Raw genomic sequence first — 60,948 nt, 5'->3', positions numbered from 1 at the left:
CGGCTGTAATCCCAAACTTTGGGAGGCCAAGGCGGGTGGATCACCTGAAGTCAGGAGTTTAAGACCAGCCTGACCAACATGGTGAAACCCCGTCTCTACTAAAAATACAAAAATTAGCCAGGCGGGGTGGTGGGTGCCTGTAATCCCCGCTACTTGGGAGGCTGAGGCAAGAGAATCGCTTGAACTCGGGTGGCGGAGGTTGTAGTGAGCCGAGATCGGGCCACTGCACTCCAACCTGGGCAACAGAGCAAGATTCTGCCTCAAAAAAAATAAAATAAAAAAACAAAACAAAACAAAACAAAACCCAGTAGGCACATTCTAAAAGTTAACAAATCAGGTTGATTTGAATCAGGTCAGATCCTCCAGAAAACTACAAAAAGGGACTATATTATTGCCTCTCTCCTCTTACAGTTTACAGAACCATAATTTCAATGCTGTGGACATTGGGTTGAAATAAACTACCAGAGAATGTCGTTGCATCTTTTGAAACATTATTGTTGAAGTCACTAACCGTTGCCTGATAACTCTTATAGAAAGGCTAGTATGATAAGTTCCTCTTTGAGTTTAGTACTAGAAAAAATTCATCTCTTCTGAAAAACTAGGTTTCTTCCCTTTATTGCATCGTGAAAGATACGTAACTAGTGCTATTTTCCCCTTTCTTACTTGGCTGTCAGGAAGTTCAGAATTGCATTATGCTCAATTACAGTAACTATCTGCATCCTTTGATTCTAATATTAATTCATTTTTTTCTTCTCATTAGCCCCATTTAGCCCATCTTTTACCCTTGTTCCAATGGCTTTCTTAAATCTATCATTTTTTTAATAAAATAAAATTTTAAGCAAGTGAAGTCCTTATTTACCATCAAAAGTAGAATACTTTGGGAGTAAAAGGAGAGTAATTAATAATTAAGCTGGGTCAACAGCTTAAGCTGAGACTGTCCTGGGCAAAATCAAAATGTGATGTCACTCTAGATACAAATAATAAATAACACAGATAACATTTATGCCATTCCCAGGTTGGGGATAATTAAAGATAAACATGCGCCCTACATAAGGAATGAAAGCTAAGTTATGTGCTTCTTATTCATCTTGTGTCACATCTGTTGATTATAGTTTAATATTTATTATTTCTTGGGAAATTTTGTAATTAGCCTCTATTTGTAGAGGAAAAAATATTGGGCTTTCTAAAATGTATTTAATTTCTACCAAAGTAAGGGGGGTGGGTCTTTTAGATCTGGAACAGTGATCACAATAGAAATTTCATTTGTTTGCGATTTATGGAGACTTGGAATAAATGTACTATTGACCAGTGTCAGATTTCTAATGACTAGATCTTGTTTTTCCTAAGCAACTTCGCATAAACTTTTGTCATATTTTGAACAGCAAGCTGATACTGTGTTCCAGACCGTTTACAGAGCTATTAATAAATGCTATGTGGTAACTCCAGGAAGAGGATCAAACTACTTTTTCTCCCCATTGGCTGAAATCAATTTCCTGCTTATTTTGAAAAACATGGGATTACCAATGTCCTTGACATACGCTGGGTATTTTGCAAAGAAACCCATTAAAAATAAATGAGATTCAGAATTTTAACCTAAAGCGTTCATAGTCAAAAAGGAAATCCTTGTCAGTGCCTTGGTTGCAAAGTCTTTCATATGTGAAAGAGTGAGATTTCAGTGTAGCATAGGTGAGTTTAAAAGAAGATGGAAATTACTTTCTGTGTTTGTTCAGAATCATGCTGTAATTCAAGCTCTTGCAGGCTCACCTGTTTTAAGTCATAGCTAATATTGTCTGATTAGAAGAATTGTAGGTTTAATAACTACCAGTTATTGATTTCTTACTACATGCCAGGCACCATGAAAGCAATTTACATATGGTGTTTTAATTTGTTCTCAAAACAACTCTGTGAGGTGATGGTATCATTAGCCCTGTTTTAAGGTTATGAAAATTAAAGCTCAGAGAAAATAAGGAAGCCACCCAAAGCCATACAGAAAATAACTAGCAAGGAGGCTTTAAACCCCAGTCATCTGATCCCAAAGCCCTGCTCTCTATACTATTATAAACTTCTACAGTAAGAAGCTCTCTATGTGAAAATTATAAGGTTCAACACTTGGCCCAACAAGATGGCCAGAGAACAGTAACAATAACCGTAGCAGTGATGCTTACATAGCACACATTCTATGCTATGCATTATTTTGAAAGTTTATATATATGATCTCACTTACTCATCACAACATCCCTGCATGTAAGGTACTATACTCACTTAAAAATGAAGAACCATGAGAGCAAGCAATGTGCCCCAGTGTTCTGAATAGACATATTCCTTCCCACATGTTCACATGTAACAATGTTATGATGGTCTTCTGCACCGTCTGACACTTCAGAGTTTTCAAATCACCTATGGATGCTTTATTTCATTTTATATAATCTCCATTTTACACATAAAGCTACTGAAAAACTGAGAGCTGAAGCTATTTCCCTAAGATCACAGTAACTGATAGAGATAGGATTTGAGTTCAGGTGTTTTTATACCTACCCCAGAATTCTTTATCCTGGACAAGGCTGCAAACCTGAAATGTGGCTCTAAGGAACAATGCAATTCTAAGATTTTCAATGCAATTCTAAGATTTTCAGGTTGTTAACCTATAGACTTCTGTACTAAAAGAAGGAACCTAAGCTTGATTTTGAGGCAAAAGCCACATATTTCCTGTTTTAGGGTCCTGGTGTAGGGCAAAATCATTTAAATTTCCTTCTAGATGGCAACAACCTTGTTTAAGGTCAGATTCAGCAAAGGTTTCTCTTCCTGCTCTTCACCCTGATCCAACAAGAACAAAGACTTCCACCTTTTCTGAATTCACACCAATATCAATACTAAGCCTATAACTTATCAATTAATTGGAAGCAAAGCATAGAATTTATGTCTATATAGATAATAGCCAACATGTATTGAGTGCTTCCTAAAGGCTAAGAAATTTACATGCCTTACCTTATGTAGTCCTCATAACTTGCTGTTATTTTTTATCTTGAAGAGAAGAAAACTGAATTTCTCAGGGGTTAAATAGCTTTCAGAGTCACTCAGCTAGTGGTGATGATTTTAAGCCAGCTATATAAACAGCTGCCCTGCCGATTTCATAAAGTCCAGTTTTGTAGGCAGAGATTTATCCAGACCAACCATTCCAAATCCTCCAAACCCTTCCTGCATCTGGACTGTAAGGTGGAATACTTCCTAAACACACTAAAATGTGGTAGTGTGGGCAGAAAGCAAAAGGAAGTGAGGGCTATGTGTTGCTCCTCATTCCCATCTCATCTTTAGTCATTCTCTAGTCTTACAGATCTCCTTGTTCTTTTATAGCAATTACTACTATATGAAAATATCTCATTGTTTCCTTGTAATGTATCTGTCATACCTACTGGAATATAAACTGTGAGAGCAGGGTGAGCCTGTCATTACCTTGTGCTCCTACTTGCTGCTACAATGCCCAACAATCTTTGTTGCACGGTGAGTCAATGAATGAATGAATGAATGGCACAGAAAGGATGAGGATATCCCTGCTTTAAAAAAAAGATGGGGAAGGTGAGCTATTCCATTTTTCTGGTGGACAACTTGATTTTTTAAAAAAAGTCTTGAAAACAATCATTTCCAAAAGGCAAAGAATGTCCCAATTTGCCAAGATTTACGGAGAGCCATGGTTATGAACTTCACGAGCAATTGCTGCTTAAACATTGTGTCTGATTTTTGTCTTGGTAAGCCTCTGCCAGGAATTCTGTCCATTCCTCTTCCTCACTCCTGGGCGCTTTCCTCGTCTTCCACCGCTAATGAATACACATCCTTCTGCTGACCAGCGGCTGCATATCCCAATTGCCAGAGGAAGGCCCAGGTAGCTCTTCTCTACTGGATAATCCGTTATCTGTGTGAAGAGCCAGTGCCTCCTCTGGGTGGATTTTTGTGAAGCTAAACTGACCTTTGGGGGACAAATGCATTCTACAGAAAGCAATGCCTTTCCCCCTCTAGTCATCTTTTTTTTCTCTTATTCCTTTGCTCTCAAATATATCCTGCATACCGTTATTTAAAAACATATTATCTAAGAAGACTCCAAATGTAAACGGTTGAAATTTTTCCTTTCCACCATACTTTCTGAGCCACGACTATGTTAACAAACTGGTCTAAAGAATATCCCCTTCCTGCCCTGCTGCACCCTCCCCCCATATTCCTAACTCAACCTTGGATATTTTTACAACATATATTCAGTTTGAAAGATAATACTGATACCTTGTTTTATATGAACATTTATACACCAGGACCCTGGCAAGGGACTGACTTCATTGGGATACTTTATGGCTTAATACATCTGAATGATTTATATCTCGTTTTGTCTAAGCATTTATGCTAATAAATTTAACAGATTCTCCAGTACTGCCTGGTCCTTCGTTTTCTTCAGGGGGTCAAAGTGAGAGGAAAATAAAGCAGGGTGTTACTAAAGAAAGAAGGAAGAAATTGGCTAAACTAATTTAGAACACAAATAAAATTACTGCACAAATAAAATCTCTGCTTACGATTAAGCTGGAATGGCGGTCAAAAAAGAAAAGGGGAAAAAAAGTTCCTAGATGCAGGTAGATTTCTATAATTAAGCCATTTCTCAAAGGGGAAGTAAATGTGACAGAATATTTAGCAAGCTAATTTACTGAGGAATATTTTGTTCCTATATAATTAAATTCAACACTGAGGTAAAACTGACAACTATTAAACTGAGGGCAGTTGGGAGAGGGAAAGGGGATGAGATAAAATCCAGTCTATAAAACATTCCATTATCTTTTATAGGTTAAAAAACACAAAAGAAATACTTGGAAAGAATTGTCTAAGACGGACAGATTTTAAGATTGTGTGACTTTTTTTTTTTTTTTTTTTACAGGTGCAGAATAATTTTTTTTCCCTCTCTCATGGTTTTTCTTTTCCCCATTTTTTTCCCCTGTTGTTTGCAAAGTTGAATCTGGGGTCAGGAGTTCTAATTGTAACCTCAGACTGGAATTCCAGATGGTGCGCTCAGGACTGGAAGCAACTCTCAGTTCATCAATTTCATGGGCCTACGTATCTGCTCTGGCCACGGCCTGGCCTCCATCCCCACTGTGGCATTAATGCAGAACAAATTGAGACATATCCTCTATATAATTAGTTCCAGAATTTAAAAAGATTTACGGTATAATAATAGAGGCAGTGCCGCAGAATCCTTTCACTGAGGACTCTCGGGGAGCTCGGGGACCATCTCGCGGTGGCATCAGAACAGACGAGTAACCCCAGCGGCTCCAGGCACTGCGAACTGGGGAAGAGGGGGAAATTTTGCACCGCACTCGGCAGTACCTAACGGTTCCGGGCCCCCAGATAGGGTCAGCGAGGAGAGTTAGGACAGAAAGTGGGGACTGATTAAAAAAATATCGAGTTAATTTTGAAATGATCAGAAGAAGCTGGGAGTAGTTATCACAAAGCCCCTCCCTTGCCCCCCCCTTTTTTTTTAATTGAAGGAATGACGTTGAAATTTTTACCGCCAGCGCGGGGCTGGGAACCATCCTAAACACTTGCCCTGCAGCCCCGAGTGGGCAGATTCCGAAGAGTTGGAGTCGGCGGGGAGGGGAGGAACAGCTGTTGGGCTGTCTTGCGCGTGGGGCTCGGGGCGCGGGCCTCGGGGAGAGGCGCTAGTCGAAAGCCTGTTCCTCTCCCGCGACAGGCGGCAGCGAGGTCGAGCCACTCTTTATTACGGCCTGCGGGCCCCGCGCGCAGTGTGGCTGTCCCCGCCCTTGACCGACCGCAGCGCTTTGGGGTGTGTATTCAGTTGTCCGCGCCCGCTGGGTGACTCCCGGAGGGCGGCCCAGGCGTGCGCACTGGTCCCTGGGGTTGCGGCTGTAGCAGCCCAGCTCCGCGCTCTGTCAGATGCAGTGGACAGCACCGGGGTGAAGGTACGGGTTGAGAAATCCTCACTGCCCTGCTCCCACCCAGCCTCGATTTTTTCATATTGCAATAATTATGCACCTTCAAGGCCGGGATGCCTGCGCTTTGCCAGTGTATCAACGCCACATGGTTTTCCAGGGGCTGTCCTCGCCTCTGCATCCCATTAGCTCTGAAGAGGTAGAGGGGTGGTGGGTAAAACCTCCAACTGGACGTTGAGAGACCCGGGTTTCAGCTCGGCGTTGCCACTAACTTGTTTCCTGTCCTTAAACAGTAGTAGTAACAAAAACTGTAAAGTTGATTGAGTCAAAGGCCCACACTACTCTCCTATCTAATCCTCAGAACAACTCTATGAGGTGGGCGCTAGTATCCCATTATCCCGTTTGACCAGTAAGGAAACTGAGGCTCAGAGAGACTGCGGAAATCGTCTAGGGTCACACAGCTGTTGGTTACCTGGCAGAGCTGAGGTTCCATTCTGGGGCCACCAACCCCTTGCTCTTTACCGCTGCGCTCCATAGACTGCCTCTCCTTCAGCTGTCTGGGCCTCAGTTTCCTTCTCTGTAAAACGAGAAGTTTAATCTGCAGCTTTCTTTGCCAATCGGTGGTTCAGACCAGGAACCTCTGCTACAGATCTCGGCGCTGACAGGGGTAAGAAGGTGGGTGAAAGAAGGTGGCGCCCAGTTTTCCACAGCCTGCTTTTCCCTGGGACCTCGCGAAGGGCGGGCCTCGCGAGCTAAAGGAGGTACAGGAGAGCGCCTATCGTCCGCGGAGGGTGAAGGTGCTACCTGCCATCGTGCTAGCCTGTGAGTCCTGGTGCTTAGCTCAGGGCGCCAAGGCCAGTGTAGCTGGCACGTCCCCCTTGGATAACCTCAGGTCTCCCGCAGAGAACGTTACCCACAACAAAGAAGAGGAGAGAGAGGCATGGAGCGCCCTGCGACTGCAGGAGTACGTCAGTTCCCCAGCGCTGGCTTAGTGTCGCCTGGGCTTCCGGGCATGTGGATCCGTTGGGGTCGTACGGAGACTTCCTGTCGGGTCCCTGGGGTCCTCCGACTGCGGCTCCTGAGCTTAGCACTTTCTTCTTGGCCCCGCAGGCTGCAGGGAACTCCTCCCACCTCTTCAGTCGGAGAAGTCCAAGTCGGGCGAGGGAGCACCCCGGGGTTCGCACCGGTGCTCTTCCCCTCCCCGCCCCCACAACGATTCTGAGAAAATAAATGGCAGAGGAGAGAGGAGTTCTACATTTGCTTGGCTCTCCTTTCCTCCTATCCACCCCTACTTCCCTCACCCCGGGGCAAAAACTTATTTTAAAAAAATGTTGGCAGAGATTTACGTGTCTTTGCCTTACCTGGGTTTCACAAACACAAAGACTCACATTCAAGCCAGCCTCCCTTCAGATAACCTCCTCTCCCCCCCGCTAAAAGTGCCAAGGATGGTAAAAGAAGAAACAATCTCAATCTTTTCGTTTGGAAATGAAAGTCCCCGGCTTTTCATAAAGGGCTCCTCGCCCCTCATAGTTGAGTCCTAGTTAAGAAAAACGACTTCCAAGTAGAAATAATAGGCGGGGAGAAGGAAGGGAGATACAGGGATCTGGGTGGTTCTTAGGGCAACCGGCAGTGAATTTTGTCTCGAGAGTCCTTTCTCCACTCAAAAAACCAAACGCGCGAGCCCCGCGAAAGGTTTAGGGATAGATCGTGTGGGAGAGGACTGAGCAGAGAGCGTGGGGGCAGTGTCTTGTAGAATCTTTGTTTTCTTAATAATAATTTTAAAAGCTTCTGAGTGGAGACGAAGCAACGTCAAGCAGCAAAGGTGGCCTGGGAGGCAAGCGGAGGGCTCAAGTCCCGCATCTTTACCCTCAGGGTCTCCTGCGCCTACGGGATGCGCATTCCCAAGAAGTGCGCCCTTCGAGTAAGTCCTGGGCCCGCACACATCTCGGGTCCGCAGCCAGAATTTAATGGTGACAACGTTTATGCAATGCAAGCTAAAAACCAAAGCGTAAAAAATTACTATGTCATTTATTGAAACGCCATTCTTTGTCAAACTGCAACTACTTTGCTTCACATAAGTTTGGCTGGAAAGCTTGCAGCCCCAGCCCGGGCCAGCCAGGTACAGGAGGCCGGACTGCAACCGGTTGCTTCCCTCCCTTCGCGCCTGGCAGTCCCACGCTGCGCCGTCGCTGCTGCCTCCTGGCGCCCCTGGGATTTTATACGCACCTCTGAAACACGCTCCCCTCCGGCCCCCGGTTCTTCTCCTTGCCTAGGGGTTGTTTCCCAATAGATACTGACTCCTTTAGAAGATCCAAAAACCAAACAAAAACAACACCCCCTACCCGCCCCAAACACCTGCTCTGGGGCTCGGGGGCTGCCAAACAGAGACTAGATGAAGGGAGTCAGATTTAGCGAAGCTCTTCGAGCTCCCAAAGATTCGAAAACTAACTCGCGCCCGTGGGCCGATGGAAGTTCTCCCTACTCCGCTCCTTGGTCCCCTTAACTGGCTTCCGCCTCCTGCTCAATCACTGAGCAACCAGAATGGTATCCTCGACCAGGGCCACAGGCAGTGCTCGGCGGAGTGGCTCCAGGAGTTACCCGCTCCCTGCCGGGCTTCGTATCCAAACCCTCCCCTTCACCCCTCCTCCCCAAACTGGGCGCCAGGATGCTCCGGCCGGAATATACGCAGGCTTTGGGCGTTTGCCCAAGGGTTTTCTTCCCTCCTAAACTAGCCGCTGTTTTCCCGGCTTAACCGTAGAAGAATTAGATATTCCTCACTGGAAAGGGAAACTAAGTGCTGCTGACTCCAATTTTAGGTAGGCGGCAACCGCCTTCCGCCTGGCGCAAACCTCACCAAGTAAACAACTACTAGCCGATCGAAACACGCCCGGCTTATAACTGGTGCAACTCCCGGCCACCCAACTGAGGGACGTTCGCCTTCAGTCCCGACCTCTGGAACCCACAAAGGGCCACCTCTTTCCCCAGTGACCCCAAGATCATGGCCACTCCCCTACCCGACAGTTCTAGAAGCAAGAGCCAGACTCAAGGGTGCAAAGCAAGGGTATACGCTTCTTTGAAGCTTGACTGAGTTCTTTCTGCGCTTTCCTGAAGTTCCCGCCCTCTTGGAACCTACCTGCCCCTCCCTCCAAACCACTCTCTTAGATTAACAACCCCATCTCTACTCCCACCGCATGCGACCCTGCCCTGACTCACTGCTTACCTGAACGGACTCTCCAGTGAGACCAGGCTCCCACACTGGCGAAGGCCAAGAAGGGGAGGTGGGGGGAGGGTTGTGCCACACCGGCCAGCTGAGAGCGCGTGTTGGGTTGAAGAGGAGGGTGTCTCCGAGAGGGACGCTCCCTCGGACCCGCCCCCACCCCAGCTGCGAGGGCGCCCCCAAGGAGCAGCGCGCGCTGCCTGGCCGGGCTTGGGCTGCTGAGTGAATGGAGCGGCCGAGCCTCCTGGCTCCTCCTCCTCCCCGCGCCGCCGGCCCCTCTTATTTGAGCTTTGGGAAGCTGAGGGCAGCCAGGCAGCTGGGGTAAGGAGTTCAAGGCAGGGCCCACACCCGGGGGCTCTCCGCAACCCGACCGCCTGTCCGCTCCCCCACTTCCCGCCCTCCCTCCCACCTACTCATTCACCCACCCACCCACCCACAGCCGGGACGGCAGCCCAGGCGCCCGGGCCCCGCCGTCTCCTCGCCGCGATCCTGGACCTCCTCTTGCTGCAGGACCCGGCTTCCACGTGTGTCCCGGAGCCGGCGTCTCAGCACACGCTCCGCTCCGGGCCTGGGTGCCTACAGCAGCCAGAGCAGCAGGGAGTCCGGGACCCGGGCGGCATCTGGGTCAAGTTAGGCGCCGCCGAGGCCAGCGCTGAACGTCTCCAGGGCCGGAGGAGCCGCGGGGCGTCCGGGTCTGAGCCGCAGCAAATGGGCTCCGACGTGCGGGACCTGAACGCGCTGCTGCCCGCCGTCCCCTCCCTGGGTGGCGGCGGCGGCTGTGCCCTGCCTGTGAGCGGCGCGGCGCAGTGGGCGCCGGTGCTGGACTTTGCGCCCCCGGGCGCTTCGGCTTACGGGTCGTTGGGCGGCCCCGCGCCACCACCGGCTCCGCCGCCACCCCCGCCGCCGCCGCCTCACTCCTTCATCAAACAGGAGCCGAGCTGGGGCGGCGCGGAGCCGCACGAGGAGCAGTGCCTGAGCGCCTTCACTGTCCACTTTTCCGGCCAATTCACTGGCACAGCCGGAGCCTGTCGCTACGGGCCCTTCGGTCCTCCTCCGCCCAGCCAGGCGTCATCCGGACAGGCCAGGATGTTTCCTAACGCGCCCTACCTGCCCAGCTGCCTCGAGAGCCAGCCCGCTATTCGCAATCAGGGTAAGTAGGCCGGGGAGCGCCCCCTACGCGCGGGGCAGTGGCGCCAGGGGCTCTCCGCTCTAGGACACCCCCCTCTCCTACCCCTTTTGACCGCAGCTCTTACCCAGCTGCTTCCCAAGGGCCGTGAGGATAGCGGAAGCGGCCGCTGGGGAGGAGGCCGGGGAGTGGGAGTGCACGCAGGCACTGGCCCCCGACATCCTCCAAAGCCAGGCAGAGCTAGGAGCCTGACTGTTCGCAAGAGCCGGGAGGGCGTCTGGGGCCCCTTAGAGTCCGAGAGATTCCGGGACTGCTAGTCCCCACCGGAGTGGAACCAGGAGACCGGCGCAGTGTCTGGCTCTGCCTCGGGGAGAGTCTTGTTAATTAAAGAAACGCCAAATTGTCACCAAGCGTAGCGCTTTTCAGACGTCTGGACTCTGGATTCGGAGTGGGACCAGCGCGGGGGTGAGCGCCTGTGCTGTGCTGCCTCCGCCGCGCTAAAATGTCCAGGAGCACCTCCAGCCCTTATAATACGGTGTTGGCACACACTTAGGTGCACATGAAGTATCGTAGAGAACTAGAATGAGCACATGCACCTCCAGTAACTAAATGGCTTTCTGGAACAGCGTCGTGTCCGTGGATAGCTCCCGCGTATGGTAATACAGAAGTGGATCTTCACTGGGCTTCGCTCAGGCGGCGGCCACGCAGGTTCTGGGGATGGAAGAGAACTTGACTTATCCGATTCCAAGCTATGCGGGACCAGGTTCTACCGCAGGCAGTGGAAGGAGGCACGAGCTTTGGCCTTTCTTTCAGCGCATCTGGGGCGCCTCTTCATCTTGTAAACGCGGGGCTCAGCTGGGACAGTATTTCTTCAAGACCTGGGGTTAGAACAAGGACAGGGTTATTCGCTGTGCTTAGTCAGGATACAAGGAGGGAACTCGGCACACGATAAGTATCAGGTTGGTTTCTCATCCCGCGCCGATGCCTGCCCACCTCTCTTTCGCCTGGGCCGCGCGGACCCGAACCTGCGGAGCCCCTGTAGTTTGCCCTCTTCATTTATTTTCAGTGGATTTCCACGCTATTGAGAACCTAAGCCAGTTCGGTTTGATTCGGTAATTTAGTAAACGCTTTACTAATACAATGGCGGATGCTTTTCCTGGAGCAAAATTACTCGAGGGCCTAGGGACTGGGATGTTTTTGGAATGCGTGGGAAGCAGAGTGTATCTTTTGCAGGAGGTACCTTCGCCCAAGGCTCGGGAGAAGGGCTCTGCCCTTGTTGCCCGCCTTCACCCGCGCCTTCTAAACGCGCGTCTTCAGGCCGCTCCTACCTTAGCCTAACCGGGAGCACCCGGCCCCCGCGAAGCCTTGGAGAAATCGAAACCGCCCTTTTCTTCCGGAGAATCTGGGATCACTGTCCTGTGGAGGAACCACAAGCAGACCGAAGGGTTGCCTCCACTCTATGCTTTTAGTTAGTGAAATTAGTGTTTTGTACTCCAGGGGCGTTGGGACAACTTACTGGTCGCTGAGGCTTGTGTTCTTTGATCAGATCGCGCCACCTTTGTTTAGCAGGCTGGTGTTACTTTTGGGGAGTTTCTAGGTCTCAGTGTCCCCGTCTATAAGAGGACAGCTGAGATGGGCAACCTGGAGATTGGGTCCGGCTTGAAGTTATACTCCATAGATGCAGAAGCGCGACCCACCACCCTCTTGGGGCTTTAAATATGGAACTCGGCAACCCATCTAAACATCTGTGACTGAGAAACCATGAATCCGAGAGCACTGTCTGCATGTGTGCTATTTGGAGGCGGTTGAGAAACCATCGAATCCATGCCCCTGGGGCACAAAATACTACTATGCCATTATCTTTTTAGTACTTCTAGGGGATTTTTGAAACCTGGGTTCTGTCGCTTCGTTTGGGTCCCTTGTCCAGCCCTTTTCAGGCCAGGTCTGGTGCCTGGGATCTTATCACACGTCGTGGGGGGTGGGACTGTGGGTTTTGCAGCCAGCGGGCATTACACTTCTGGAAAATATCTGGATTCTTCTGTAATATACAGGCGTGGCTGCCATGGAGAAAAAGTTAAAAGGGGACCAGGACTAGCAGGTGAATGTATCCTTCTTCTCCACCCTGGAGAAAAAGCCCGATGGAGAGAGGGCCCTAGATTCGAGTCATATAGCCTGGAAGCACTATCTCCAGGTTTAAGTTTTGTCTTGCAATGAAAACAGATGGGTCCAGCTTACCCAGCCCTTGAGGCTCATTGGGCAGTTTGGATGTGAGAAGCGTTCCGGCTGCTATGCTGGAGTGGGCAAGGGTCGCCCTCGAGATTCTGGGTTTATTCTTTTGATTTCCAGGGTTCCTGCTGCTTCCCCAGGAATGCAGGGCCTGGCCCAAGACTTGGGCTGCGAGAGGCAAGGGCATCAACTCTCAAAAATGTGGAAATGGCCATCAGAGCGCCAAGACCAAACCCCAGGGGAGAGGAATCAAGGCCGTCTCTGGATCCCTAGGGCAGTCTAGCCATGGTGCACAGGCAGGGGCAATTGCTGGTACCCACTCACAACCACCCAAAACTTCACAAGCATGTTCATATTTTAAATTCTTAAATATTATATCTTGCATCCTAATCTTGTAAACATTAATTTAGCAAACATCAATTGCCTACTTGGTCAGGCACTGGGTTCTGAATATTAATTAAGACAATGGCCTCGAGAACCTTTGTAAGAAGCTCAACAGCTAATCCTGGAGAAGCCCCTTGTTTTGGATGAGGAAATCCAGGTTCTATGAGATTAGGTGGCAGAGGTGGGATTTGAACCCAGACCATGCTAGGGTGTTTCTGCTCCTTTTCCAGGGATCTTGGCCCCACTGTTGAGATGGATTTCTTCTGGCCTGCGGGAGGGGCACCAAACTCTTAGTCCGTGTGTGGGGGTTGACGGGTTTGTGAGGGCAGATGTGGGGTGAGGACTTGAGTAGCCCCAGACTAGATGCAAGGCTTAAGGAGGAGGGGAAAAAAGTTTGCTTGGGCCGGACGCGGTGGCTCGAAGCGGTTGGATCACCTGAGGTCAGGAGTTTGAGACCAGCCTGGCCAACACGATGAAACCCTGTCTCTACTGAAAATACAAAAAAAAAAAAAAAAAAATTGGCCGGGCTTGGTGACGGGCGCCTATAATCCCAGCTACTCGGGAGGCTGAGGCACAAGAATCGTTTGAACCCGGGAGGATGAGGTTGAAGTGAACTGAGATCGCGCCACTGCACTGCAGCCTGGGCGACAGAGCGAAACTCCGTCTCGAAGAAAAAAAAAAAAAAAAAAAAAGAGGTTGCTTGCTAGTCCACTGATCCCGCAGCCCCGCAGGCTCGCAGAACCCTAACGCATGATTAGGCCTGGGATCATTAGGCCACCCTAGGGTCAGGAGCGGAGGCCTGCGACGCCCGAGGGCCAAAGGCTCCCTCTTCCGGTCACACAGGAGAGGGTATTTTGTTGGGGGACAGGTTTTCCCCAAACACAGTGCAGCTGCAGTCATCGTTTTCAGCCTTCTGAGCACCTTCCTGGCTGAGCCTGCTGTCCATTTCACCCCTCAGCTCTCCCGCCCCGGCCGGGCCAGGCGGTTCCCGGCTTCTCTGCAGCCGCCGGCGGGGGAGGAGGGCACAGAGCGCGTCTCGCCTCTTAGCGCACGGTCAAGGTTGCGCTCCCCTCCCGTGCCGGGACTAACCGTGGGAAAGGCGCTACCTTGGCCACTCGATTCTCTCCCTCCAAGGCCTGTACAAGGAGCCTTTGAACACGCTGCTCCTTCCAGCCGGCAGCTTTACCTCCCCTGGCCCCTGCCCCCGCACTCTCCGCGCCAGGCCCAGCGCTGGGCCCAGGGACAGCGCGCTCTAATCAAACCCGTGTCCGATAAGCTTCTAATTAAAAGAGACCTCCCTCCGCTCCGCAGGCGCTTTCACCACTGCCCCTCCCGGGGGGACCTGAAGGAGAGGGTTCGAGGCCGGTCTTTGCCCGCCGAGGTCTGCGTGTCCGGTCTGGGAGGAGGCCTAGGAGGCCTCGCGGGCCACGGGCATCCTTGGGCCCGAGTTCTGGGGTGCGGACGGACGTCTCGAGAGTGGGTGCCGCGACTCGGGACCCACGGCCCTCGCCGGGCACGGACAGTTGCGGAGCAGGGCTCTGAGGATTGTGCAGTGCCCTGGGTCCCTGCCTACTCCTGGGCTCAGGAATGGAGAAGGGTTCGTCTAGAGAAAACTTCTTCGTAGCTTCTATTTCGTCTCTCTCTTTCTCTCTCTCTCTCTCTCCCTCCCTCTCTCTCTCTCTCTCTCTCTCTCTCTCTCTCTCTCTCTCTCTCTCCCTCTCTCTCTCTCTCTCTCTCTCTCTCTCTCTCTCTCTCTCTCTCTCTCTGTGTCTGTCTCTCTTTCTCTCTCTCTTTTTAGTGTCCTTTTAGAAATTCGGCCTTCCCTCCGGGCAATAGTGGGTGCCCTGAGCCAAATTTCGTTTGTAAGCTCATCTGTAGGCCTCAAAGAAGGCCAGGCCTCAGGTTTCAAAAGGAAGTCTGTGGAAGCCCAAACGTGCTCGTCCATGCAGGAGAGCTAACGGGGCCGGGGGTTATCTTTGCCCACTTAGCAGGAGAGAAATGGAGGCCCTCGGGGTCATATGGTAAAAGCTAGTGGCTTCTCAAATCCCCAGTGTGTGGTGCTGAGCAGTGTGTAAGACTTAAGCCTGGACCTGTACTATCCGGGAGTTAGGATTTGCCCCCTCCTTCCCTCCCTTGCACTCTGCCACACCACCCTCCAGGCTCATGCCTCTGTTGCCCCAGAGAAGCTTTTTTTTTTTTTTTTTTTTTTTTCTGGGCGGGGGGTGGTGTGTGTGCATGAGCGTCCGTGTGTGTGTGTTTCGAAAATGGAGGTAACGATGCCCTGGGTCCTGCTCATCGGCTGAGTCCTGCTTAAGTCTTTGGAGGCACTTTGATCAAATCATGCAAGAGTGGGAGAATGGGTGCTGTTTGACCCAATTTACTCCTGAGAATTTTGTGTAGTTTGGAGACCCAGGGCAGTCCCTGGGCCAGGAGGATCTGAGGCTGGTAGGGTGGCCCTGCCAGGATCCCATAGGAGCAGCTCTCCTTAGCCATTGTGTCTGGACTTCAGGCTACAGACTCCGGAACTTGTAGAGGAATGAGACCCCATCCTTGGGTTCCGGGGCCAATGAGGTATCTTTAGCCGAAGGATCCTTTTCCCCAGAGGCAGCAACAGCTTTCCAGAAGCTTGTGGGGTATATGTTTAAAGCAATTTAATAACAAAAATTATAAAAGACTATGTTTTCCAACTGAGGCTCCACGCTCTTTTTCTCACGTTGGGGGGGGGGGGGAATGCCAGGATTTCCCTAGGGGGAAACTGAGGCAAAGGACTGCAGCACTACCATGGAGGGAAAGGGAGATACAGTGTCAGGCACACTCTAAAGGAAACTGGTTGTCCAGCCTGGGGAGCGAGGAAGTTGGCTCCTACAGCAGTGGTCAGGGTCGGACCCCTGGGCGCAAGGTGGGTCCCATAGGGGGGAGGAGGAGGAGAGCGCAGGGTCGCCATCTGAAGGCCCAACTGGAAGGGGCCCTTGTTTTCCCCCTCACCAGCTTTCCCTTGGGTGTCATGGTGTCGGGTCGGGTAGCCCCAGACAGATAACATTACTCGGTAATTACTCTTCCCATTTTTAAGACCAGGCCATTTAACTGGCTCCGAGTAATTAATGAAAGTTGGTGCGCGGGCCCCTGATTTACAGCTCGGAGTCAACGCGGGGTTAGCCCAGCAGATTCATTTCGCTTGCCCGCGCTGCTCCTGCGGAAGAGCTGCAGAGTTTATTTTTTGGGGGTGAACAACCTTCTCTGTCGATCAGGCGACGAGTTTTATACTTAATTTGCCAGGGGTTCGCTGCAGAAGCGGCAGAGACCGTAGAAGACTGCGGCATAAATAAATTGGGAAAAAGCGAGGTGGGGGTTTTAGTCAGAAAAGGATGGAGAAGCCTGTCCCAAGGTCACATCCAGGGACTTGGGCCGTCTTCCTGCCGAAAGTCCTGGAGGCTGGTGGGGCTGGATTCTCTCCGCTGGGGGTCCGAATGCAGGGTTCAGCGCACACCGCCCCCGCCCGTGGCTGGTTCAGACCCACTGCCCCGTCTTGCGAGAGCCCCGCTGACACTGTGCTTCTCTCCGCCGCTCCCGCAGGTTACAGCACTGTCACCTTCGACGGGACGCCCAGCTACGGTCACACGCCCTCGCACCATGCGGCGCAGTTCCCCAACCACTCCTTCAAGCATGAGGATCCCATGGGCCAGCAGGGCTCGCTGGGTAAGCGAGCGGAACCAAGTGGAGTCCTTCTCCCCTTCTTCCGTGCTATCCTCCTCTCCCCCAGGAATTCCTAACCCACAGCAAATTAGGCAAAGGAGGACATCTAAAAGGACCTTAGAAATCATTACCCCAATGGCACTGTATTTAAAGGACAAGACTTTAAGAGACAGTCCCTCCATCCCAAGTACGTTAGGGACATCGCCATCCAACTAAGTCTATGAATGTCCGGAGGGCATTTTGGGTGCACCGCGCAGTGACTGCTAGGGGAATGCAAAGTGAGAGGCTTAGCTTCTTGCATTCTGGACGGCCTCGCTCTGCACGCCGCTCATCCAGGCCCCAGTGCCCCAGGCTCAGGATCTGGTGTCTCCCCCAACCCCTGCCCGCAGCCTCGCACCCCGAGCCCTTGGGGCGCACTCGCTCAGCTGTCTTCGGTTCTCTCTGCAGGTGAGCAGCAGTACTCGGTGCCGCCCCCGGTCTATGGCTGCCACACCCCCACCGACAGCTGCACCGGCAGCCAGGCTTTGCTGCTGAGGACGCCCTACAGCAGGTAGGAAGGCGCTGGGCTCTGCGTCTGGGTCCTTGTGACCCCGGAGGGGACGCATGAGCCGGCGGACTTGGGAACGCCCCAGCCGGGCAGCCCTGACTGCGGGCATGCAGGGTCTTGGAGGCACGAGACGCCTCGACTCCACTCTACTACTCAGAGGAAATTAAAGCTGATCTCTCTGGTCTCTGAGTTGTTCTTATGTTGTATAAAAATGAGGACAATTACTCTCTCGAGCTGAAGAAGTAGCGGCGCTCGAGACGTTATTATTTTTAGAAGGTCTTTACTGGGAGGAATTTACCTTCATCGGGACTAAATATTAAACACGGAGTCCACTGCCACTCGGTTCTGAGACCCCAAACCCATCCAATGGCCACACCGGCCAGACTACCTCGAAGGCGCGTATCCTCGGCCACAGCCTTGGCCACACCTCAACCCTCCAGGGTTTCGACCCGTGGCAGCGCTTTGTGGACGTCGTTCCCAGCGCCCCTGCTACGCTCTGGGGTGGGCCCCCGGCCTGGGTGCGGGACGGAGGTCGGGTCGCAACAGGGCCCTGCGGGGAGGCTGCTCTGGCCCGCGTGGGACCTTCTTCCTGTGAGCGGGAGGCCCAAGGCCAGTTTCATTCCCTTCCAAGCTTGTCCCCGCTCCGTGCTTCCTCTTCTCGCCTCTCGCTCCACCTTCTCTCCCCCAAATTTTTTTCTTCAACTTTGGGTGAACTTGGCCGGCAGCCCGCGTCTGCGATAGGGTTGCCTAGTAACTGCGGCGCACACCAGCCCGCACGGGGCTGGAAGTTGGGGCGGGGGCCGGGGAGCAGCAGCGCGAGGCCTGTGCGGCCCGGGATTGGGCGCGCATGACCTCATAGCCCCCTCCTCCCTGGTGCTCGGGGATCCTGACACCGGCTGCCCCCAAACCCATCCCCATCCTCCCGCCCCTCCTCGCGGGGACCCGGGGCTGACGTCAAGGGAAGGAGGTAGTGAGGTCATGAAGGAAGGAAAAGCGCCTGCCCTGGGAGATTGGGTGGGGGAGTGGCCGCGCCTGGGGGACAGTTCAGTCCCGCAGGTGGAGGAGGGGCGGGTGTCCTCGATCCGGAGCGAGGCGCAGCCCCAGGACCTTGCTGCCTTTACGAGAGTGAGCCCGGGGCTGGCCTGGCTCTCGCATCTAAGGTTCTCCTTCCCGGGAGTTTCTAGAGAGGTGCAGGGATGCGCCCCTTCTATTTCTAACGCCTGAGACGCGCGGACTGGGGAAACCTTTTTTTTTCGTTTTTTCCCCCAGAACATCCGGTTTATCTATTCGAAACTTGGATTCCTCATCACACTTTTTTTTGGGCGGGTGGAGGCAGGCGGTGGGCAAGAACACCAACGGTCGCACCTCCCCATCCTTCTTTTTCTGCGTCCCTAGCTAGAAATCATTCCTGTTCTGCACCACAGGCGCGGCACGCTGGCCCAAGCCTGCCACCTCAGCGCCTCCCTTCGGTGGGTAAAGTCTTTGGAATGGGAGCAGGATTCGCACCTATTCTCTGAGGTGAATCTCCTTCCCTAGCAAAACTGGCAGCGGGGCCATTGCCATTCTTCTTGAGTAGCTGCTCCTGCCCATTGCCAGGGTGTCATTGCTGTTATTCTAGTAGCCATCAGGCGGGCTGTTGGAATGGTTCCCACGTAATGACCTTGGTCCACCCCTTCCTCCTTAGCTCCCTGTGGACTCAGTTGGTGTGTCACACTAGGCTGAGAGAAGACCTTGATGCAGGAGTGGGCACTGTCGATATGGGAGGTGTTCTTGGGGGTTGGGGACTGGAAGACATTGCAGTCTGGTGCATCAGTGACTCGAAGCTACACACACATCCCTTACTCCCCTCTCCCAAGCCGAGACTCACCCTGTGGGACCCTAGGAAGGGGTCCATCAGAGGACCTGGCAGCCTTGAAAGAGGAGTCCAGGAAAAAGCGATCATTACCACTGGTTTAATAGCAATTCTCCAGGGTGCCTATGGTGGATTTTGACTTAGGTCTGATTTTGTGGTTGCTAGGGAAGTAGGAAACATCACATAAATTTTCACGTTTTCTAATCCAGCTTCTGATTGGCCACTGTATTAAGCACTTCATCAAATTCACCTTTCAGAAGTATTTGTTTATTTCTATCTTCTTTCTTTATAATTCAGGAACTTTCTTTGGTCCTGTTATTTTTACACAAATCCAATAAAAATACCATTTTTCCCTCTCACAGAAAATTTCCCAAGTAGTAACATCTCAAAAAAGAATTTGTGACACCTGTAGGAAGAGTTTGTTCCCTTGGAATTTGTGCCGTCTGGATCTTGAAAGCTCCATTCACTCTAAATTAACATTTCCAATCAGTTTTCAAAGATCATGTGCTTCCCTTGCAGTCTAAAGATGAACGGGCAGGTGTAGGAATGTTTTAAACCTGGGTCTGTGCACCAACATTACTACAGTTATATGGTTTCCTTCTTTCCTACTCCTAAACAAGTTTGAAAGGGTATTTAAATACTTTTGTGAATGCAATGGTTGAAGAAGCGTAAAAAATAGGACTAAACTTTAATTGCTTAACACCCTAACTTTTGGATTTTAGGTATTCAGTGGTGCTTCTACTGGTCCCTGGTTTCGTTCATTTTTCTCTCTAAAGTTTGGGACTTTCTGGGGAAACCTTGCTTGTATTTTGTTTGCCTTGCTGCATTTGACCCCCTGAGGCTGACTGCCCAGCTTTTTCTCCCCCTCCCTCACCAAACTTTTTCTTCTCCAGTCTTTTTTTTTTTTTTCTTTTCGAGACAGTCTCACTCTGTCACCCAGGCTGGAGTGCAGTGGCACAATCTTGGCTCACTGCAACTCCATCTCCCAGATTCAAGTGATTCTTGTGCCTCAGCCTCCCAAGTAGCTGAGATTATAGGTGCCGGCCACCATGCCCAGCTAATTTTTGTATTTTTAGTAGAGACGGGGTTTCACCATGTTGGCCAGGCTGGTCTCAAACTCCTGATCTCAGGTAATCTGCCCACCTTGGCCTCGAAAAGTGCTGGGATTACAGGTGTGAGCCACTGTGCTGGGCCTCTTCCCAGTCTTTGGGTATACTTTCCCTTGTCAGTCTAAAGAAAGGTAATGGTACAGATCTGACATTAAATAAGCAAAATACAGTGTGGAATGTGCTTTGAGGACATTCTCAAAATCCCAGTTCTTTCCTTGTCCCCTGCACAATTCCCTCCTTTCTCTCAGGTGACAGTTCTGAGGAGTTGCAGCTGCATATATATTTGTTGTGGCTAGGAACAACAGTGAATAGAAAATGCACTCAATCAGCAACTTATGGGAAGTGACAGGAGGTGGTTTTCTCCATCCTCCTTATCCTCTCCTCTCACATAGAAGGTGGGTGGAGTTTTGTGTAAAGGTCACTAGGGTTTCTGAAACCAGGTGTCTGCCCTTACGGAACCCAGTGATCATTGTTGGATGACAGCATGAGTCCTTATAATGTAATAACTGGAATTTATTGCATGCTGACTATATGTTGCTGTGCATGATGTTAAATGGTTCACTCAGTTTACCCATTTAACCCTTTTGACTACTCTTTGAGGCAGGTACTATAATTTCTAGTTTAAGTTCAGAATCTCAAAGTAACTTGCTCAAAGTCACACAGCAAGTGAGAATCAGAATCAGGATTCGATCCTTAGTCTCTCTGACTTCACAGCCCAGCTGTGCTCTGAATCACTGAGTGACACCAGACCATGCAGGATTCCCTATCTGATTACTCCCCTTGTATAGGCAATGTATCACTTTTTTTTTTTTTTTTTTGAGATGGCGTCTCGCTCTGTTGCAAGGCTGGAGTGCAGTGGTGCAATCTCGGCTCACTGCAACCTCTGCCTGCCGGGTTCGAGAGATTCTCCTGCCTCAGCCTCCCAAGTAGCTGGGACTACAGGCATGTGCCACCACGCCTGGCTAATTTTTTGTATTTTTAGTAGAGAGGGGGTTTCACCGTGTTAGCCAGGATGGTCTCGAACTCCTGACCTTGTGATCCACCCGCCTTGGCCTCCCAAAGTGCTGGAATTAGAGGCGTGAGCCACCGCACCAGGCCAATGTATCACTTTTGCTCATAAATCATAAGAGCACATGCTTATGTAGACTTAACATGCACCAGGTACCACTGTAAGCACTTTACAAGTATTGACTTATTTAATCTACCTAGTGACTCTCTGAAGGACACAACAGGTTATCACTGCCATTTTACAGAGGAGGAAACTCAGGCCCTGAGAAGTAAATTTCCCCAGTGTGACACAGTTAAGGGACGGAAGTCGTGTTCAAATTCAGGCAATACAGCTCCAGAATCCATCCACCTACCCTCTGCACTTGCTTTCTCTCTAGATGGATAAGTGCCATTCTCTTTGTGAAGGTGGCATCTGTCCTCAGTCTCACTCAAGGATGGTCTCCTATTTCCCACAGTTGTGAAAGAAGTCAGTTATCCATTAGTTTTACCTGTAGCTTTCAACAGAAAGTTCTTAGTGGTTTGGGACAGCGTTTTCCCTGAAGGCCATTGTCAGAAGCAGGCTTGAGCATTCTCCTGAAGTTCTAACACACAGAGCAGTTGTCTTTCAAACTCCAGACTCCTCCAGTTTTGTCTTTACCACTGGGTGTGGACTGTTGGGGTGAAGTTCAGCCCAGGCACCTAAAGAATTGCAGGGCAGAGACCTTTCTCCCTGTCCATCCAGACCCAGAAAGAATGACTGCTTCCAGGACCACCCTGGTTTGGGCTTGCCCAGAGGGAAGGTCCCAAGGAAAAGTTCTTCTGTCAGTGTAGGGAGTAGTGGGGTCCAACCTTACTAGGCACAATTTCCCCCCTAATGTCTACCTAGAAAAGGCAGCTAGCTGGGCCTTTTCTGCTGTCTTTCCTTCCCAGAGTCCCTTTGCCTCATCTTTTTGCTGACTTCCTTGGAGACCCCAGTCCTTGACTATACCGACTTCACATATGATCCTCATGGCTACTTTGAAAAGTTCTGTGCACTGCGTTTGAAAAATATTCCCATGCACACTGATTGTTTCTTTTAGGCATTCTAGCCCTTTCCCTTTCCTTTTGCTCTTTTATTAGGTTTGCCTATTCTTCTTTAGCAACTGTGCTACGAATTTAAATGAGGATATTTCCTTTTGCTGTACTTTTGCCTGTTAGCAGGTGAAACCACTCCGACTCTGGAAGCAATCATTCAATGTTAGTCTGTTTTGAACTGAATGTGATGATTCACAAATGGTGACATTGACAGTGGAGCCTGTTACAAGTAGATTATTTTTCATATGAGAGAAACTTCCTCAGCAGCCATAGAGTTTCTGGGAAATCTTGGGTTCCACAACTCAGTGGGAAGTGCCGATCCACCACTTGGGTCGGCCTTCAACATAGACAGAAATCAGATGACAGCCCATGCCCAAGAAAATAAAATTGTAATTAATAATGCCTCTTTTCACTTGTGTACCTATGTACATTGTACACTGCCTTTTCCCTTAGTACAAAATCAATATTTGTTTCCTGCAATGACAGGCAGAAGGTGGAAGGTCTGAAATGGCTTCCAGGGTGATGGGCAATGTTATCAAAGCCACAGGCTTGAATTAAACTCGTCTCCAGGGAGGAGGAAAAATCTAGTTCCAAATATTCCTGTAACTTTTGTGCTGACCAAGTGTTTATTAATAGAAATGGAATCCCCAGTGGGTTTTTCTTTGGTTAGCTGGTGAGCTTGAGAGAAATTACAATACCAAGAGAGTGACTGTGAAATAATTATTCATCATGGCCTGCTGGGCAGAAATTTCTAGGCAGGCAGGCTGCAAAGCACCTCAAAGGGAGGAGCACAGGAAAAGGGTGTGTGGAAGTCTGGCTGCACCCTCTGTTAAGTTATTAGGTAGAGGTACACCCACAGAGGCCTTTCTGTTGGTGTGGGGCACAGCTATTACCGAAAAAGCTGGAAACATGAATTCTAATCACAGATGCCAGTTATGTCTACTTTGAGCCTTTTTATTTTTTATCCTCTGGGGGCAGCTCTTTACTTCTTCCAAGATGTTACCGGGCCAGCCAGCAGCTACGTGGCAGAGGTGACCCTGATCTCAGCCAGGTTAGATGGTTCTATTCCCTTGATGACACAAATTATTCTGCTGAATATAATAAACAGACTTAAAGATGAAAATGTGCTTGAATCACACATGCGTTTGAAGAGTGGAGGAGTTCTCGTCTAGATAACAGCTGAGGCTTTTTTTCTTCCTTTCTTTTTGTGCAGAGGTCGAGAACTTAATAATACTGCAGTTCAGGCCAAAACAAACTCTATATGATCTACTACTGATTTCCTTTTAAGCTCCCCCTTTTTGCTAGGACTGACTTCCTTTTATTTTACTCCAACTTGCATTAATCCCAGTTATAGAAGTTTCTTTCCTCTTTCCCTTGCCTCCAACTTCAAACATTCATACATAGGAAACAAGTGACTTTAAAAAAAACTACTTAAAAAATATAAAGGACACCATGACTTTTGGAATACATTTTGGCAGCCTGCAATTTGAAAGTTCACTTCCGAACAGGCAGAGTTAGACGGTTGGAGCTGAAATGCCTACGTGACCACAGTGGTCGCTGTAAGCCAAACCACCTGCTTATCTGATCTCCTCTGGGAATGAGGTGGTGGCACCTACAGTGGTTATTGAGTAATTAGATGCTTCATTTGCCAGAGGCTCTATATTCCTTGAACGAAGCTGCCTCTTTCCATGGGCTTCCATGATGAGAGCTGGGTGTTGAGCGATTGCCCAAAGAGATCAGAGCCTGAGCATGCTTGGGCCCAGTATTTTTAGCTCCAGTTCACATTTTTGTCCCCTCCCCAGCAGCCGTTATTGTCATTGCTGTCATTGACTTCCATTTGAAAGGCCGTGCCAGCCAGGCCCACTGACTGAGCAGCTGAGGAGCCCCAGCCAGCAAAAGGCAGGATGTGGTTAAAACTGTGCTCTGATCCTATCTCTGGCCTCAGGAAACCTATTAGTAGCTTGGGGATTTTCTGAAAGTCCTTCTCTCCCATACATCCTCCCCACCTTCTCTCCTCTTCTGAGAGTTTGCAGGCTAAGCTATCAGGACAGCTAGAATGGCAAAGGGAGCTTCTATTGGGATCTTGGCACACTGTCCTTAGTGAGCTGAAGAGGACACATGGGGCATCTTGCAGCAACGTCATTTTCTAGAGACTGAGTAGGTCACGATGCTCCCTTGAGCATATTCTCTTTCACCTCCAGACTCTTGTCTGTATTATTGTTATTATTATTATTATATAAATGGTAATGAGAGGATGAGGCTCAGGATGCCTTCATAGGGGCAGGGCAGAGTGAGGGTGGGGGCATCAGGCATGCCAGCACTGGGCATCTCTCTGTGCCTCAACCCTCATCTAATAAATGGGGACTCAGAATTACATCTGCCTCACAAAGTTGTGAGCAGTATTGAGAATGTGTGAAAGTGCTGTGCAAAATTTGGCAGGTTAGAACAAATTAAAGTAATTAAAGTATATTATCTGTATCATCTTCAAAGGGCCATTGAGGGCATTACCTTTTATGGGCCTTAGAACATTTCTGTACAGTTAGACTGATGGAGATTAATATTCCCATTGAACAGATGAGAAAACTGAGGGGCAGGGAGCTGAACTGATTTGCTCAATGTCCCAAAACTTATAGAACATCACTGTCCAATAGAAACATAACACAAGCCATACATGTAATTTGAAATTTGCTAGTAACCACATTCAAAAAATAAGAAGCTGTGGAATTAATTTTTCAAATAGCATATTTGACTCAATATGGCAAAAAATCTTATCATTTTAATGTGTGGCATGAGTCACATGTGGCCAGTGTATACCATATTAGACAGTACAGTACACACTAGAAAAAGTCATATATGTAAGACATAGACCCTGTATTTGAGAAGGTTTGCCTTCTGAGGGCCAAGAAAATGCCATTAAAAATATTGGCCAGGCACGGTGGCTCATGCCTGTAATCTCAGCACTTTGGGAGGCTGAGGCGGGTGGATCACCTGAGGTTAGGAGTTTGAGACCAGCCTGACCAACATGGTGAAACCCCATGTCTACTAAAAATACAAAAATTAGCCGGGCATGGTGGCAGATGCCTGTAATCCCAGCTACTTGGGTGGCTGAGGCAGGAGAATTGCTTGCGCATGGGAGACTGAGGTTGCAGCGAACTGAAATAGCGCCACTGCACTCTAACCTGGGCGACAGAGTGAGACTCCGTCTAACGAAAAAAAATGTTTATTTTCTCTTTGGGGTACTTCCTTACAGAGACCTTAGGAATCAACCAGACTATTCTTTAAGTCTGTGAGAAAATTTCCAACTCATAAAATTAGATATTTGGGATTCATTCACCCTTCTGCATCAGCGTCTGTCACTCATCTTTCTTTCCCAGCTCTCTTGAAAATTATGATTTTCTGAGTTGTGAAAGGATGAAATAATTTCAGAAAGATCCCATATCCCCAAAGGGCCTAGGAAAATTGTCAGCTGGGGCTGAGTGATTTTAGTTGGTGAACAATTTTTTAAAAATTAGTGACAAAAATATAGAGCTGCCTGGGGAATACAATGCCTGTTGGCTGAGATTAATGGTAAGATTAATAAATGGATTCCTTGATGAAAAGGCGCAGCAGAACAAAAACCAGTAGAGAGATTGTGGAGGAGGCCACTTATTAATGAACTGTCAGCCCAAAGAAAGTTCAAGAAACTCTCCTGTGGTAAATGCAGCAGGCTGGCACTTCTAATAAAAGTTGGGGTCCTTCAGGAATTAATTACTCCAGCCTTACAGCAAGAATTTGTGGAATTGCAAAATGTTGTGGCACAGACCAGTACGGGCTGCTGCTACAAACAGGGAAGCTGCAGGAGAAACTCATCATTTTTTTCATTGATATGTAGGATATTGTAGTAGCATAATAGCCAGTCAGACACGGGGATGAGTGACGGCGTCCAGATACACACTGACTAATGAAACAGCACATACTTTGAGTTTGAAGTCACTTCACTTTCCATATGCAAAATTCCCTCCTGGAATCTGATTTCCTCCTTATCCTGTGTACCCACCACTAAGGAGTTCCAAATAATTTTCAGAGTTATTATATGAGAGTCAGATGGACTCTGCCATGATTTATCAAGCTATGCGGAAAGAGCGCAGAATTCATTTATTCTGAGTTGCTGTAATTTCCCTCTCCCCTCCTCAAGTTCCCAGTTATGCTTGGCCTGAAAAAAGCCTTTCTGAATTAAAATTTGGTGTTGCCTCTGCCCAGTGAAGCAGCTTAAAAGAATGCCATGACCAGACAGAGATGGTCCTATATCTGCAATCTGATACCACACATCGGATATTAAATGCCTCTTATCTATTTTCATTTCTGCCATGCAGGTAGAGTGAAATTTTTCTTCTGTAAAGTGTTTAGACCAAGAGGTCCCAGACAAACTCTTGGTCTCTTGGGTCTCAAATTTCATAATTAACCATTTCAGTTCAGGCATAAATTTATTCCTGATGGAGCTTGGTAATTTAGGAGATTTCTGGCAATTGATTCATGTGCTAATTTTCTAGGAATTAGATAAATACAGAGGGGACAGAACAGCTTTTTGTTGGTTTACATAGCGGTGTAAGACTTCTTTGGAGTCTTAATGTAAATGATAAGCCATTTCCCTCATAGAATCTTATAGAACTGGGCTCTTTTTTTTTTTTTTTACATTTGACTTGTACCAGGGTTATAAAACATATAGAAAATGATTCCTTCTGCTGTGCATAGAGTTTATCATCGTCTTTCTTCTGCTTGTCACATCCTTGCTTTTTAGACCATTTATCACCCATCACTCTGACTTTTCAGACCCTCATAATCCACATGATACTTATCCTTTTGATTAAAACAACTTAATGGCCTGTTCACGAATAATTAATCTGCTGTCTTTACTTTCAGCTCCAGGCTTTTAACTTTAATGTTGAGTTATCCAGCCTGTGTTGCCTTTCAAAGTTTCACTCCCCTTAGCCTTTTCCCCTCAAAGGTTTAATACTTCTTTAGAAACTTCAATGGTTGCTATACAAAGGTTTTAAAAAATGCTTCCGAGTTACTCTCACATCCCTTCTGCTGTGTATGAAGTGTATAACTGTGCAGAGATCAGTGGGATGAAATGAAAATAATTCAGATTTGCATATTCTGTCATTCTGGAAAATGTGGAGGCTTGCACTTTCAAGAAAAGTTAAAACTCCATTGCTTTTGAAGAAACAGTTGTGTATTATTTTGTGGTTATGTGTTTCTAACTCTGGATGTTTTTCTAATAGTGACAATTTATACCAAATGACATCCCAGCTTGAATGCATGACCTGGAATCAGATGAACTTAGGAGCCACCTTAAAGGGGTAAGGTTTTCTCTATTCCATTGCCTTTCCACAGTAACTTATACCTGTTTGAACCATTTCAAAGGTGCTTAGAACTTATGAAGAGAGTACAGTTTTAGAAGAAAGGGCAAAGCTCTCTGTGACATTAGAACGCTTTCCTCCTTCCCCCAGTTGGTGAGTTGTGTTCAGTATTAAATTTTCAAAAACATAAATGTGGAGTGTTTCTATCTGGAACAAGGAATATTGAGGACACTTATTATGGTCTTGTTGAATGTTTTATAATTCTTCAAAGGCTATTCAACCTCATTTAATAATTGTGTTTTACTATGATATCACAGTTGTTAACCATTCCACTATCTTATCAAGAAGTGCTTTGGGTGTCCAAAGTCCAGGATCCAAATTTGTATTTGTGTGATGCTGATCTGGGCAATTCACAGTCAGATATGCCCACACCTGATTGCACCAACAGGGTTTTTCTTTCCATACTTGATAATACAACCATAATAGGGAGAATACAGCGAGGAAACATCAAAGGAGCTACTCTTTGCACCTAAAAATGAAAAAATAAAAAAAAAGAAGGCAGGTGGGACTTGCTTTCACCATTGAAAGAGCTCACTTTTCATTTTCTACCAAGTGTGAAGAGATGGACAGTAGCATAGAACACTCGTGAAGTGCCTGCAGCATGTCAGGTGCCCTTCCGGGTTACCTCATCTTATCTTCCCAACACTCTCATGAGAGCTAAGTACTGCTTGGTTTACAGATAAGTAAACCAAGCTCAGAGGGTTAAGTTACTTCCCAGGTTCACATCCTACTAAGTGCTAGAGCTGGGATTCCAAGTCCAGATCTGATTCCAAAGCCCAAGCTCTTTGCAGCCTCTGGTGGTGCCTTCCACCACACCATTGGCCCCAGTGGGACTGGAGACTTAGTTCAGCACTCTTGATAGCTAGCTTGATGTCTCTGTGTATTGAGGGGCTTTTCACTGGATTCTGGGATCTGGGGGGCTTGCCAGATCCATGCATGCTCCATTCCCCACTCCCCACCTCTTCTTCTTTTCTAGAGTTGCTGCTGGGAGCTCCAGCTCAGTGAAATGGACAGAAGGGCAGAGCAAGTGAGTGGACAATGCGGAGATGGCAAAGCAAATGGCGTAGGCCTTGCTGACTGGCACCTGGGGCAATGCAGGAGTTAGGACTGACGTGGGTAATCAGGGTAGCATTTGGTGGATGGGAAGAATCTCTCTCCCCCGCCCCCACCTCTTCTTATTCATCGTACACATGCTGGGGACAAAATGGAGGGAGTAGCATTTCTCATCAACATGCCCCTGGAAAACAATGTAAAAAATTACGCAGCATCCTGTTCATTTCTTTGTGAATATTTCACAAAATACTAAATACTAAATTTGTGGCATTACAACCATAATGCCACATGTTCCTGTTAGATCAGTCAAGCCTTTCAGTCTTAACTTGCTTGTTCTTTATTTACCTTTAAATATCTCAGGGAGAACTTACCCTAAGTCTGAGGCCAGGCCTTGAAAAGACTTGTTTTTTGTTGTTTTTCAAAGTTTGTTTTTATTCCCAAACGTTCGCACCTTCCCCAGCCCTATACCCTGCACCTTGGGGCATTTCTGTAGCTGTTTCTTTTTCTTCTCTCTGCTTTAACTCCACAACCAGCCGCCCTCTTTTCTTCTTTATTGGGTTGGCCCAGTCCTGTTATTTGGTTCATCCTTCAGTAATCAGCAGAGTTGTATTTCATCTTCCAAGACTTACTGTTAGGTTCTTCACTTCACCCCTGCCCCCAAATTTTTCAGCAGTTTTATCCAGATCTCCTCTTCCTCTCTCTGGACCGCAAAGAAAAGGCTTTCTGTTGTTTTAAATTATTTCTCTCCTGTCTTCCATCTGGGGGGCTGCTGACAGTTTTAGCATTCTGTCTTTCTACCCATTCTCTTTTCTTTTTGAGACGGAGTTTAGCTCTTGTCGCCCAGGCTGGAGTGCAATGGTGCCATCTCGCTCACCGCAACCTCCGCCTCCTGGGTTCAAGCCATTCTCCTGCCTCAGCCTCCCCAGTAGCTGGGATTACAGGCATGTGCCACCACGCCCGGCTAATTTTGTATTTTTAGTAGAGATGGGGTTTCTCCATGTTGGTCAGTCTGGTGTCAAACTCCTGACCTCAGGTGATCCGCCCACCTCGGTCTCCCAAAGTGCTGGGATTACAGGCGTGAGCCACCGTGCCTGGCCTTTCTACCTGTTCTTAACTCGTCTTAAGTTCCTTGGCTTCTTGGTCCCACCCGTTCTTTCTGGCTCCGTTCCTTTTCTCCTTTCTCCTCTCCTCAGAACTTGATAACCTTCCCCAAGCTAAATAACAAGGATAGACAGAACATGATTGTGAAGTGAGCAGTACATTTCAGTTTCAAAAACTTCTTCATGCTGTAATACAGGGGCTTGTTTGTTCAGTTACAAAAATTACAGATAAGGAATTTTGGCATGTATTTGCAGCTGGATATTTCCATGGTTAAGATAATTTCGATACTTTTTAAGGTTTTTAGACACGTACTGTTAGTCACTTGCTGAGGAGGCAGAAGCTGTATTATAAGGATGAAGCACAAAGTGTGAACAATTTGTTCCGTTCAATCCTGCATAAGAAAAAAATGAGAAGAGTTTTCATTGGTCTGTTACTTACATCTTAGAAAGGATTTCTGAAATAAAAATGTATTTCTTTTTTTTTTTTTTTTTTTTGATACAGAGTCCCACTCTGTCACCCAGGCTGGAGTGCAGTGGCACGATCTCGGCTCACTGGAACCTCTGCCTCCTGGGTTCAAGTGATTCTCCTGCCTCAGCCTCCTGAGTAGCTGGGATTACAGGCATCTGCCACCATACCTGGTTAATTTTTGTATTTTTGGTAGAGACAGGTTTTCGCCATGTTGGCCAGGCTGGTCTCGAACACCTGACCTCAGGCGATCCGCCACACTTGGCCTCCCAAAGTGCTGAGATTACAGGTATGAGCTGCTGCGCCCTGCCTAAAAATGTATTTCTTGGCCTGGCATGGTGGCTCACACCTATAATCCCAGCACTTTGGGAGGCTGAGGTGGGTGGATCACTTGAGCTCAGGAGTTTGAGATCAGCTTGGACAATGTGGTGAAAACCTTTCTCTACAAAAAATACAGAAAAATTAGCCAGACGTGGTGGCACATGCCTGTAACCCCAGCTACTTGGAATGCTGAGGTGGGCGGATTGCTTGAGCTTGGGAGGCGGAGGTTGCAGTGAGCCAAGATCAGGCCACTGCATTCCAGCCTGGGCGATAGAGTGAGACCCTTCCACGAAACAAAACAAAACAAACAAACACAATATATATGTATATTTCTCGAATATTAACTTTATTCGGGGAGCTGTTATAAAAAGGGCTAGATGGCCCAACAGATAGTTCCACAAAAGAACAACTGTTTTGCAGAGCAAAAGTTACAATTAGCTAATTGCCTACCATCTTCTCTCACACTGTGAATTTATCCCTGTAGAACATACTGTAAATCCACGAATTTCCACTTCCATTTTGTGAATTGGACATTTAGCTAAGGATGTATATAAACAGTATTGGGTGCTGTGTGAGGGGCTGTACATGTTTCCTCTTCTGTTCTGATCTGATCTTACAACACCCCCAGGACACTATGGCCACATCCAATTTTTTAGCTGAGGAGGTGGAGAGATTAAGCTATCTAACCAAGGTCACATAGTGAGTGAGTGGCAGAGCCATGTTGGAATCAGTTCTGTCTGACTCCAGGACCTGGGCCCTAGATTAGAGCTTCTTAAATGGGTGCAAACCTTTCAGACTGTGACCACAGTTAGAAATATCCTTTACAGTGAGATCCCATATACACACATGTGCACACACATACACACACACAACATAGATTTTCACTGAGCAATACTCTTATGACATGCTCTGCATGCTGACATTTTCTCTCTATCCTATTTCATTTTTTAAAATGCTGATTGTGATGTACTAGATTGATTTTACAACCCACTGATGTGTCATGACCCACAGTTTGCCTCACTTTTAGCATTCAAACATGGTGACACCTTGGCTGTCTCCTCCAAACTCATGAAAAGCCCAGAACTGGATTTAGTTGAATCTGTAATTCCAGTAGAAAGTTTGGCCTTTCCCCAGGGGAGACCAATCTGGGTTGGGGTCATTGTTCTTTGTGATACTGGATTTACTTTCTTTTGCCATGGTATGAAAAGTATTAATATGGAGAATACGTTTGAGAAAAGGTATTCCATGAAGACAAATTCAGACACATAACTTTTTGTGTTCATTCATAACTAGTGTCTCGAGACTGTTTGAAATCAATGGTAAGAAAAATCATGTGACAAGGTAGATCTATTACAGGAAAAACTGGTGATTTGGTTCATGTTTTAGAGAAGAAAGATGTAATTTCCATATCACTCATAAAAAAGAGGCATTATCAATTTTTTATTAAAAGATCATATACCTCAGACTAAACCCCACTAAATGCTGGTTCGGGTCTTCTTTCCTTGAAAATGTTTCTTTTTTAAAAAAGTGGCTTCACAAAGAATAGGTTTGTTTCCTTGTATCCCGAGCAAGTCCACGGAGACATCTTTCATTAGATGTCAGGGAGCAGTGTTACAATGGGTGGGGACAGGATTTTATAAAGAACATGGGCAGATGAAATGAAAACTTGCTGTGTTAGAGGTGGGATATAGTGTGACTGAACCGCTCCTTTCTCCTCCTTCTCCCTTTACTCATTTTCTAATTTCTGCATACCCACTGGGATCACAGCTACTTTTATGACCTCCAATGGGAGAATGTATTTCAATTTAAGTCAGTGAGAAGGTACTTTACAGAAAGTACTTTCTTCTCCCTCACCCCCAAACAAATGAAATTAGATTTTTAAAGTGGGTCCCTGGGAGAAAACGTTGCTGGGGAATCTTTCTGAGTATGAGTCCACCATTTTGAAGCCTTCTATTGATGGTGCCTTGTGTTATCTGCTTTCTATTTCTTTGAAAACATTTTCTGTGTGTTCTCAATGGCTGCTGATTTCCGAACAAGCCTCTCCTACCCTGTTGGCCTCTGTTTTGTCTCTTCTGAAGAAAATATCCTGCAAAATGGAGAAACACATCAACCTTGACTGTGATCCAAGTTATTAAAACAAGGAAGAAGTTATTCTCTGGGGACTCGGGTAGAGGGAGTGGGAAATCGAACACAATAGAAATGTGAAAGGAGTGCTCAGCAAAATGAATGTCCCTTTGCTGGTCCAAGAAGTTCACAGGCTGTTGGGAACACGCAGTATTCAACCTGTGGATGCTTGAGAGGAAAAACAAAAAAAGACTCAACAATGAGTGATGTATGGTGAAAACAAAGCTGTGCGTTTTGGTAGGGCCAAGGCTGTCGAATCTGGAGAAAATCCCCGCTAGACATGGTCTCATCCCTGAGAACCTGTGCCAAAAGAGATAGCTGTCTTCTCTGGCTGGGAGCTCCAATACACAGCCCAGCACCTTCCCTTGCGGGCTCGTGAACATAAGGTATCCGTCCAAGAGATTTACTTCTTGGAAATAGATAGCTTGCTTTTAAGTGGCTCCCGGAGCCTGAGATGCAAAGTGAAGGTGGGGAGCCTCAGTTCTGTGAATATCAGCATTGCCGACCCTACTCCTTCATCTCCACCCCCAGCAACAAGTTATTAATTTTCCCCTGTTTAAACAGTTTCATTTAATGCCGTTTAAAGAGTTTTTTTTCTTTATTATTGCGTTGCATTGGACTTGGCCTGGGGTCTGTTAACCCTGCCAACCAGAACGAAGAATGGGACTCCAGGGTTTGATAAAGATGGAGACTCGTGACTTAGCTCTGTGTCCCTCTCACTTAGTGTGGACTGATTCGGAAGCTTCTTTCCTTTGCTTCTCACTTTTCTGCTTCTTCTTTCTCCTCCCTGGCTGTTGGCCTTTTCTATCCTTTTATTTTTGGACATGCATTTTATGAATGTATTGAATTTTTTTATTATGTAAGTAATGTGTATAAATTATAGAACAGTTAGAAAATACAACTACGCAGAGAAGGAAATTAAAACTCCCCCCAAAAGCCTAGATGAAACTATGATGATAATGATGTTGCACAAAATTTTAGACCCTTTCCTGTCCATGCATGTACATTTGTGTCATTTCCTTTCTTATAAAAATGATTGGCTTCAGGTGAGATTCAATTCAGCAAATGCATACTTATAGGCCATCGCGAAGTTGTCATGATAGCTTTGACTTCTTGAAAATATTCTCAGCCTCTTAAAAAATATTTTTGGGCTCTGCAGACTTATCTCCATACCATGATTCTAACTATTTTATTTTAAAGCAAGGAATTATTTTCATCTTGTGGAGGTGAGGAAAAATGCTAGGTTTGTTTAGATCTGGAGAAGAAAGGAGCTGAATAGGAAAGATAGGAAAGAAAGGTTGGGATGGAGAAGGGGCCAAGTTGGAAATGAGAAACACAGTGATTGTAGCACAGGGAGGTGAAGTGAGGTTAATGAGGATTGATAAAAGCGTGTGTGTGTGTGTGTGTGTGTCTGTGTGTGTGTGTGTATTGGAGAGGGAGAGGTTACATCAGATGAGTGGAAGATACCTTAATGATCCAAAGCAGTATTTGGACTTCTCCTATCCCTGATCTCTTCTGAGACCCTCTACTCACCATTTATCCTTCTGCCTGTCATCTGCCCAAGAAAAGATCATAACCTCTGGGTAGAAGAGCATTGATCTGGAAGCTACACTAATAAAAAGTTATCCAGATAAGTGTTTCTCTGAAATGAGGAGCTACTGCATATTTTAGTAGGAGTTTTTCTATTAAAAGCGAACAAGTTTATTTATTCTAGCTTTATTTCTAACTCTTCATTTTTAAAACAACAGATGTAGTTCTGTATGCCTAGATGGCAACTTTATCTAAAATGAAGACAGTTATTTTCTCCTTGATTATAAAAGTCACACAGGCTTATCATTTTTTAAAAAATTCAGACGGGACCAAAACATTATAAAGAGGAAAAGAAAATTCATCTGTCATCTCACCACCCAGAGATAACTGTTTAAAAAAACATTTTGAGGTGTATTTATATCTTCAGAGAAAAAATTCTGGAAACATTTATTAGACTATTAATTGAAGTTACCTCTAAATATATTAGAGGGAAGAGACAAAAGCCTGAAACAGATGGGTTTAAGAGATAAGGAGAGGAGGTAAAGATCATGCTTTCATGGAGTTCTGCTGCAAAAGGGAGCAAAAAAATGGGGTTCTAGCTGGCTGGGGAAAGAAGGTCGGGAGAAGGAGTGGTTTTGTTTTAAATTGTTCTGCTTTTATTTAGTTATTTATCTTTAGATAGAAGTATCTGTATGTTTGTTTGCTGATGAGAATGATCAAGAGGAGGAAAAAATGGGGCAGGCATGGTGGCTCACACCTGTAATCCCAGCACTTTGGGAGGCCGAGGCAGGTGGATCACTTGAGGTCAGGAGTTTGAGACCAGCCTGGCCAACGTGGCGAAACCCCATTCTCTACAGAAATACAAAAATTAGCTGAGCATAGTTGCACACACCTGTAATCCCAGCTGCTCGGGAGGCTGAGGCAAGAGAATTGCTTGAACCCAGGAGGCGGAGGTTGCAGTGAGCTGAGATTGTGCCACTGCACTCCAGTGTGGGCAACAGAGCAAGACTCTGTCTCAAAAAAATAAATAAATAAATAAATAAAAGGAAAAAAAGAGGAGGAAAAAAATGATCAATGGGAGGGGACAGAATCACTGGAACAGTGTCCTTGAAGGAGGTGGGAGAGAAGGGGCTCCATAGATAAGTTGGTGGGGCTGGCTTTAGCTAGAAGCTGGGATAGATCATCTAGTAACAATATTAATTTATAAGAGTTCTTTCTGCCGGGCTCGGTGGCTCATGCTTGTAATCTCAGCACTTTGGAAAGCTGAGGCAGGAATTCAAGACCAGCCTGGTCAATATAGCAAGATCTCATCTCTATAGAAAACAAAAAAATTAAAAAATTAGCTGGGCATATTGGCATGCCTATAGTCCCAGCTACTTGGGAGGCTGAGGTGGGAGGAGTGCTTGGGCCCAGGAGTTTGAGGCTGCAGTGAGCTATGAGGATGCCACTGCACTCCAGCCTGGGCAACAGAGACCATCTCTCTAAAAATAATAATAATAAAGAAAAAGTGCTTTCTTTATAAGAGTTATTTTGCTTGTCATATGTAATGAAAATATTTTCTCTGGTTTGTATTTTAATTCTGTTAATGGTTTTTTTCTGTCAGATATTTTTATTTTATGGTAAAAATAGTAAGTTTTTGTCTTACAGTTTCAAGTTTTTGACTTTTGGATCATGCTTAGACTTTTCCCATCCCAAGCATTTTAAAATATTTAATTATTTCTGGTATTTTTAAAATTTTACTTTTTAAAATAAAGAGATGGAGCATGTCACACTCAAGCAAATAAAAAAATAATATTTGTGTTGATCTAGGGGCATCTGTGCCAGGTTGCCAGCAGCTCTGAATGTGGATAATCCAGTATCTATTCATTCCCCAAATAAGATCTGATAAGTGCATATGAAAGTGACTTTTGAAATTACTTTACTGTGGCTACAGGGAAATTGGATATTCATTGAGTAAAGTGTTAAACCTAAGCACTGTGGCATAACCACTGAGAATTCCTAGGGAATGCTCCTGGATCTTTTGGCCCTAAGTCCCTTAGGGCTGATTAATTCAAGTCTAGCAATCTGTGGTTCATACAAGTACACAGTAAGTACAGAGTACAGTATTTACACGGAGGTTTATTGTTTTGTTGTGTTTTGTTTTATTTGGTAGTTGTCCTCTCCTAAGTCTAGCTTATATTATAACAGCCCCCTCCTCCCTTTTCTTCTCAGACTATTGGTTTATTGGAAATAGCAGGTCAGTTTTCTGGTAGAATATCCCACAGTCTGGATTTGGCAGATTGTTTTATCTTACAGTCTTTTAAACTTGGTCCTCTCTCCCCTGTGTTTCTTTTTTTCTGTTCTTTCTCTTTCTTCCTCTCTCTCTCTCATTCTTTCCCTCCCTTCCTCTGCCTTCCTTCTTTTCTTTTTTCTTTTTTTTCTTTTTTCTTTTTTTAGACGTAGTCTCCTTCTGTTGCCCAGGCTGGAGTGAAATGGCCCAATCTTGGCTCACCGCAACCTCCACCTCCTGGGTTCAAGCGATTCTCCTGCTTCAGCCTCCCAAGTAGCTGGGACTACAGGTGCCCGCCACGACACCCGGCTAATTTTTTGTATTTTTTAGTAGAGACGGGGTTTCACCATGTTAGCCAGCTTGGTCCTGATCTCCTGACCTCAAGGGATCTGCCTGCCTCAGCCTCCCAAGGTGCTGAGATTACAGGCGTGAGCCACTGCGCCCAGCAATTTTTTTTTTTTTTTTTTTTCTGAGATGGAGTCTCACTCTGTCGCCAGGCTGGTGCGATCTCGGCTCACTGCAACTTCCGACTCCCTGGTTCAAGCGATTCCCCTGCCTTAGCCTCCCGAGTAGCTGGGATTACAGGCAAATGCCACCATGCCCAGCTAATTTTTGTATTTTTAGTAGAGATGAGTTTTCACCATGTTAGCCAGGCTGGCCTTAAGCTCCTGACCTCAAATGATCCGCCTGCCTCAGCCTCCCATAGTGCTGGGATTACAGGCATGATCCACCGCGCCTGGCCTCCCCTGTATTTCCTAGAGGCTTGATTCGATTTGGGTTTCTTTTTTTATTTTCTTTTTTCCTTTTTCTTTCTTTCTCTTTTAGGTAAATGTAATTGATGAGTGGCACTGTGTTCAGCCTCTTCTCTTGTGTTTAAACTTTAAGGAAGCATAGTTTCTTAGCACAGATCCTTAAACAAGGGGGTGATGGTTCTCAAGGCTTGCAGCGGGGTTTATTGTCAACACCGAAAAGAATCAGGCATTTCAGCATCTCACGTATGAGCCCTGAGTATCAAGGGTGGGGAGAGAAGAGGGGTTGATGGGTAAATTCCATGTTTTAGAGAGCAAGAGTTTGAATGTCCCCAGGTGCTTCCCTTCAATCTGATTAACTCTGCAGAGGGGAGAAGACAGAGGTGAAGATGGGGGGGATGCCTGCCTGGCCAATAACTAGAGGTGGGAGAGAGAAATGACAGGCCGAAGTTCCCCCTTTTTGAATATTCATATGAATGCTAATTGCCTTCCAAAGGCTCTTTTTCTTTTCTCTCTTTTACTTCTTCTGTTGATAAGGGATTTCAGGGCGGCTCTGGTTTTCCTCATCTGTAAAACCTCAATTCCTTTTTATTAATCTTCATGTGCCTGTGGAATATCAAAGTTAATCATTTCTAAAGAAGCCACTCTTGCAATGTTAAGTGTTTTTTTGTTTGTTTTTTGTTTTTTGTTTTTTTTTTTCCTGGGCCAAATCTCAATGTACATGTTTTTAGCGGGAAGAGGGCTCACAATTTGTGTTATATGAGGGACATTTTTCTCTTTTTGCAAACTTTCTAAGGAAAGTGTGTATGCACTTTTTGTTTGTTTGTTTTTGTTTTTGTGTTTGAGACGGAGTCTCGCTCTGTCGCTGAGGCTGGAGTGCAGTGGTGCGATCTTGGCTCACTGCAAACTCTGCCTGCCGGATTCAAGTGATTCTCTCGACTCAGCCTCCCAAGTAGCTGGGATTACAGGCGCCCACCACCCCACCCGGCTAATTTTGGTATTTTTAGTAGAGATGGGGTTTCACCATGTTGGTCAGGCTGGTCTCGAACTCCTGACCTCAGGTGATCCGCCCACCTCAGCCTCCCAAAGTCCTGGGATTACCAGCATGAGCCACCGCACCCGGCTGTGTTTATGCATTTTAAAGCTGTCTAGGAAAAGCAAATTTTCTCAGGATACATTTTTATGCATCTTAAAGCTGTTTAGGAAAATGTACAGTCCAGGCCACTGCCAGAAGTGAAGCGCCAAAGTGCATGCTTTGCTGATAACCGCTTCTGCTTATTTTCCCAGTTCAATAGAAATAAATTTTTTTTTTTTTTTTTGGTGGAGGGTAAACTTCGTGCTCTGTTGCACATAAGCAGCCATTTCCATCAGTTAGCCTTGTGCTTTCTTTATACCAAAGGTCCCCAACCCCTGGGCCATGGACCGGTAGTGGTCTGTGGCCAGTTAGGAATTGGGCCTTGCAGCAGGAGGTGAGCGGCAGGCGAGGTAGCAAAGCTTCATCTGTATTTATAGCCACACCATCCCTCGAATTACTGCCTGAGCTCCACCTTCTGTCAGATCAGTGGTGACATTAGATTCTCATGGCAGCATGAACCCTATTGTGAACTACACATGTGAGGGATCTAGGTTGCACTCTCCTTATAAGAATCTAACTAATGCCTGATGATCTGAGGTGGAACAATTTCATCCCAAAACCACCCCCACCTCTGCCCTACCCCTGGTCTGTGGAAAAATGATCCTCCAGAAAACTGGTCCCTGGTGCCAAAAACACTGGGGACCACTGCTTTATGCAAAACTACATGTTGTGCCTCCAAGTAGAAGCTGAAGAAGGCTAAAGAGGGAATGTTTCAAACCTGTCCTTCCCCACTCCCCCAACTCTCCTCTACCCTAGTCCTTTCCCTCTACCCCAGTTCACCTTTAAAACCTTCAGCATGCCTAATTTCATTCATCCCGCTGGAGAAAAGAGCTGGGAGTCGTTCAAGTCTCATGATAATAAAAGTGAACCTGTAGGGTGGGGTTAATACCACCAGGATTATCCAGCTCATTTGGAAGGAAGAACAGCACTGACCTGGACCCAAACTCTAGCTCTGCCACTTGCCATCCGACTGTGGGCAAAAAACACAATGTCTCCTTAAACCTCAGTATTCTTTGCTGTAAAATGGGGATAATACTACATAAGCAACAGTTTAACACTTATTGAGTGCATACCAAGCACTGTGATTTACTTACCTGACCTATTGCATCAGTCTGATGGGGGAAGTGCTGTAATTTTCATTTTACATGAAGCTGAGGCCAGGGAGGAAGTTATGTCATTTGTGTAAGGTGATGGAACTTAATGAATGACTTCTAGGGTTCTAAGGATTGAAAAATATATATATTTATGCATAAGTATATATTCTGTATATATTTATATATTCAACATATATTTTATTATACATTTATGAATATATTATATATAACATATGTGTATATTAAAAATATATATTTTTTTTACAGACAGAGTCTTACTCTTGTCACCCAGGCTAGAGTGCAGTGGTGCCATCATGGCTCACTGCAGCCTTGAACTCCTGGGCACAAGTGATCTTCCCACGTTAGCCTTCCAACTAGCTGGGACTATAGGTGCACACCAACACGCTCAGCATTTTTTAATTTTAATTTTAATTTTTTTGTAGAGACAGCGTCTTACCATGATATTGCCCAGGCTGGTCTGAACTCCTGAGGCTCAAGTGATCCTCCTGCCTCAGCCTCCAAAAGTGATGGGATTATAGGCGTGAGCCACCCACATGCCCTAAAGACATAAATTTTATTGATCTCAATCACCAGTCTCATGAGATGCATACAATAAGTTGCAGATTGGCAGCCCTTGGGCCAGATGTGTGTTTTATTTGACCCGACAGTGATTCTTTAAAATTTCAATTATTCGCAAGAACTTATAACTCAGGCGCTCTCAAAAAAGTCCAGATTTCCTACTTTTCTTTGAGAATGGAAAAGTATAGCAATGCTGGGTTCACATTGTTTACAGTTATTGGCTGGGAGAGCTGAGTCGTGGCTGCCTCTGTTGGTCAGAGGGTGATGTGGCCAGGGTAGCCATCCCTGTGAGTTCAATGTCGTCTCATTCTTTAGGGTCACCTTCATTTTACTTGTCTTACTTGGCCCCTATAGGAATATTTGAGTTCATGGCTCTGTGTTAAATCAAAAAGAGTCAATCCACATTCTGACCAATTTAGCAAACACATAAAATAACTGCCTTCTTATCCAATAACCTGGAAATTCATGGAGAATAAGAGAGGTGACCGAAGAGTTGAGACAGATAAATGTCTTAGTTTTCAAGTAGGAAAAAAACCCAGTGGATTCTGGAAACCACAGAGTTAGCATGAATTCTTGGAAAAGTTATTAAGCCAGATCTTTGAGAACAAGCTGGGGAGAAAACAGGGATCATTACCAAGGTTGGTTAGTGGTATGCAAGACACATGCCCAAGTCCGTTTCTTTTCGGGTAGAATTACCAGTCCAATAGTGGAAGTTCACTAATATTGTGGCTCTTCATTGCAAAAGATATTTGATATTTTTGGTGTCCTTTTGGACAAGGTAGGGGATGATGGACTAAATGCTTAAATGGATGATTTGTGCTTGGTTGAACAATAAAACCAAAGGAACTGTTGTCTAAAGTATCTTTGTTAAGTTGGAGAGTGGCTTCTAGCACAGAGTGGTCTCTGTGGCAGGACAGGAGAAGCAGTCATATTGCCCTGAACCTCCTCTCCTGTGACTTTACCTGCCTGCCCCAGACTCACCGTTCTTTTCCCCACTTGGAACCATAGCCTCATGACACCTTGCTGTCAATTCCTGTGATCTTCCTGGCTATCTTGGCCAAGGACTCATAAATCCCTTCTCCCTGTCATTCAGCAGGGTCAATTATCTTATGTCTCAAAAGGAAGTCTACTAGGAAACAAAACAGAAAAACATGAAAACTGTTTGAAATCTTTTTTTTTTTTTTTTTTTTTTTTTGAGACAGAGTCTCGCTCTGTCGCCCAGGCTGGAGTGCAATGGCACGATCTCGGCTCACTGCAACTCTGCCTCCCGGGTTCAAGCGATTCTCCTGCCTCAGCCTCCCAAGCAGATAGGATTACAGGCATATGCCACCATGCCCAACTAATTTTTGTATTTTTGTAGAGATGGGTTTCACCATGGTGGCTAGGCTGGTCTCGATTTCCTAACCTCGTGATCTGCCTGCCTCGGCCTCCCAAAGTGCTGGGATTACAGGCGTGAGCCACAACGTCCGGCCTCAGTCACTGAGTTTAGAGGATGCAGAGAAGAGCAGAGAGTCTTTGTATTCAAGGCCAAGTTTACAATGGGGCAGAGGAGATACACACAGATGGCTGTAAAATAGTAATATTTGCGGCTGGGCGCGGTGCAGTGGCTCACGCCTGTAATCCCAACACAGTGGGAGCCGAGGTGGGAGGATCATGAGGTCAGGAGATTAAGACCATCCTGCAACACGGTGAAACCCCGTCTCTACTAAAACTACAAAAAAATTAGCCGGGCGTGGTGGCGGGTGCCTGCATTCCCAGCTACTCAGGAGACTGAGGCAGGAGAATGGCGTGAACCCGGGAGGCGGGGGTTGCAGTGAGCTGACTTCATGCCACTGCACTCCAGCCTGGGTGACAGAGCCAGACTCTGTCTCAAAAAAAAAAAAAAAAAAAGTAATATTCATTCAGTGGTTCTCCAGGAGTCAGAAATGAGAAGACAGATTTCAGCTTGTTTTTAAAGCTCTCTTAAATGGAATGGGCTATCTTGAAAACTAGTCACCAGTCATGTTGATCAACTGTTGGGCATAAGCTGGAAGAGATTTCTGCTCCAAATGGGCATTGGTGTAGATGGCCTTTCTAGATTCTTTCTATCTCTATTAGTCTATGGTTCCCAGACGGAGTTGCTTTTTAAAAACTTATTTAGAGAGAATTGCTACCACATCAGATGCCAGTACATTGTACTTGGTGTTCTGGGCACACTACATTGGGAAGTGTTGAATTGCAGGTTTCCACAGTGTGGAATTGCATTGGTGTGTTTGTCCTTTGGAGACCCAAGTCCCCATAGGCGGGGGCCTGGCTGTTTTTTTTTCTTCATGGACCTTGTAGGAGAATCCACTGGCATATTTGGCAGGTACAGTCTTGTTGCTTGTTGCTTCTTTTGTTTGTGGTTTGTATCCAGCTGTGCAGATTGCTGTTCCCTTTGAGTGTCACACCACTTCATTTCATGAGACAGTTGTCTTCAGGAAAGTCTGTTCCCATGCCCCCACCCTCCAGGAACCCAGCTAACACCCAGAGCTTAGCTGTCAAGACAGATTTCTAATTTTTACCCTTCGATGGCAGAACTTTAATGTTGTGTCCCTAGAAATCCTTCAGCCCTAGAAAATGTGGAAAGTAGGCCAGGTGCAGTGGCTCACTCCTGTGATCCTGGCACTTTGGGAGGCCAAGGTGGGAGAATCACTTGAGCCCAGGAGTTTGAGACCATCCTATGGAGGACATAGCAAGACCCTGTTTCTACAAAGATAAAAATAAAAATCAGCTGGGCATGGTGCGGGGCACCTATAGTCCTAGCTCTTTGGGAGATGGAAGCAGGAGGAACACTTGAGCCAGGGAATTCAAGGCTGCAGTGAGCTATGATTGCACCACTACATTCCAGCCTGGGCAATAGAGCAAGCTCTAAAAAAGAAAAAGAAAGAAAATGTGTAAGTCACATTGTGGCTCCATGCAGATGACTGAAGCAAGCAAAGGCAAGTTCTCTTCACAGCCTTTGAGGCAAAATGTTCTGGCAGCACCATGGCACCATTCTGGTCCTGCCCTCTTTCTGCTGCCAAATGGCCATTGTCATCACCTCTCACTTTCCCACTGTCTGTACCAAGTAATTGAAAGGAAGGCAGACACAGCCTCTTTCTCCTGAAAAACACATTCTAAGGGTCAGAAGGGCGTATGTTCTTTGGGTTTGGCATTTTTGCCCAATTTTTGCAGGTTTGACCCTGGGGCTACTTCTTTGAGACATTCCCCCTGCCCTAGATAAGTCAAAAATTACTTGAAGGATGTGGAGACAAGATACGGTAGGTTAGAGGAGCAGGCAGTTCTTTCTAAAATGCTTAGAGCCAGAAGTAAATGTGAAACCCTACAGCTTCTGTGGCCCTAGGGGGTGTGGACATTTCAGTTGTCCTGGCAGACACTCTTCCCTTCAGGCACTCTCTCCTCTGGGTGAGTGAGTATTGGGTCAACTCCAGGCTTCCCCACACCACACCAGATGGAGTGGGCTGATCCACCCACCAGCTTACCTGCCTCCCTGCCCAGGACCCCTGGAACCAACTGTTAGAGTAATGGAGGCAGAGAATGGAATTCTCAGTGCTGACAGCCAGTTTAATCCCACCTGGAGGCTTTTAAAAATGCTGATGCCGCTGAGCCTGGTAGCTCACACCTGTAATCCCAGCACTTTGGGAGACCGAGGCGGGCGCATCAGAAAGTCAGGAGATCGAGACCATCCTGGCCAACATGGTGAAACCCCGTCTCTACTAAAAGTACAAAAATGAGCCGGGTGTGGTGATGTGCGCCTGTAATCTCAGCTACTCCGGAGGCTGAGGCACGAGAATCACTTGAACCCAGGGGCGGTGGTTGCAGTGAGCCAAGATCGCACCACTGCACTCCAGCCTGGGTGATAAAGCGAGACTCCATCTCAAAATAAATAAATAAATATACTGATGCATCCTTCTCGGACCCCCCCGCCCCGCCCCTGCCGATAATTTTTTAAAAGCAGATTTATAGATTGCATGGACCGTGTGATTCACTGATTTAGAGTGTACAATGCAATGGTTTTTAGTATATTCACAGTTGTATGACCATTACCACAATTTTAGGACGTTTTCAGCAGTCATTTTCTTTGTCTTCCCAACTCCCCCAGTTCAAGGCACCCAACCAGTAATCTAGTTTCTGTCCCTACAGATTTGCTTATTCTGGACATTTTATAGAAATGCAATCATACTACATGTGGTCTTCTGTGAATGGCTTCTTAGCACGGTATTTTAAAGGTTCATCCATATTGTAGCATGTATTGGTACTTTATTCCTTTTCATTGCTGAATAATATTCCATTGTATGAAGATACTCTCTTTGATTTATCTATTCATCAGTTGATGGATATTTGGGTTGATTCTACTTTTTGGCTGTTAGGAATATGCTGCTAATGCACAATGTATACCAGTTTTTGTGTGGACGTCTGTTTTCATTTCCCTTGGGAATATCCCTAAGAGTGGGATTTCTGGGTCATATGTTAACTTTATGTCTAGCCTTTTGAGGAACTGCCAGATATTTTGCAAAGCAGCTGCATCATTTCACAGAGCTATTTCATAAGAGCTCTCCTCGGTGCTTCTAGGTGTAATTCTAATGTGCTGCTGGTGTGGGTGAAAAACCTCAGTCTGCCTCATCTCATCTGGAAGTAAAATAACTGTAGAGCAGATAGAGGCATTGTATCTGAAGGAGAGAATAATTTTAGAACAGAACATTCGTCCCTTCCAAGTTGTCCTTTTCAGCATTGCACATCTTTCAGCTCTTCCTATGTAGTCGAAGCTTAACCTGAGCACCAGTTAGGGGACTAGTCAGTCGAATGCTGGAGGAAGATTCTTCAGTGCCCACCTACAGCACAGGCTGGCTACCAAGAGTTAAGCTGATCTGGAAAACTGACCTGTCATTTAAGCAGAGTGAGGCCACAGATATGTAATCCCCACTTCTGAGGACACGACATCTCTTCTTGCATCATCACTTTTTTGGTGCTATCTGGTAAAAACTGAGTCATGAGGTGCCGACAAAAATTCAGTGCACTTAACGTGAAGCTTGAGGCATTCTGCTCATTCCTGAGATACTTGCAGCTGTCAGCCCTGCCGTCTAGATGGTAAACAACTTGCCGAGGATGAAACCCGGCCACTGTGGTTTTCCTCGGCTTGTCTGAGCGAGGCCTAGACCGCGACGGTGCACGCCTACGAGAATCGGAGGTTGAGGGAGGGGCTGCGAGGTGGCGGCCCCAGGATCCAGCGGCCTCGCCCTCCGCAGAACCCTGCATCTCAAGTGGCCCCATGGAGGGAGGCAAAAACCAACTATTTTTGTTCTGTGAGCTTTAAAAACCATCATTCCCTCCTGATTGCAGATAAGCATTTCCAAATGGCGACTGTGAGCCACACTGAGCCTTTTTCCCTTCTTTGTGTTTGCAGCCACGGCACAGGGTACGAGAGCGATAACCACACAACGCCCATCCTCTGCGGAGCCCAGTACAGAATACACACGCACGGTGTCTTCAGAGGCATTCAGGTGAGCACACAGAGAGGCCCTAGCGGGAAGGGGGCCGCACTGCCTCTTCCTACTTACCGGCCGTTTAGTTCCTTACTGATGGACTCTTTGGCCCTGGCAAGCCTCTTCTTCATTGCAGGCTCCTTTAACATCAGGGACACCTGCTCGTCCCCTGGGTCTGGTAAGGCGGCTTTGTCCTCTCCTAGAGAGGCTGCCCCGCTGCCTGACGCTGCCCAAGATGCGTCCTACAGAATCCTCTCCTTTCTGCCTTTACTACTCCATTTGACTTCTCCAGGGCAGGCTGTGCGGCTTTTGTATTTAAGCTAATTGGGCTTGAATTAACCGCTTGGACCTTTGACTTCTAAGATTTGGTCTACATCGTAAAGTGTCCACAGGTAGACTCACATCTTGCCAAGTGCTGATGATCATCATACTAACTGTACCGCCTATGGCTGGACATTTTCTATATACTAGGCATTGTGCTAAGCTTTATACATGGACTTTAAAAAAATGGACTTTACCCTATTAGTACCATTTTGTATTGATGTGGTACATTTGTTATAATTGATGAGCCAATATTGATAAATTATTGTTAACTAAAGCCCATAGTTTACATTAGGGTTCACTTTTTGTGTTGTACAGTTCTATGGGTTTTGAAAAATGCATAACGCCATGTACCTATTATTCTGGTATCATACAGAACAGTTTCACTGCCCTTAAAATTCCCTACACTCCACCTGTTCTTCCCTCCCTCTTCTTCTCTTCCCAATAATCACCAGTCTTTTTTTTTTCTTTTTCTTTTTTTTTTTTTTGAGATGGGAGTCTCGCTTTGTCACCCAGGCTGGAGTACAGTGGCGCTATCTCGGCTCGCTGCAAGCTCTGCCTCCAGGGTTCACACCATTCTCCTGCCTCAGCCTCCCGAGTAGCTGGGACTACAGGTGCCCGCCACCACGCCTGGCTAATTTTTTGTATTTTCAGTAGAGACGGGGTTTCGCAGTGTTAGCCAGGATGGTCTTGATCTCCTGACCTGGTGATCCACTCGCCTCGGCCTCCCAAAGTGCTGGGATTACAGGCGTGAGCCACTGCGCCCGGCTCGGTCTTTTTTCAGAATGTCATATAGTTGGACTCATACTAGATGTAGCATTTTCAGGCTGACTTCTTTCTCTTAGCAATATGCATGTAAGGTTTCTCCTTGTCTATTTGTGGCCTTTCCCCCTTCATTTCATCTGCAGTACACACTTATGAGGTAGGTACTGTTATTCTCTCCATTTCATGGATGGGGAAACTGAAGCCCAGAGGTGATGAATAATGTCAGAATCACATCGCTAGTAAATATTGGAGCCGAGACTAATAACACAGGTCTTGCCTGACTTCAGACCCCCTGTTTATACCTACTTCACGATACTGCTTCTTAGGGAGGCAGAGGATGGTGAACAGTTTGTGGGAGGGAGAAGTCTCCAAGGAGCATGAAGAAAGTAAAGTATAAAGGTAAAAGTTTTGGAGAATTCAATAGACATTTTTGGTATGCCACCTCCGTAGACCTTCAGTCTGCCTTCCCTGCAGAGTCTCTATTTTGGGTGGTCAGAAGCACATACAGTTACTAAGGGTTTCATTTATGGCTAATAAACATCAATCCATGGCGCAACATGAGTAACAGCAGTGATACTTTCACCAGAATGGTCAGTACTCTAGACATAAGTTGTATCTGGGCCAGACCCCACATGATACGTGGGGCAAGTAGCTCTGAGATGTTCTGATTAATGTTTCCAGAAGTGTCACGAAGAAAGAACAGTGTGCTCCCTACTCCCAAGCCTTTCAATGGAGAGCAATAAAGGCAAGGGTTACAGAAATACGGAAATCTGACGACGGTTTAGGGAGACATCAAGCCTCTCCCCTGACGAATACAATCAGAATCCTTCACCGGGACCCTTACTGAGATTAACAACTCCTGTTCCCATGTGCACTGCTTCTAGGATGAATTAAGGGAAATGGAAAATGCTTCCTTTGCTTTCTTTCCCATCAAGCCCAGTTTGTCAGGCTCACTTGCCATGGCCTCTAAAAAACTCCAGACCAGACAGGTATTGAGTATTCCAATCCAGCAGCTGGCTCACCATTTAATTTTATGCCTTCATTATCCCTGAGACACTATGGCCTATTAACATCAATGTTGTGTTGTATGTCACTGCAGCATTTTTTCTTCCAAAAAAGAAAATGACCTTTCAGTGCAGGGCAATGCAAAATAGGGACTAGAACATAAGCATGGGGTAGAGTGGAAAATGCACAGGGCAAGGAGTTGGTTATATTCAGAAGTGGTTCCAGGTCTTAGCACAAAACATGGATGCACTTTAGGCCAGGCATGGTGGCTCATGCCTGTAATCCCAGCACTCTAGGAGGCCAAGGTGGAAGGATCCCTTCAGCTCGAGAGTTTGAGACCAGCCTGAGCAACATAGGGAGACCCTATCTCTACCAAAAAAAAAAAAAATTAGCTGGGCATGATGACTCTCACCTGTTGTCCCAGCTGTTCAGGAGGCTGAAGTGGGAGGATTACTTAAGCTGGTGAGGTCGAGGCTGCAGGAGCCCCGATTGTGCCACTGCACTCCAGCCTGGACAACAGAATAAGATCCTGTCTTAAGAACAAACAAAACCAAAACATGGATGCACTCTTGTGTCAGCATCTCACCGCCTTTGGGGTTGATTTACTCATCTGTAAAGGAATGAGGAGAATTTAGTGGCCACTCAGGCACTTGCTCAGCTCCCATTTATGACTCCCTGACCCCAAGAAGAGGAAGGGGAGCTTGCCTCTTTGTTTTCCTCCAGTTCTTATTCTTGGAAGACTGACAACACACACACTGCACTTCCACAAGATAAAGGGGAGCAACAGATGCCCTGCAAAGGACGTGTGCAGTGCACAGAAGGCAGATGGATTCCAGTGCTTTCTGGCCTCACTATTAAAGGTTGTGCTGGCTTCACCATGGCCTTCTGGTGGGTTTTGCTTCCTTTCACAGATGGGATCCCCAAATCCAGGGGCTTCTTCTTCCTTGTTATTTACTTATACTTGGACGATCTGGTCAGTTAGGGGCTCATTCATTATCCCACTTTTTTCTAATAAGGATGTCCCCACCCATTGCAGATTGGCTCTAGGTCATGTGGTCATGACTCCAAGTGGGAGGGAGTAGTTAGACTTTGGGACTTCGGACTTGCAGACATCACTACCTCAAGAGGAGAAGCTGAGAGATAGAATGGATTGGGAGCTCTTCCAGGTACCAGCATTTCTTTTGCAGAGGCTCTGGGACAGCCATTTCATGTAGGTTTCATCTCAAGAGCCACTTCTGGTTGCTCGGTAGTGATGATCTTAGAGCACTGCATTGTAGAATGTCCTGATCTAGCATCCATTACCGATGTCTGCCATGGGGATCTGGAGTGTGAATGGGAGTGGTTTTAGGTCTGCACCTGCCACCCCTTCTTTGGATATATTCCAGTGCTCACTCTCCCTCAAGACCTACGTGAATGTTCACATGTGGCTTAAAGCCTCCCTTCCTCTTACTCTCTGCCTGCAGGATGTGCGGCGTGTGCCTGGAGTAGCCCCGACTCTTGTGCGGTCGGCATCTGAGACCAGTGAGAAACGCCCCTTCATGTGTGCTTACCCAGGCTGCAATAAGAGATATTTTAAGCTGTCCCACTTACAGATGCACAGCAGGAAGCACACTGGTAAGTGTGCCCGCTGTCCAGCCTTGGGCAAACATGGTTCAAGAGCTCCTTTTCCAGGCTCTCACACTGCTAAGGACCCAGGTCATTTCCAGGATGGAAAGTAAGCACTGCTTTGAAAGGTCTGATCCAGGTGATGTAAAGAGGCTGTGGGGCCATTTTGCATTCTGATTATCTATCCTTTATTACAGAGGTCAGTAAACTGTCTTCCAGAAAGGCAGAGCAGAGTGGTAGAGAGAAAGTGCCACAGAATTAAAGAGACCTGTGTAGGAATCGTGTTGGTGTTAGAATACTATTAGCATTTCTAAGGAGAGAGGAGCTGGCCTGGGAATATAGTCATCAGATGGTTTTAGGAGGTCGATGGGCAAGATCATTGTGAAATTTTAGAAGAGATGGTCCAAACAAAAACTTACCTGCTTGGGTCAGTAATAATCAACTAGACAGGAAGGGGAAAATTGATTGTTAGTTTGATTTTTTAGTGATCACTTACAAAAAAAAAAAAGGTCAGGCATGGGGGCTCACGCCTGTAATCCCAGCACTTTGGGAGGCCGAAGTGGGTGGATCACCCAAGGTCAGGAGTTGGAGACCAGCCTGGCCAACAAGGTGAAACCCCGTCTCTACTAAAAATACAAAAATGAGCCGGGTGTGGTGGCACGCACCTGTAATCCCAGCTACTTGGGAGGCTGGGGCAGGAGAATTGCTTGAACCTAGGAGGTAGAGGTTGCAGTGAGCTGAGATCTTACCGCTGTACTCCAGCCTGGGCGACAGAGCAAGACTCTGCAAAAAAAAAAAAAAAAAAAAAAAAAAAAAAAGGAGAGAGAGAGATGATGATTTTTTATTTTTGAAGATATGCCAATGAAACTGGATTTTCCCCCAGGTCAGAGAGGCTGCTTCTGGGAAACAGAGAACTGGCATTGTTTGGTGTTGGCCACCTTGAATGTGGACAGCCATGTCACAGAACGTTTGCTCTGGGCCTTGTGGGCACTAGGTGGGAGTGTGGGAGTGTGGTGAAACCCAGGTTTTCCTACAGAGGAGCTACTGCTGCCTTTTCCACAATCAAAGAACAGCATTATTATAGGATCACTGTTACAACTTTGTTATTACTGCTGATTTTGCTCTTGGGAAGCTGGAGAAAAAAGTGAGCTGCATTCAGATTTCCTTGGACCATTGGATTTTGCTAATTCGCTGTGTCCAGAGGATGCAATTCTGGTGTCAATCCGAGTTTGCACTCAGTGGGCCACAGACTTTGAGGCTAAAAAGGAGGGGACCAGTGGCATGTTATGTTTTTACACATTTCCCCAAATGGGATCATTTGAAAAGAGACTGTCAAGGTTATAAGGAAAACGAAAAGGTAAAGTACTGCCTGAAAAATGCAAGGGAATAAATGAAGGCAATATGGTTGTAGAAACTTTTAGTGAGAGAGAAGCACTTAGAATGCAGTGAGGGTTAGAAAACTGTGTGAAGGGAACGCAGTGAACAAGACAGCCAAAACCCCAGACCCACTGGAGCCTTTAAGAAACTCTTCCTTGCAGAAGTTGAGGGCAGATTGGTATTTAACAATCCTACAGTCCCCCTTGAAAGAGAGCAATATTTTCTTATTTATTTATAACAACAGTACAGACTGTTATATTAAGTACTTTTTGGGTGTCAGGCTCTCTACATGTATATTTCATTTAATCCTCACTCACAAAACATTTATGAAGAGGATAGGATATAGCAGAAAGAGGACTCAAACTCCTGCTTTTTAACTGCAGGTTATAATCCTCCTTCTCAAAGAGTTCCTGGTTTGTTTGGGAGCTAGGATATAAAGAAATGAAAAGTGACTGAGAGAGTACATGATCATGTACTAAATCAGAGACAGGAGGTACCGAGGAGTTCGGAGGGTATCGGTTTGAACTAAGGTCATCCGAGAAAGTTTCTCAGAGGAAGAACGGCTTGGGTTAGCCAGTGGAGGCTGGTAGTTTGGGCAGAGAAAGTGATAGATGAGCAGAAGCTCAAAGGCAGGGGAAGGAAATCAGACTCAATAGGGGTATCGTTTTCTCCAGCTCACAGAGGTGAAACATAAGGCACCAACCTGGATACAAATACAAAGAAAGGGGCCAGGTGCAGTGGCTCACACCTGTAATCCCAGTATGTTGGGAGGCGTAGGCGGGAGGATTGCTTAAGGGGTTCAAGACAAGCCTGGGCAATATAGTGAGACCCTGTCTCTACAAAAAATATTTTTAGAAATTTAGCCAAGTGTGCTGGTGTATGCCTGTAGTTCCAGCTACTCAGGAGGCTGAGGTAGGAGGATCGCTTGTGCCCATGGTTTTGAGGCTGCAGTGAGCTAGGCTCACACCACTGCACTTCAGTCTGGGCAACAGAGAGAGACTCTGTCTCTGAGAAAAAATAAAAATAAAAAGGCTCCAGCCCTCAGGATTTTCCAACCCATTGAAGAATTGTAGAATTGTAGACCCAGACACAGCTCACCACATTAGACAGCCTGGAATAAATGTCGTAATGAGGGAAGGAGGGGAAATTGGCCCATGCAGTTTCCAAGCAGGCATTGCAGAAGAAGGAGACGCCCAGGAGACTTTTCGATGTGGAGATAGGGATGGGGGACATTTAGTGTGAGCAGAGTGCAAGGAGGACTTCAGGATGTGAGCTCTGGCATAGTGGGGAATAGAGATTCATGAGGGAAATAGCAGAGGCTTTGAGATTGGAAAGGTAACAGGTGGCTGCCTTGCAACGGAAAGACCTGACTGATTCTAGAATGGCTTGTTTCCATCCCAGATGCCTGTGACTCAGGATTCTCCTAAGAAGGTGGGAAGGCCTGGGGTTGCTCACTTCTCTTGGGGCTCAGGTCCCAGTATTTGGCTGAACTTTCTCTAGTGAGGACAGGGGTGAGGCTTCTTCATTCTGAGACAGGAGGTTGGGTAATCCCACTACTGACTTCTCTTGGATAAAGCACACCAAAAACTTTCTCAGTGCTTTTGGTGTGTCTTGAGGGTCTCACAACCATGGAGTCATATTTGCTTGATGCAAGAACAAGGAGTCAGTAGCAAAGAACACCAGATCTTTGGGCCGTAAAACATAAAACTCTTATTTCATGAGGTTGACCTCAAGGCGCATGCATCCCAGAATTCTGCCTCAGATTCTGCCTGGGAGTTAAAGATTTTGTTTTTTATTTGCTAATATTTTTTGAGCACACCTTCTATGCTGGGCTCTGGGCTGAGCCCTTTATGTGAAGGTCATAAATCCTTTGAAGTTGTTGGATTATTGGACCCATTTTACAATAAAGAAACCACACCTCACCCAGGGCTTTTTTTTTTTTTTTTTTTTAATGGCAGAGCTAGATGTGAGCCTTGGGGCAGAATCCTCTGGCCCCTGAGCTCCCATTCATTTGTAACTTGCAAGTTGGGGATCATCCTACCCTAACAAGCTCCAGCGAAGTGCCTTAGGCATTTTGGGATCTGTTCAGTCCTAGTAGGAGAGATTGCCTTTAATGAGATCCCCTTTTCCAGTATCATTTTCAAATAGAATATGTGTCTTCCCCAAGGTGAGAAACCATACCAGTGTGACTTCAAGGACTGTGAGCGAAGGTTTTCTCGTTCAGACCAGCTCAAAAGACACCAAAGGAGACATACAGGTTTGTAGGTTCACTTCTCATTGCTGGCAGCTGTGTTCCCTTGGGCTAGGGTTGATTTCACGATTCTCTTTGTTGTTGAATATGAATGAGAGAGTCAGCCATGTGTTTAGTTTTTCCAGTATTTTTTCCCCCATAATCTCTGGAGATGTTCCTCCTCTTAAATAAAGAAAAAGAAAGAAAAGGAAACACCCCACATTTCCCCTGCAAACCACAGAACAGTGAGATCCCACTAGCAGTGGGCTGATGATACACTGAGCATCAGCAAAGAATGAGGGTGATGGAGAGCGGAATCCAATTTGTAGCGTGTGATTCACTTTTCCTGTCTCTGACACAGCTGAGATCTTCCAGCTGGTGAGAAGCTGGACCTCTGTGGTTAAGGAATGGTTGTTCCCAAGACAGAAGCAGGTCCTTGAAGATTACTGTGCAGAATCAGTGATTCTTGTTGGGCCTGGGGGACTGGGGAAGTCTAAGGGTGAGGCAGATGCAGACATTGCAGGCATGGCAGGAAATGCTGGGCTCCTCCAGCTGCCGGAAGTCAGCCTTGTGGGCCTCACTGTGCCCCACATTGTTAGGGCCGAGGCTAGACCTTCTCTGTCCATTTAGGTGTGAAACCATTCCAGTGTAAAACTTGTCAGCGAAAGTTCTCCCGGTCCGACCACCTGAAGACCCACACCAGGACTCATACAGGTAAAACAAGTGCGTAAACTTTTCTTCACATTTATTTTTCATTATTTTTTTAAACTATTGTGGAATGAAATTGTGATGAGAGGGATTGGAAAAGACTAGTGTAAAAGTTCTAAGGTTTAGACTCAGTTGAGAGAAGGAATAGTGCGTGGCTATCTTTAAATAATAAACAATAACATTTTTTAAAGAAGGGGAGGGTGGAAATACAGAGAAGGAGAAAGATGGGAAAAGAATGGCTGGAGTGTGCAGAATGAAAATGAAGAGATAAGCCAGGTCCCTACTGTTTCCAGTTTGTTGCATCACACATTTTGTTACTCTCTTTGATACGATAATCAACTTTACAGAAAAGCAGCAGAAATTTTAGCAAGGCAAACATTTATTCTTCTGAGAGCACATGTTTAATGGCACTATTTTCAGAGAACTGAGTCCTTGCTCTGTTGAAAGTTAATGCCCCAGGAGCGGTCTTGGTTTCTGCTGGACCAGTATCAGTGTGTGGATATTATTTCCTTCGTACTAGTACAGAGAGGAGAATAGGCATTCATTTACTGGCTGCTGAAGGTTTTTGCTTTCTGCAAGGCTGGTGTGATTCATAATAAAAATGGCACCACCTTTGTTGCATATTTTCTACCTTTGGAAAGAGGGTTAATATTTAGCTTATCTAAGTCTATCTTCACAACATGCTTGTAAGTAGAGTAAGGTAGGACCGGCTGTGGTGGCTCATGCCTGTAATCCCAGCTCTTTGGGAGGTTGAGGTGGGTGGATCACTTGAGCCCAGGAGTTCAAGACTAGCCTGGGCAACATGGCAAAACCCCGTCTCTACAAAAAATACAAAAACTAGCTGGGCATGGTGGTGTGGACCTATAGTCCCAGCTATTTGGGGGAGGCTGAGGTAGGACGCTCACTAGACCTTGCTTGGGAGGCTGAGGCTGCAGTGAGCTGTGATCCCACCACTGTACTCCAGCCCAAGCAACAGAGCAAGACCCTGTCTCAAAACAAAACAAAACAAACAAAAAAAATGAGGTAGGCATGTTTTATTCCCATCTTACAGATGAGGAGACTGAGGCAATACTAATTCAATGGCTTATCTAAAGTCACAAAGCTAGTAAGGAGCAAATCCAGTTCTGTCTGCTTCCAGCCCACCTTGTCCCACTTCCTTCTTTATTGGAGAAGGGGCAGGTATTTACTCTGCAGTCCAGGGAGCATGGAGAGTCAAAGTAGAGAATCAAAGTCAGCAAAGCTGAACACCACTGAGAGACTGAGAGGAATGAAGATGACAAGAGACAGGGTTGGGATTAGTCCATTAGGAGCCAGCCCTTAACAGCACTGCTGGAGGTGGGGTTGGAGAGTGGGAGCCAGGCCAGGAAGAGCAGAGGAACAGCGAGTGAAGGAAAACACGACATCACAAACCCCTGAGCAGCCCTAGATTCTTCGCCCAAACTGGCTGCATTTAAAAACAGATCCAAGGCGCCTGTGGCCCATGGTTGGCAGGATGGGATCTTGCTTCCCTTCCTCAGGTGCCTTTGATGCTTCTTTAACTTAGTCCTGAGCTCATAATTCGGTGGCAAAGTGTTATAGTCCCTTGTACACTGCTGTCACACTCCCCAAGTAAGTGTGACATGACCTGTTTTGCCAGCAGACTGTTTTATAATTCCACATTTGATTGGCCTCCAGTCTGACCCTGGGACACCAGCCCTCCTGGGACATTTCTCAGTGCTTGCCCAAACCAGTAGTTCTCAGAGAAGGCCAAGTGGGACCAGCAGTATCTGAGAAGATCCGTCAGGTGGCACAGGGTTTGGCTTCTGTGCATTCTTCCTTAAGATGGAGCTGCAGCTGCTTTTCCATCATGGCTAGGCCTGGGAGGTGTGATACAGGAAAGAGCATGGGCTCTGGAATTCGACAGACCTGGAGATTTGAGTTCTGCCTGGATCTGCCCTCAATAGACGGCCTACCTCATCTGTAGAGTGGGGATAATAACGCTTCCCCTACGGGCAGTTGTAAGCAATACTTGAGGTTGTGTGTGTGTGTGTGTGTGTGTGAAGCCCAGCACAAGGCTTGGCATATGTTAAGCATCAAATAAATGGTAGTTATTCTCCCTAATGAGAATGAGGCTTGGAAAGAATGTCTGAGGGCTCTTTGGGTGGAGAAGCCTCAATCTTTTGGCAAGCTTATTAAAAATCTAAGAACCACGCCCCAACTAGAATCTTCCATATAACAGGATTATGCTCTCAGTAACACTTTAAGAGAAAAAAAAACAACACATAACATGTAAACTGGTATCAGTGATTTATTTTAAAGTATCCAGCCCATCCAGGGTATCTACACAGATAGAAGTGTTAAAAGCTTCAGTCACAGCTGAGATCCCTGGACAGTGATCACTCAGTAATACCCAGGGTAGATGACCCAGAGGCTTCTGCAGCCCAGTTCATCTCAGTTCCCAGCTTACTCAACAAGGGGGAGAAATTTACACAGTTCACAAAACATTCTATCAGCAGAGACTGAAACAAACGTTTTTCCCCTTAATTATGAATTGCTCAGACATTTCCCCCAACTTGACTCATTCTTTATCTCCCACTTTCCAAGTTTTCTGACCTAAGAATATAACTTTTTACAATATTTCGATCCTTAAAGCCCCAAGAGGTGCTGCTGTTTTAAAGCTGCCTGGGAAATGAGCTCAGTTGGTTAGCTCAGGGACAGAATGATGGGAAATTCAGAGTGGGTGCCTTGTGATGACTTCTCTCGGGCCTTGATAGTTGAACTTGTGCCTGTCTCTTCATTGCAAGTGTCTCTGACTGGCAATTGTGTCAACAGGTGAAAAGCCCTTCAGCTGTCGGTGGCCAAGTTGTCAGAAAAAGTTTGCCCGGTCAGATGAATTAGTCCGCCATCACAACATGCATCAGAGAAACATGACCAAACTCCAACTGGCGCTTTGAGGGGTCTCCCTTGGGGACCATTCAGTGTCCCAGGCAGCACAGTGTGTGAACTGCTTTCAAGTCTGACTCTCCACTCCTCCTCACTAAGAAGGAAACTTCAGTTGATCTTCTTCATCCAACTTCCAAGACAAGATACCAGTGCTTCTGGAAACTACCAGGTGTGCCTGGAAGAGTTGGTCTCTGCCCTGCCTACTTTTAGTTGACTCACAGGCCCTGGAGAAGCGGCTAACAATGTCTGGTTAGTTAAAAGCCCATTGCCATTTGGTCTGGATTTTCTACTGTAAGAAGAGCCATAGCTGATCATGTCCCCCTGACCCTTCCCTTCTTTTTTTATGCTCGTTTTCGCTGGGGATGGAATTATTGTACCATTTTCTATCATGGAATATTTATAGGCCAGGGCATGTGTATGTGTCTGCTAATGTAAACTTTGTCATGGTTTCCATTTACTAACAGCAACAGCAAGAAATAAATCAGAGAGCAAGGCATCGGGGGTGAATCTTGTCTAACATTCCCGAGGTCAGCCAGGCTGCTAACCTGGAAAGCAGGATGTATTTCTGCCAGGCAACTTTTAAAGCTCATGCATTTCAAGCAGCTGAAGAAAGAATCAGAACTAACCAGTACCTCTGTATAGAAATCTAAAAGAATTTTACCATTCAGTTAATTCAATGTGAACACTGGCACACTGCTCTTAAGAAACTACGAAGATCTGAGATTTTTTTGTGTATGTTTTTGACTCTTTTGAGTGGTAATCATATGTATCTTTATAGATGTACATACCTCCTTGCACAAATGGAGGGGAATTCATTTTCATCACTGGGAGTGTCCTTAGTGTATAAAAACCATGCTGGTATATGGCTTCAAGTTGTAAAAATGAAAGTGACTTTAAAAGAAAATAGGGGATGGTCCAGGATCTCCACTGATAAGACTGTTTTTAAGTAACTTAAGGACCTTTGGGTCTACAAGTATATGTGAAAAAAATGAGACTTACTGGGTGAGGAAATCCATTGTTTAAAGGTGGTCGTGTGTGTGTGTGTGTGTGTGTGTGTTGTGTTGTGTTTTGTTTTTTAAGGGAGGGAATTTATTATTTACTGTTGCTTGAAATTACTGTGTAAATATATGTCCGATAATTATTTGCTCTTTGACAACTAAAATTAGGACTGTATAAGTACTAGATGCATCACTGGGTGTTGATCTTACAAGATATTGATGATAACACTTAAAATTGTAACCTGCATTTTTCACTTTGCTCTCAATTAAAGTCTATTCAAAAGGAAAGTGGCAAGATTCCATCAGCTGTATTGTGTTCAAATCTCAAGGCCACCGAGCCTCTTTTAAACAGGTAAGAGAAGACGCCACCGACATCGATGGCTACTAGTGAGCCTATCCAGGTCCTGACCACAATTTATTTCTCTCTGTCAAACTTCAGGAGGGACTTATATGTCCTAGAAGCAACAGAGAATATCTTCACCTTGTGTTACAGAGTGATTGTGCTCATGCTGTGGTTGAATGGGGTTTGTGGATGATGTGGTGATTATGTTTTAAGGTTTTAAGGTTTATTTTAAGCAGATTGTCATTGCATCCCATCATCCCAGATCAGCAAAAGAAAATAGAGAGATGTTAATGATAACTAGTCCTTTTGAAAAGTTCAGATACATCACTGGGAGGGCATAGGCTGAACACCTAGTACAATTGAATTTACAACTGTACTTGCTATAAATCAGCTCAGCAGATTGAAAACTGCTCAGCCTTTCCAGGGCAACTAAGTGTGAAAGCAAAGATCTATATTATCTATAAACTATAAACTCTCTTTCTGTTCTGGTGTATGGTTTTTGACTTGTAAATAAGGAGATTAATTTGGTGCAGCCCCTCTCAGCTCCATTATCTTGGGGCTTGCATGCATTCCGGGTTTTATTTCTTCATTTAAAATGTGTCTCAAACAGATGGAAGCCTAGCTATGGAGACTGTTTTACATTGAAGTGCGGCTCAAAGTTTGGGCAGCCTAAAAGTCAGGTCCAGAGGCCCCTCTTATTTTGCATCTGGCTCTTGCATCACTGTTAATTATAGCGAGTGTGGTGACTCATTTATATCAGCCGTTTTTATCTTTTCCTGCCAGAAGACAGCATTTCTCTGGAGAAGCTCAGGACAAGCATGGCAAACGTCAGCGAGTCGGAAAGAGCCAGGTCTTACAACAAAAGTACAGCCACATTGATTGTTTCAACTGCACAAGGAAGAACAGAGATTCTCAGACGACCTTGTAAGTTTAGCTTGCAGTTAAGATCATGGGCTATGGAAAGCAGACCAACCTGGCTTCAAATTCTAAATCTCCAGTTTCTTTATCTGTGAAGTGGGGACAAAAGTCCCTGCCTGATAGGATCATAGTGAGGTTTAATTTTTTTTAAGTATGAAAACATCGAGTATATAGCAAAGGCTTATAAACATTATCTAGGAAAACTATTACCCAAGAACTTACTGGCTCATTTCTTTTACCTCTCCCTCCTCCAGGCATCCTCTTGCAGTGTCTAGCCATCCTCACAGGTCAGCTCTGAAAAATGGTAAAAAGTCCATTGCCCTCTACCCCAACCCAGAGTTAATAACTTTTGCAGCAATTGAGCTTCTTGCCAGCCTTGCCACAGAGACCATCTCTGCTTGCTCTGTGTCTTCTGTAAAGCACTTGTGAACACTGTATGTGTTTCTGAGACCCACTGTGTTACTCTTCCATAGACTGTGAGGAGTTAGTGGGTGAAAGTAGGTCAGTGGGAGCTCCCTGTGGCCCAGGCTTGAGGCGGTGTTGGGTGCAGTGGTCAGCATGTGCACTTTTCCATCTTGCTTTATTTACTGCAGCACCTGGTTTAGCATATGACTCAGTACTCCCAGCTCCCCAACTCCCTCTGCTGGATCTTCCCAGACTCTTCCAGTCACCCGGAGCCCTCTCCTCTCTGAACCTCTGTAGCATTTAGAGTAACTTTAACATTAAATAGTACTTTAGATCAGAATAGTGCTTTCCCATCCTTTTTGATCTTTAGGACAATCCTGTAAGGTAGACAGGGCAAGTGTTATTCCCACTTTACATATGAGGAAATTGAGGCTCAGTAGAAGTAAGTGGCTAAGGCAGCACTTAGTCTTGGTTTTCAGCATCCAGGTGTCCTCCCAAAACATGCTTGGTGGTGTAGACTTGCACTCTGCTCCCTTGCCTCATTTTTATATATCCTTTTTTTCTTTTTGGCTGGAGTGTAGTGGTGTGACCTCGGCTCACTGCAACCTCTGCCTGCTGGGTTCAAGCGATTCTCCTGCCTCAGCCTCCCGAGTAGCTGGGATTACAGGCTCATGGCATCATGCCCAGCTAATTTGTGTGTGTGCTTGTGTGTGTATTTTTTTTTTTTTGAGACGGAGTCTCGCTCTGTTGCCCAGGCTGGAGTGCAGTGGCGCGATCTTGGATCACTGCAACCTCCAACTCCTGGGTTCAAGCGATTTTCCTGCCTCAGCTTCCCAAGTAGCTGGGATTACTGGCGTGCACCACCATGCCCGGCTAATTTTTGTATTTTTAGTAGAGATGGGGGTTTCACCATGTTGGTCAGGCTGGTCTTGAACTCCTGACCTCGTGATCCGCCCACCTTGGCCTCCCAAAGTGCTGGGATTACAGGCATGAGCCACCGTACTGAACTTCATTTTTATATATCCTATCTTCTCTGCCAGAGTGTGAGCTTCTAGAGGGAAGGAGATCCTCTTCTCCCTTTCCTGCATTACTTCCATTAGGGCTTCTCAACTTTCATGTCCATGGACAGCAGCTGGGGAATTTGCTAAAGTTCAGGCTTAGATTCAGAACTTCTAGGGCAGGGCGTTGCGAGTCCTCTTTTCTGACAAGTTCCCAGGGGATTCCCACTGTGCCGGCCTGTGGATGACACTGTGTGTAGCAAGGATCTACAGGGTTGGCTTGTTAAATACTTGAAAGGTGACTGATGAGATTTGCACTTGACTATCCTGGGATGGTGCTGGGCCCTTCTAGTCCTTGAGAGGAGCCAGCGAAGATGGCCCAGGGCCCTGCTGTGAAGGTCCACTGTGGGTCAAGAAACGCATGCTGAATGCAGTCAGAGGAACTGTGTGCACTAGCCCAGGGGAATCCATCCATGAGGGGGTTGTTTTCAAACACAGTTGGCAGATCCTATGTTGGTGACTTCCACAAGTTGGGGAGACTTCCACAGGTAAGATCAAGTGTGGTGAGGGTCCATACCTACCTCTCCAGTCGTTGCACCTCACTCGGTCACACATCTCAGCAGTGGACCCCTGCCTCCCTGATGCCCTGTTTTCCAGCATCCACAAATTGAAGTCTTATGGCCTTGGTGAGGATGTATTCCTTGCGAGCCCCAAGCCTCACTGGCAGGCAGCGTTTTCCCATGTCTTGCTGCTGCTAGGAACTACTTTCTTGGCTCTATTGGGTAACAAAGAGCAAAGGTGACGGTCCTTGGAGCCCTGTCCTCCCTGAAGGGTGTTTGCAACACTGATCTTGGACTAACGGATGTGCCAGGAAGAAGTTTGGGTGTGTGGGTGGGT

The 60,948-nt window shown here is 46.4% G+C and overlaps 2 protein-coding genes across 8 annotated transcripts; one reads left to right on the top strand and one right to left on the bottom strand.

Moving 5' to 3' along the window:
- Positions 1 to 2,321: 2,321 nt before the first annotated feature.
- Positions 2,322 to 9,755, bottom strand: LOC134756497 (uncharacterized). Its single transcript, XM_063693700.1, has 3 exons — positions 9,716 to 9,755; positions 9,139 to 9,544; positions 2,322 to 7,136 (listed from the first exon to the last, which is right to left on the bottom strand). Exons 1-3 carry the CDS (start codon positions 9,753 to 9,755, stop codon positions 6,755 to 6,757), a joined length of 828 nt encoding a protein of 275 aa, XP_063549770.1. The 3' UTR covers positions 2,322 to 6,754.
- On the top strand, positions 9,195 to 57,675 carry WT1 (WT1 transcription factor). 7 transcript variants are annotated; one of them, XM_019035688.4, is made up of 10 exons: positions 9,236 to 10,285; positions 16,445 to 16,567; positions 17,012 to 17,114; positions 27,395 to 27,472; positions 28,509 to 28,559; positions 45,378 to 45,474; positions 49,011 to 49,161; positions 52,697 to 52,786; positions 53,390 to 53,473; positions 56,279 to 57,675. In XM_019035688.4, exons 1-10 carry the CDS (start codon positions 9,844 to 9,846, stop codon positions 56,398 to 56,400), a joined length of 1,341 nt encoding a protein of 446 aa, XP_018891233.1. In that variant the 5' UTR covers positions 9,236 to 9,843; the 3' UTR covers positions 56,401 to 57,675. The 7 variants fall into 7 exon arrangements, with proteins under 7 accessions (XP_055212506.1, XP_018891233.1, XP_018891232.1 ...); XM_019035687.4 differs by having other exon boundaries at positions 53,390 to 53,482; XM_019035689.4 differs by lacking the exon at positions 9,236 to 10,285 and adding an exon at positions 13,947 to 14,468.
- Positions 57,676 to 60,948: the final 3,273 nt, after the last annotated feature.

Source organism: Gorilla gorilla, chromosome 9, assembly GCF_029281585.2.
Source record: "Gorilla gorilla gorilla isolate KB3781 chromosome 9, NHGRI_mGorGor1-v2.1_pri, whole genome shotgun sequence".
Taxonomy (NCBI): domain Eukaryota; kingdom Metazoa; phylum Chordata; class Mammalia; order Primates; family Hominidae; genus Gorilla; species Gorilla gorilla.
Note: the sequence above shows the minus strand (reverse complement) of the source record. Positions and strands in the feature narration are given on the sequence as shown.

What these genes read in the sequence shown, in the direction of transcription:
- WT1 (XM_019035687.4), top strand. Translation starts at nt 9,844, where the DNA reads ATGGGCTCCGACGTGCGGGACCTGAACGCGCTGCTGCCCGCCGTCCCC. An exon ending in CTGAGGACGCCCTACAGCAG is followed by an intron (nt 17,115 to 27,394) that starts GTAGGAAGGCGC and finishes TTTTTCTAATAG; the next exon opens with TGACAATTTATACCAAATGA. An exon ending in TTAGGAGCCACCTTAAAGGG is followed by an intron (nt 27,473 to 28,508) that starts GTAAGGTTTTCT and finishes CTTCTTTTCTAG; the next exon opens with AGTTGCTGCTGGGAGCTCCA.
- LOC134756497 (XM_063693700.1), bottom strand. Translation starts at nt 9,755, where the DNA reads ATGCCGCCCGGGTCCCGGACTCCCTGCTGCTCTGGCTGCT. An exon ending in TCCCTGCTGCTCTGGCTGCT is followed by an intron (nt 9,545 to 9,715) that starts GTAGGCACCCAG and finishes GTGAATGAGTAG; the next exon opens with GTGGGAGGGAGGGCGGGAAG. An exon ending in TCACTGGAGAGTCCGTTCAG is followed by an intron (nt 7,137 to 9,138) that starts GTAAGCAGTGAG and finishes TTATTTTCTCAG; the next exon opens with AATCGTTGTGGGGGCGGGGA.